At 37.5% G+C, this 72089-nt stretch overlaps 1 protein-coding gene across 2 annotated transcripts; it reads right to left on the bottom strand.

Annotated features, from left to right (window-relative positions):
* Positions 1-24189: 24189 nt before the first annotated feature.
* On the bottom strand, positions 24190-60012 carry ZNF366 (zinc finger protein 366). 2 transcript variants are annotated; one of them, XM_032206514.1, is made up of 6 exons: positions 59887-60012; positions 41910-41979; positions 38015-39332; positions 35591-35782; positions 29648-29822; positions 24190-26978 (listed from the first exon to the last, which is right to left on the bottom strand). In XM_032206514.1, the coding sequence occupies exons 3-6, from the start codon at positions 39311-39313 to the stop codon at positions 26443-26445; spliced, it is 2202 nt and encodes a 733-aa protein (XP_032062405.1). In that variant the 5' UTR covers positions 39314-39332; positions 41910-41979; positions 59887-60012; the 3' UTR covers positions 24190-26442. The 2 variants fall into 2 exon arrangements, with proteins under 2 accessions (XP_032062405.1, XP_032062404.1); XM_032206513.1 differs by lacking the exon at positions 59887-60012 and adding an exon at positions 58543-58627.
* Positions 60013-72089: the final 12077 nt, after the last annotated feature.

Below are 72089 nucleotides of genomic sequence, written 5' to 3'. Positions count from 1 at the left end.
GAAGAGTGTTTTAAGCACAGATTGAGAACCTCCCTGATTCAGGGCCTGTACCAGTAGCTAGCTTTTAGTATTTTCTTCCTAAGCAGAGGTGCATAAAAATGTCCTCTGATCTTCCAGAGACTGGAGCAAAGAAATGTTCTTCCATTGTCAGATCATTTAAAATATCTCACTGCTATACCACTGCTTTTTTTCTGCTCAGTCCATTGCTCACTCACTGGCTAAATATAATTGGTCACCTTTACTACAAGGGAATCCTTCCTGCCCATTAACATATGATTAAAAGTCCCATTTATTTCACTAACATTCTTTTTATATTTACAGTGTTCTTTTAAATACTTTTTCTTTAGGGTCAGAGTGGATGTACAACTTCCTGAAGCAAATCAGCACTTCCCATGTCAGTTGTTTAATAGACTAGCTATACAATTAGCCTATAATTCCTAGGGATGGGAGTGCTACTGAAGTTTTTCCCAAGTGTAGTTGTCTAAAGACCTCTTGCCAAATCCTGCTGACATACCTAAAAGAAGGAATGTCCATTTCCATGAAATGAAATCACGGAAATGGCTTGCATAGTGCCAAAAGAGCAGCAATAAAGCAATGTCCCAGTATGGCTGTGATTATTCCTCTGTGAGATGTATGGTGAGTATAAGGCTTATGAGTGATAGGACTTGCTGTGCTGTCTGTTCCCACTCACTCAGATTTGGACATCAAACCCAAAGAAAAAGCTCTTTTCTTCCCAAACTGACTTTCATCAGTCAGACATTTGCTGTGGTCCTGAGATTATGTAACCATATGTTTCTTTTCCTTTGTTATGTACCTATATAGAGACAGGTGTGAGGTTTTTCTTTGTTTGTTTGTTTTCCGTTGTGTTCTGCTTGCTTCTCTTCTTTACCTGTCATTTAGCAAGAGGTGTAACATCTTGTGATTGCTTTGCCAACAAGATTATCATACATGTTGTTATAACATTTTGCTTGTATAAATGCTAAGTCTTCCTGTTAGCTGCAGGGAATAATTTACACATGTGGTTTTTGTCTTATAAATATTCAAGGTCAGTCTTATAATAGTGATGCAGGCTATTAGTGTGTGCTTTGAGCAAGACTGCTCATTTAATTAGTCTGGACATTTATTCAGACAGCCTGGGAGCTGCAAATTATAGTAGTCCTGTGCTGGTGTTCTGTTTTGTTTCATGCATTTCTTTCCTTAACCTTGTACACCAGTAAGGAGACCCATGAAAATGTAGTGGCAGGGAAGAGGAAATGAGAATTGCCTCTCTCTGTGTTGGAAAAAAATTACATCAGTGGGTGTGTTCACTTCATTGGAGCTGTTTTCCTATCCTGGATGCAGCCACAATTCTTGATGTGAATTGGGGCAAATCAGAAACAAATCATCTGGTTGACAGGTATTCTGAGAATGTTACCTACTTATTTCAATACCCATGATATCCTATTAAATAACTCATTATCCTTCTGGTTAGTATATTCTTAAAGGAAAATTCATAGAAAATGAATACTGCTGAGTAATTGAATCAATTTCACTGGCAGTGTGATAGCTTAGAAAATCTGTCGTGAATGGCACAAGGTAGTGACATCTCCCTCTGATCCTTGGCATAAGTAAGGATATATCCCTTGTGTGCCACCACTATCATAAACAACAATTTATGAGAAGAGAAATCTGTTCCTTAGGAGCACACGAGGTAATTCAGGTGACCTTTTTAACGTCTTGCTAGCCAGAAAGACTGAGGGGCTAGTTAGTAACATTTATATGATGGGATTATTTCATTTACTCTGTAGACAGATAAGTACTGATAACCAAATTTGGGTATTTGCCTCAGTTTTGGAGAGACTGTGTCTCTGGAAATGTTGGGGCTAATATTTTGGATGCTGTTCCACATGGATTTTCTGTGCTGGCTGTCAGCTTGGAAGGTCAGGTGCAACGTAAGACATCCTAGAAAGGAAGCACCCCACACTGGATGTCTTTGTAAAAGTTCTCCAGAGAGTTTCTGCAGGTAGTTGCATGGAATCTGAGTGACTTTCAGCTGCCAGTAGTGTTTAATAGGGTAAGGAGGCACTGGAACAGGTTACCCAGAGAGGTTGTGGATGCCCCATCCCTGGAGGTGTTTAAAACCAGGTTAAATGAGGCCCTGAGCAACCTGATCTAGTAGGTGGCATCCCTGCCTATGGCCAGGGCTGAAACTAGATGATCTTTAAGATTTCTTCCAAACTGAACTATTCTATGATTCTAATAGCTCCATGTCCTCAGCACGTTCCCAGTCTAAATTTTTTTTAACTATGCTATTTTACTTCCAGACTATTTATCAGTGCCAGAAATAGAGATGCAGTTAGATGCTGGGCAGGTATGTGGTCATGTAGTACATGACTACATGTGGTCATGCAGTTTTCCTACACTCCTTGCAAACCTAAAGGTCCTGAAATATTGACAGTTACTAAATTCCAGCCCATTTTACCTGCAAACTTCATAAAACCCAAGATGTTTAGATGTTGATTTTCTTGAAGTATAACTACTTTTGTGTTACAACATCCCAGCTGGCTTCATTCAGATATGTGAAGCTCACAGAATTCTGTAGAAACATAAGAAAATACAGAAGCCAAACCTCTTCTGGTGTAAATTGTTGCATATCACATTGCTTCAGTTGAGCTCTGCTTATTTCTGCTACTAGAGGATTTTTCGTTAGGTTCCAGCACCAAAATCTCAGTCTGTAGATTTTGTAAATGTGGTTAAAAGGGCAGCTCAGAGAATGCTGTCGTCTAAACAATGAGCAGAAACATAATGAGAATGCTTCCTGTTTCCCTAAATGACCTTAAGTGAAAAAATGAAGGTATACATCAAAGAATATCAGACATTTTAAGAAAGCACTTTTTTTTTTGGTAATATAGTCGAACTCAGTCCAGAAGCGTAGAAAAGCTCATGGTAGATTTGCAGTTTATTACACAAAGTTAATTTTGGAATTAATTGAGCATTTTTTCTTCATTGTATAAGGGAATGAACTCCCAGATTATTGTATGATTTGTGCCTCATCATTAAAAAGGTTATTTCAGTATTCCCTAGCCTGCAAGCAAGCTATTTTCTATTATTGATCTTAATCCATGAAGGTAGTTTTCTCTTTCTCTGCTGGGGCAGTGTAACATAAACTTAATAAATAATAAATAAATATAAATGTATTTACATAATACATGAAATCCAGCTTTAACTGCATCATTCTACAGCAAAATGGTTGCAAAGATGCCTTGTCAAATCTGGACCCACCTATGTCATGTTTATGAATTGCAGTGAGACTGAATCTTTTTTACTGATGGATTCAAACATTCAACAACTATGAACTTATAAGTAAGGCCAAAGGGCTTTCTGAGGAACAAAAATGTTCTCCTCACATTCCCCATTCAAAGCCAGCTGGTGCTTTGTGCACTTCCTCTCTCTGATGATAAATGTGATACTGCGTTTCTGGCATAAAACAACTTTTTGTGTGTGTAAACTATATATTGTAGTTCTATGCTATAAATTTCAGTAGCATGGACAGAAACTGGGCAAATACACAGAACACTATTTTGCTGTTTCATGGAACCAGATAGTCACACGTGTGCTTTGAGGCACGAGAGATGAAACAATATGAAATTGGCTCACAGTATTACAAAGCATTTACTGCTGAAATCAGACCTGATATTATAGATATCATCAAGTTGAATCAGCTACAGCCAAAGGCAAAGGATGAAGGCAGGATGAAGTAAGAATTGTTAAAGCACTGAAAAAAAAAAAAAAAAAAAGTATGTAAAATTACCATATGTCAAATACAGAGCCAAAATTTCAAGCAAATTCTAGGTATACAGCAGAAATCTGCACCTGGGGATCCAGAGAGCAAGAAAGAGTTTTCCTGTCTCTTCTTAATAATAATAACAATAACAATAATATATTAAAATACTGCGAAAGAATTCAATATATTGCTAGGAGACAGTATTTCACCTAAGCAAGTTACTTAAAATTTACTGATCCCATAGTAATGGTATATGTGATGAACAAAATGAATTCCTTATGTGCTGTACATGTAAAGGAGTATACAGATAATGTTTCTGATGTATTAGGAGGGCAGCTGCAAATTTCTCATTGACTCCATAAGCACTGTTGCCTAAGTTTAACCACGTGCCATATTTTAAGTATTTTCAACATAGTTCTGTTCTGTTTTATATCTGTATAACAAAATTTCTCTTACAGATTTTTTGCAAGTGCATATGACTTTTGATTCATATTGCATACCTGCTGAATACTGTGCTGTGTTAAGTGATATTCTAATACAGAACAGGCATCTACTGGCTACGTTGACCTTGCAAATAGAAGATGCGTTGCTTTTACATCACCACCATCTTTGCAACTTCAGTTGACTATAACCCTAGTTTCAACTATCAAAAGACATAACACTGAGGGAACATCTTGTTGTGTAAAAGGTTTTGCTCACAGAATTAAAATTTGTCTTGCCATGACATTGCAACAATAAAAAATATGCCCTCTATCATTTTCAGCATGAGATACTAACTCTCAAGAGCTTCACAAACTATACTTCTATCAAAGTGATTGTATCTTTGGAACAGTTTCAAAGAGTAATAGAAATAAAAAATAATGTCATAGTTATTTATGTATGGTTTTAAGAAAGCCCCTGAGATTGTAGTGACCTTTATCCATCCACATCTACACATAAAAGTACAATTAGAAGAACTTTGTGGTCAAAGATATTTTCTGCTCTTGACTTACACATAATATATTGCTAAATCAAAACTAAATCACTAAATCTAAACCAAATATCCCATCATACTTACTGAACATGATGGATTTTTCTATTCTAAATACACATTTTGTTGCTTTATGTTGATACTCAACTCTTTTCTAACACTTTTCCAAAATTTGTATCCTTGACTCTCAGTAGCTAGAATTGTAGTAATACATAAACACTATATTTAGAAACCACTCCTGAAATGTGTGAAAAATGCCCACATTCTGCATCAAAGCATATCAGTGGAACACAATAGATATTTAGCTTAGCTAAATGCTAAACCATGAAGTCAGTTACCTATTCTTGCACCTTGTCTCTGCATCTAAAAATAGACCTTCATATGTCACTGTAGTTATGAAAGTTTAATCACTGTATGTTTAATCTCTCCTTGTCTTCTCTCTGAAATTTTACATCATGGTATGAAAAGGTTATTTCCATTATGCTGCAGATGCTCCACCATGAGGGATGGTGTTATGTGAAATGTGCAGCTTGTCCCAGACAAGTGTTGGACTTCTCATGTCACCACCTACAGCGGTGATGGCACAATAACGAGCTTAACCATTCCAGCCATTATTACCAATACTCATCTTGCGCTTTGTGAACAAGGTAAGTAAATTTTGTCTTAAGTTGTCTGTGAGCCATGAAAAACTATGAAGTTGTATCACCTTGCCAACACCAGTAGCTATTTATTCTGAATCTCATCACATATATATGCGTTCTATTTATTTCTGTTACGTAATTGTTGAGTACTAAAATGACATTAAGGTAGGATGGAATCTGGAAGACATACAGAGCTAATTATTTTTTCTTTCTTTCAAGAAAGGAAGGTTATGTACTACTGAACAATAAGTGCAGTAAAGGATATTGTTCAGGTGAGGTAAGGTGATAAGGAAAACCCTTGTTTTTGATGAAGACTGACCTTTCTTTGTGCACATGCTTGACAATCTGAAATCATATGCCAGATACATAATTTTTTTTTGCTCATTTGTCCATCTGAAATAAAAGTTTTGAAATGTGTCCTCTTAAATTTATTCCTGTGGAGCACAGGTTGGATGGAAGATGATTTCACTGAAAATAAGCAGCTATGCAAAATAGGTGTCCTTTTCAAATTGAGGCAAATAGAAACAAAGAATGAATGTTTCTGCTTGCCTCCACAACAGCAAATGATGGAATTTGTCATTATATCATAAACAACTTTAAGTAATCCTTGTTATTCTCCCAAACTTGTAATTTTCTGAGTTTTTTTCTAGCATCAAGCTTTGCTGTTGACTGCTTATCTATATTTGGTAAAGATCATTAAGAATAGTATCAGTTCCTTTGTATCTACTCAATAACATTCTTCTCTAACGTATCCTCCAGGTTTGATTTTATTGATGGGGTTAAAGTAGACAACCTTCAGATCAATTTAGCTCACAGAAGTGAAGAAATGTGGGCTGGAAGGGACTCTTGAGGTCCAGAGTTTTAATCCAGTACCATACCTGAAGTGAGACTATTTTTCTAAATCACATCACCCACATTTTTTTTCTAGCCACATCTTGAGAAACCTTAATGTAATGGACCAAGGGACCTTTATGGGCAACTTCTACTGATTTAAACCTACTCCTACTCATGTGGTACGTAATCACAGAATCATAGAATCACTCAGGTTTGAAAAGGCCTCTAAGATCATCAAGTCCAACCTTCAATTTTGCACTGCCAAGTCCATCATTAAACCATGTCACTAAGTTCTATATCTACAAGTTTTTTGAAGACCTCCAGGCATGGTGACTCAACTACTTCCTTGGACAGCTTGTTCCCATACTTCACAACACTTTCAGTGAAGAAATTTTTCCTAACATCCAATCTAAACTTCCACTGGTGCAACTTAAGACCATTTCCTAGTGTGTTATCACTTAGTGTTTGGGAGAAGAGACAGATTCTCACTTCACTATAGCTTCTTTTCAGGTAATTGTAGAGCATGAAAAGGTTTCCCCAGAGCCTCCTCTTCTCCAGACTAAAGAACCCCAATTCCCTCAGCTCCTCCTCATAAGGCTTGTTCTCCAGACCCCTCACCAGCTTCCTTGCCCTTCTCTGGACTCTCTTGAGCACCTTAATGTCCTTCTTGTAGTGAAGAACCCCAAACTGAACACAGTACTCAATGTGCAGACTCAGCAGAGCTGAGTACAAGGGGGATTATCACTTCCATGCTCCTGCTGCCTACACTATTTCTGATACAAGTCAGGAGGATGCTGTTGGCCTTCTTGGTCACCAGGACACACAGCTGATTCATAACCAGCCAGCTGTTGACCAATACCTCAAGGTCCTGGCAGCTTTCCAGCCACTTTTCCCTGCTGCATGGGGTTGTTGTGGCCCACATGCAAGACCCAGCACTTGGCCTTGTTGAACTTCATACAGTTGGCCTCAGCCCATTGGTCCAGCCTATCCAGATCCCTCTGCAGAACCTTCCTACCCTGGAGCATATCAACACTCACACCTAACTTGGCGTCATCTGCAAACTTACTGAGGGTGCACTCAGTCCCCTTGTTCGTATCACTGATGAAGATATTGAAGAGAACTGGCCCCAGTACAGAGCCCTGCAGGATACCTCTTCGGACTAGCTTCCACCTGGATTTGACTCCATTCACCACAACTCTTTGGGCCTGGCCACTCAGCCAGTTTTTAACCCATCCAAGTCATGAACAGACAGTTTCTCCAGGAGAATGCTGTGGGAAGCAATTTCAAAATACGTGGGGACATTAAAAAGCAACAACAACAAAAAAGAAGGTACAAGTCATGTGTCCTCTTGCTCTTCACAGGTTTTGTCAGTGCTAGAGAAAGAAAACAAATTACCCAATTCCTCTTAAGCTATTGAGTGAATTAGGAATTGGATGTAAACTACAGGCAAAAAAAAAAAAAAAAAAAAAAGCCTTTAATTTATGGGGAAAAAAAAAAAAGTTTTTAATACTAAGGGTTGGATTTTTTCTGTAGCAAACTCAGGCACTTGCTAGCCCATTTATTATGAATATGACTTTCCAATATATATTAATGTAATTTCCTTTACAGTTTGCACACTCTGGAACTCCTTTACTTTTCCTATATGGGAGAACAATACTAGGAAGGAGAAATATGTGTGGATTATTTAAACTGAGGAAGGGACAGGTGCAAAATTTAGTGACTTCTAGTTTAATAGCACAAAATGTTTACACAAATTCAGATGGGAACCACTACGATATCTGCTGGGAAGATATTTGCAAGAACTGATGTCATGCAAGGATAATGATACATGAGCTACTATTCTAACACTTTTACAGCAAGGTACAAGGAAGTAGTTACAATATCCTGACAAAGAATGTAACAGAGATTTGTTAAAGCACATCAGGCATTTATGAGGTCACATGGATGTCGTGTAAAAGAAAAAAAATCTCTTAGGTCTGAAGAAGCAGATATTGGCCAACTGTTTTGTTGGGTTCCCCTAACACCACACGACCATTTTAACATTTGTAAATCTGTGTTGTTATCCTTCATTATTGGAATATTGTAAGGAAAAAAATAATAGACTATCCACACTATCCTACAAATTTTGTATGAATAATAAATTGTGTCACCAAAGTTGGTGTTGTTATGTGCATAGCTTGAGTATTCAAACACACATTTGAAATGTCCATTTGAATAATTTCAACATATGTTTGAATAGAGGCTTGCAGGCAGGCATTTTATTCTTAGAGTGATTTGAGGGATTTTACAACAGGTACATAAGTGTGTCATTAATTCTGTCTTTTTTTTTAAATGACAGGGCTTAATTTCAGCTAGGTTCCAGTGACTCACCACACCTACCCTGTGCTGACAGATTGGAAGCATTTTCTAACCTGCTCTTCAGAAAAAAATAATTTTTTGATTATTTTTTTTTTCTCCACAGATTTTTAGTTTATGATGAAAAAGAACAAAATTTTTTTCCTTTTTTTTTTTCCAAATCATGGAATTATGGAATTCCTCAATTCCTCTAAATCAGTGAAGGATTTTTTTTTTTTAATTTTTTTTTAGCTGAAGTTTAACATACATGTATTTCAAGTGATAGTAAAAAATGTTTTTCTGAATGGCATCATGACAACAAAGTGTTATCTATGACTTTAGTCAGCAGTGATTAAACCACGTCTTCTATCATATATTTTGCCTATGCAAGCACAATACATAATCTTACTTTTCAGAGAAGGAGAGGATATAGTGCTTTCCAAGAGTCTTCAGCCAACTAGGGATCTTGGCCAGTAGAGAAAAAGAAAATATTCCGTCTAAAAAATCTGGGTCAAACACAACCCTGGTGTACTGCCTATCAAGAGACATAAGATTGTGCAGGTCTTCCTTCAAGGACTCCTATTCCCTGCTTCAATCATTTGACATGATCTTCAAGTTGTCATACAGTACCAGGTAAACTAACAACAGAAAGAAAAATTACTAACTGTCTATTAATAACACAACTGTCAGAATTCAGGGTCAGAATGACTGGATGAAAAGAAACAGGCAAAAATCAATGAATCTTCAGTAGCACAAAGCTGGTTACTTGTGTTCCTCACAGACAAATAATAAGACCCATATTGTTTAACATCTTTGTCAATGACCTGGATGACAGGAAGTTCACCTTCTGCAAGCCTGCAGATGATACCAAGCCAGTGGAGTGGCTGATATTCTGGAGGGTATGCTGAGAAGTGCTAGAAGTTCTCAACAGGCTGGACAATGGAATGATTGGAATCTCTTGAAGGTTAACAAGGACAAGTTCAAAGTCCTAGTATAGAATAACCTAATGCAACACTACAAAGTGACTGGAAATTAGATTTGCAGAGAGTATCTTTGTACTGTCTGTGTCTGCCTCACTTGGAAAATATAGAGAAAAAAGAGACAGACTCCTCTTGGAAGTACACAGTGACAGGACAGGAAGCAACAGCCACAAGCTGGATCATGGAAATAAGAAAAAAATTAATTGGTGATCCATCTCTGGAACAGGTTGCTCAGAGATACTGTGGAGTCTTCATCCTTGGGATATACTCAGAACTTAAGCAATCAATGTACTGAGCAATTTGAAACAGTTGGACCCATTCTGAAGTGCAGACTGGAGAAGATGACTTCCAGAAGTCCCTTCCAACTTCAGTTATTTAACCATTCTTTTGTTCCACTTTTATTGTGTTCTCTTTTGCTGCTGAAATTATTAATACAACAGATCTATTTTCCTTCGTCAGTCACCCAAGTTGCAATTTCCATAGTAACAAGGGGAATTCCTGTCAGTTTTACATACTTGTTAGAATAATTACCGTATATTAAGAAGGAAGACTTAATTGAATATAGAATATAGAGAAATTACTGATTACCATGGAGTTATCTTTTTTTTTTTTTTTTTTTTTTTTCCTACCATACCATATTATTCAGTTACTCTATTAGATGTAAAAATTGGAAAACAACATTCAGCAAGTTGTCTGCACAGTGAGGGTTTCTGCCAGTAAAATATGCGGAGAGACTTTTCATCTGCATGGTGCTTATAGCACAGAAGTAGCCAAAGAAATGCACTCTCATCTGCTTTACCAGTGTCTGATTAGCAGCCTCTCATATCAGAACAGCCTGGCTTCAAATGAGGTATTCTTGGTTTACACCATAAGAAAGCAATCAGGTTGTATTCCTGGGTTTTAAACAACTAATAACAGCTGGTAAATAGTTAAACATGTAAGACATCTTGCTGTGGAGAGCAGCAATTAGGTTTTAGACATCTACTGAAATCTCTTATGCTGTTGCTCTGACTTTGTCTGGCTTTTTATCTGACTTAAAGATACACCCAATTTCAGTAGAGTGTCTGCTATGCTATAAAATGAAGGCTTAACTAACTGTTATTTACTTTAATAGTTTTCAGATTGCATCCCACATGGCTACAAAAAGGGAACCGTCAGCTATATTTACAATGTCAAGAAAGACAACTTTTTTTTTCATTAAGCTTTCATCTTGTTTGCTCCCTTAAAAACACTAAAAATGAATAGAAAAGAATTTCCTGGGGAAAACTCTGAAACACTTAGATAAAATAGAAGGAAATGACAGTGAAAGAGAATGACAGGCCTGTGTGTCATGGATGGGGGTGGGAAACTTCAAATTATGAAGCAGAGGGTAAGAAGCAAAGTGTTTCTTAGTAGTCAGTGGCTAAAAAGTCATGACATTATTAATCATTTGTATAGGACAAGAAATGTGCATGGCTCTGTACTGTGAAAGATAAACAAATAGATGGATCTGTCATGAGTTTACATTTAAAAGGAAGGGGAAAAGTCAAAGGAACACAGTACAACACATATAACCATCTGAGCTTTCAAGTTTTAGAGAAGAGTTAAAGTTTTTATTAGGCCAGAAGTGACTACAGTTGAGAAAATTCCTGAATAACTTGTCAGAGAAATGTGTTTCAAATCAACCCATTTCTATCGCCAAAAGCTGTATTGATTTCAATTATTTTTTTTGCAGTCAGAAATGTTTTTACTTCAATAAAGATGAAAATTTGTTTTTTGTAATCTGCTCCAAAAAAAAAAAAAAAAAGTTATTATTTGATATTATTAGATGATATTACATAAGTAATGTACATATGTACACTGTTCATTTTAGTGTTTCTGGGCACCTGTTACCTTGTGCTTCTTGCCACCTCTTAGCTCTTCATTTTTTTAGACTAAAACATGATTTAAGTTTTTCTTTATTTTTAAACACTTTGGGGAGAAGAGGCTGTATTTATGCTACCTACCTTTATCCAGGTAAATTAGCTGCTTGTTGGGAAGCCAGTTTCCTTGCATAGCCAGCGAAGAGATGTATGCATATTTGTTTTCTTTGATGGCTATGGATGGTGATTCACAAGAACAGGAAGAGTAAATTTGGAGGCTGAGACAATGACTGTCCTCCACCTGCTAAAAGGGGATCCCACAAAAGTGTGAGTGCAGAAAGGGCTATTCTAACGCAATTTTCAGTGACATAAAAAGGACTTGTTACCCTGTTGTTACTGATCATATCAGTACTGAGCAGATCTCATTCATTTTTAGACTGAAGACAGGCTATTGCACTAAAAATGATGTGAAAATGAATCAACGGAATCATCCATGAAGTGAATAAGTGTAAAAAAATATAATTATGAAGTAATTTCAGAACAAAATCAGAATCTGAAAAACATGGAAATGTTTTTTGTTGGTAGTGGTGGTGGTTTTCTTTTTTTCAGTACCAAGACTCCTAGGGTTTCTAATTCCACAAATATTCATTTTCCTCCAGATTAATAATAATAAAAACTCAAATGTCATTCCCATTAAACTTGATTTCTAAGCTTCAGCCAGCTTTAGGGACAATCAAGCAGTGTGCTCATGCCACTTTCCCATTGATGAATTAAACAAACTCTTTTATTTGGTTTCTAAACTAGACTAGCTAGTGACGTGTCACCCTCCCAAGTGACAAAGCATTTACTAAATTGCAGTGCTCATGAGTTGTATCAACCACTGCTGCTAAGAGCAAATTTGGCAGAAGGATTGTATTGTTAAACCCTTCTGTTCTGTATATCACCAGCTGGAGTTATTTTTCAGAACAATGCTGAGTGCATATTGCATATTGCTTCAAGCATGTCAGCACATATTAATATTACACTGACCAGCCATATTTCATTTTTGTGGATGTAATGAAAGGAGTCAGGGGGGTAATATTTATATTTTTGACACAAAAAGTGACCCTCAAGGCTTTGAAACTAGATTAATTTTAAAGTAGATTACTTAAACTGTGTTTGGTTCCTATTTTTTACGTTGTTTTTCAGAATTAATTTTTCTGTATCTTAATTCAAATTCAAAAGGAAATTAATCAAATTCAAGGTATCTAACTACATAACAACCTAAAGCTGTAAAAGCGTTCCACTTTATATGAACAGGTTTAGTTAATCCAGATCCCTCTTCTCAATTCTGATCATTCAAGCTGTCAGTTGAGTTTCTGAGTATATTAACTTGTTTTCTTATGATAAACACAACAATGCTAGACTGGAGGATGCTGGGTGCTCCCAGAGCTCATAACTGATATGTTGATGGTCTCAGTACTCAGGATAGCTGACTAACTGGCTAGTAGTCTCACATAAAGTCACCGAGAAAATAATTAAGTACTCTTTTGTTTAGCAAAAAAGGAAACACTAGAAACTGCTACATGAATCAAAGACCGGTGAGGTAGTGAGGTTTTAAGGAAAAGTTGGACTGTACCAGTCAAAAAGCTTTCTCTGGGACATTCTGCAAAAGTAGGTGGTGTGTTCTGACTCAATTCAATTACAAAGGTGCATAAGCGTGAGTGAGAAATGAACCTAACAAAAAAGGCAGTCAAAAAAAAAAAAAGCCAGATCCAGCCAAGGAAGTACCAGTAACATGGACCTGGAAGAAATCCAAAGAGGGAGAGAAAGGACTAATTTTGGACAGAATGCTGGCATAAAACTGGTTTGATTTTCTGAACAAAGAAACTGCCTCTTGTTGTTTGTCTCTACCATATTCAAGGAGACAGAATTCTGCGTATGTTCTTTGTAAATAGAGCACAACACACCCTTAAATCCCCAGATCTCCCGTTGTAATTTGTCTTACATTAAGAGTCCTGGCTGAATGCAGAAATACATGCCCAGGGTACTTGATATTCTCATCATATCTTTTTTTTTTTTTTTTTTTTTTTTTTATAAGATCTGTTGCCTTCATTAACTCTACTCTTCAGCTTCTTTTGGACAGATCCAAGTGATTATAGATCTTTGTCAGAAAAAAATGGTCTGTTAAGAATTTGAGGGCTGCTTGCTTTTTCTCCTTGCATACCCTGCATTCATTGCTGTGAATAGCAAAATAGGTCACCATATCTCATACCTTTCACTCCCTGTACCACTCTCTGGTGACATGGACCTCCCCTACAGAATGGTGTGGTTAACACAAAGACCTCACTTCTGGGAGAAGCTCCCTGCGTGCTGGCCTCTGTGACCTGGGCTGTTTTCAGGCAGCATGAGCTAGCATACTTCCATGAACACAGCAGCTTTCAGAGCATGCTGCTTACCTGAGCTCTCCTCTCCATCTTCTGGGGAACTAAGGGAGATGATCAGCAAGAGGTGAAAGCTGCACATGGGAACCTGACTTAAAAAGACCACAGTCACAATGATGAAGAATCCTGGGAGAGAAGTTACTGTATGAAGAACAACTAAACTATTCAAACTATTCAAATTCTATGAATACTCTAAAACTATTCCTGCTGTATATTTCTTACCTAGCTGACTTAGAGAAATACTCTGTACACCATGGAGCATACAATCATATAACAACCAAGCTTCAGTGCTTTTAATTTCCTTAAGCACTTCATACTAGGTCATATCACTGACTTTGATTTCCCATTACTCAGCTTGCTTGCAGGATTGGAATATAAACCAGTCCTACAGATACATTTATGATACAATAGGGTAACAAACAGTGAGAATGATTAAAAATTATGGGAATGTGATGACATGAGCTGTCAAAGAACATTCTTCTTTCAGTTAGGAACTAAACTACAGGCTTCCCATTTCTTTCCTCCTACTCCAAGCCTTTACTTTCCCCTTCACATAAGGAGCTAATGAGAGCCTCTCCTCTCCTCTCCTCTCCTCTCCTCTCCTCTCCTCTCCTCTCCTCTCCTCTCCTCTCCTCTCCTCTCCTCTCCTCTCCTCTCCTCTCCTCTCCTCTCCTCTCCTCTCCTCTCCTCTCCTCTCCTCTCCTCTCCTCTCCTCTCCTCTCCTCTCCTCTCCTCTCCTCTCCTCTCCTCTCCTCTCCTCTCCTCTCCTCTCCTCTCCTCTCCTCTCCTCTCCTCTCCTCTCCTCTCCTCTCCTCTCCTCTCCTCTCCTCTCCTCTCCTCTCCTCTCCTCTCCTCTCCTCTCCTCCCCTCTTTTCCATGAAGAGTTTCCATGAGGAGGGAAAGGGAGAAAGTGATCTCACATTAGCAGCTTAATCCTCTGCTGGTGAAGCCTGATATAATACATTAGTATTCTTGAAGCAAGGTGAATGTAAATCAAAGCTGCAGTAGCACCTTGAATTCTGATTGAGATTGCAGTAGCCCATTCAATTTACCAGGGATTTCTAGATCACACACTTACACCTGCATGTGAAGTGAGTGCTGTTACAGGAGCTATAACAGAAATTCAAGTCCACTGCAAGGAAAACTGTTTTCTGTCTTTCCAGGATCTGCCATGAGTAATCATGGGTTTTGCTGCACAGTGAAGCTGAAGTACAGCCTTGGGTCAAGACCCATATCTTTATAGTCAAATTGCTCTTTATCTAACACAGCATCTTTGACTGCCTGCACTGCTGCTCAGACAGCAGAAGAAGGAAGTTTGCATGTCAGGAAGATTGCTTCCTATTGCAGCATGAATAACCCAACTGGTAGCAAATTGGCTGGGTGCCATTCAAAATTGAACAGCCAAGTCAAACTGGGTCAGGTTTGCACTTCACGGGGGTAGTGCTGTCTGGTCACACACTGGCGCAGGAACATTCTCAGATCAGAGCCTGTTCAGCTGCAGGAGGAGGAAGAGAGAGCAAAGGAAGTTTGGCTGTCAGAAACCTTTATCTTTTATTGTAAATAGCCAACTGGCAGCTGGTCAGCTATTCAAAGTTGAAAGGTCTAGTGACACCTGTTTTAGGTACATCCCTTCCTCAGTTAATGGGCTGAAAGAGTAAGCACTGGGCAGCAGCCTGAACTGATAGCTAAAGGCATTTTCCATTTTAGTTGTGCTGTGGACTACATAGATCCATAAGATCTGCATGTATTTCTCATCTATGGGTGCACAGCTCAGGTTAATATTGTCGTCTCCAGTGGATGAAGCAACTGCTATTCTAGCTGCCAGTCCCAATCCACTGCCCATTCATGACAGGAAACAGATCTGGGATGCTTTTCATTCATGCTGAACTGTCTCCATGAAATTCTTTTTACCCTAAAATGTGTTAAAAATTGTTTGTGGTAAAGTAAAAAATGCTCCTGTGGATCATGGTTTTAAAACATGCTTTTTTTTAAAACAACATCTCTAAGATGTCCAAAGACAAGAGAACATTTAAAGGTGGAAAGGACAATTGCATCCACCATAAATAAGAAGCAACTATTATTTTCTTGCACAATGAACCCTAACATGCTTCAGCTGCATGGTTAGGGCAGCATACAGTTTTGATCTCTATTTTCATCTGGCTTTAGAGTTTGGTTAACAAACTACCTACTTCAGGCTTCCTGCCTGAAGAGAGGATGTTGCAGTTGCCTCTGACTAGAGGAAAGACAAATAAAGAAGTAAAGAGACACCTTAGGAGGAGAGGACAGGGATGCAGGGAAAGGGCGGTGTGGTTGCTCTCCCTCCTTGTGGCTGGATCTATTCCTGCCTAGCTACTTCAGAAAGCTGTGGAAGCATTAGTATTGTGAATATGCAATATAAAAACAAGCAAACGAACAAAGCAACAACAAACAAACAAGAAGAGTAAGGCTTGAAAAGCTACATATTTAATGAAGTGCTTTTTAAGAGTCTACAGGTCTAAACAGTGTTAAGATTAACTTATTCAGCAACTAAGCCTTGTCTCCATTTTAACATCATAAAGCTCTAAAACAAAAGAGGTTTATGTTTTATAAAGAGGTTGGAAGGTGTTTAATGTTGGTAAGAAGGCCTATTTTTATCAACCTAGATCTCCAAAATGTTTATGCTGTCTTCCCACCCCCCAACATTTTTGTATGACTCATGGTTATTCAAATTGAGATTCTAAAGTCAAAAGTTGAAAACAGTCGAAAAAGTAAAATGGGGACGATTTTCTGATGTATAAGCAAATGTTTCTCTCCCTTTGACAAAACTGTTGTTGATGTGCTTGAGCTGCAGAAAAGATAAGGTGGCATATTATTTTTGGCAAAGGGGTCTTTACCTATGGAATCGTAAACCAACATGCACATTTGCACAACAGTAAGTTTAAGTTTGCTGACTGTGCTGCTTTACAAAGCCATTCTTTTGCTTTGATATGAACGGGGTGATACCACCCTTCATAAACCTCATTGACAGGATTTTATGGATGCTGTCTATTCAAAGGGATTTTTTTGCTCTGGTCACTTTGAAAAAAAAATCATATATGGAAACAACTGCATTTCAAATCTATTCTGACTAGACTGTTAATTCACAGAATATAAACATGTAAAGATGAAAAAGGTATTAACAATCTTTGTCCACTTTGTGTGTATTGATATGTTTCCCCTGCCTATTCCTCAGATATTCAGTCTGTAATCTGGAAAACAAACAAACAAACAAACAAACAAATACACTGAGATGTCTTCTCTTCTCTTCTCTTCTCTTCTCTTCTCTTCTCTTCTCTTCTCTTCTCTTCTCTTCTCTTCTCTTCTCTTCTCTTCTCTTCTCTTCTCTTCTCTTCTCTTCTCTTCTCTTCTCTTCTCTTCTCTTCTCTTCTCTTCTCTTCTCTTCTCTTCTCTTCTCTTCTAAAATATTTAAATCTGCTTAACACACCTAGAAGTTAGGACTAATGTGCAATGTCTAGCATTCGCAAATAATATTGTCACCGATTTTTGTCATTCTTTCTGCTTGCCTGCGATGCTGGGGTATTCTTTTTTTCTTTCAAGCATTTCAGAAGGATGGAAATGGCACTACAATAATGGACTTAGACTAAGTCACTCTGAACAGTTAGGGACTTTTGCAGAAAGCTGATCACTGTGTACTATGCTCCTGAAGAGTTACCCAGAGAAAATAAAACAGAAAAAGAAGGAAACATTTAAAAATACAGAAGAAAAAGGCGAAGTATAAGAAAATATAATTTGCTTGTGACACCATCTGTCAAGAATGCATGCAAGTAATCACTTATACTTGATCTCCTCAGGATACACAGTATAATACATGCAAAATTGGTTCTACATGGGAAAACAAAAGAAAACAAAACAGCAAACAAATGAAGAACAACAATGACAACAACAGCAACAACAAAACAGTATTAGAGCCTTGGAAAAATTTACCTGGAAGCACGTGATTATAAGAAAATGAGGAAACAAAACAATTTATCTGCAAGGTTATTCAATTCCCATAGTGAGACTACTGGGACAATGGAAATGCAAAAGTCTTAAGAGTATGAGTAGCTGGGTGGGTTCATGCTGCAGAGGGTTTGGATCTGTTGCTACAGTTCAGATAGAAGGACCACTGACCACACTGCCAAAATCAATGCTATGAATAGATATCCTCATCAGATGGTCATTGGTAAAGTCTTAGAATAAAACAATAACTTGGATTGGAATGGACCTTAAAGATCATCTACTTTCTACACCTCTGCCCTGGGCAGGGATGCCACACACTAGATCAGGTTGCTCAAAGCCCCATCTAGCCTGGCCTTGAACACCTCCAGGGATGGGGCATCCATGGCTTCTCTGGGCAACTTGTTCCAGTGTCTCACCACACTCTGAGTGAAGAATTTCCTCCTCACAGCTAATCTAAATCTCCCATCTTTTGGGAGCATTCTCCTTTGTTCTATCATTATCTGTCCAAGTAAAAACTTGCTCTCCATCTTTTATATAAGTCTCCTTTAAGTACTAGAAGGAGTACCAGGGATGCTGGCTGTCTTGGATCACCTCCTTGTCCTGCATGTGCCTTGACATTGCCTCCAGGAGGATCTGTTCCATGCTCTTGCCAGGCACAGAGGTGAGGCTCACTGGTCTGTAGTTCCCTGGGTCTTCCTTTCTACCCTTTTTGAAAAAGGGAGTGATGTTTCCCTTTTTCCAGTAACTGGGGACTTCACCTGACAGCCAGGACTTTTCAAATATGATGGAGAGGGGCTTTGAAATTCCATCAGCCAGCTCCCTCCTAACCCTGAGATACATGTCACTGGGTCCCATACACTTGTACCTGTTCAGTTCCATCAGGTGGTCTCAAACCTGCTCTTTGCTTAGATTGGATGCACCTATTTAAGTTGTATTTTTCCTATAGCTACTTGTTACAGAGTGAGTGCAAAGGGCTACTTGAGCACTCCTCATCCCATTCAGAGTGAAATTAGGCAGTTTTGCATAATGTTGGGATGATATAATTAAAATGGACTAATTGTACTGGAGTGGGTGACATTTGTATGATCCATTCACATGATTCATCCTGCTGGCTGGCTGTGGGGTTGTCGCCTCCCACATGGTCATGGTAGCAAGCATGTATGAGCTACTGTTATTGTAAGCAATCCCAGTCATTTCTGTAGGAAATATTTGAGAGTGGCATTACTTTTGCCAGTGCCTACTTCCAACTGTTGGCTCATGTGAAGTCTGACTCATGCAGCCCTTGTAAGAACTTGCAGTCTAGTTAATCTCAGTTTAATAAAAATTCTTATGAGGGGGTAGTTTTTAATTTTATCTTTTTTTTTTTATTTTTTTTTCTTAGTAAAATCACATCTACTTCTAAGCTACTTGGCAGTGTTTGCACGTGCATTTATCAGACCTATATTATCAAGGACTTTTCTGGTCTTAGTGCTACTCTCACAGACTTCCAGCTACTATGCACAATCCTGTTTCAATTCTTGTGTAACTTTCTATACAGCAGGACCTCACCACTGTTATCAATTTTCATTATCCTCATGTGACTGGCAGGAGAGCTGATTCTCTGTCTTTATAAATTTGTTACCTACTGGTTTAAAAAAAAATCATATTGGCCGATGAAACAAATCAAAGAGATAATGAGTTACATACTTCTAGGAAAGCCCTTTAATTTGTAGCATAATATGGCAAGGTCTGTGAGGAATTAATCATCTTGTAATCAGTTTTCCACGGCAATTTATCACTTTTTTTTTTTTTTTCTTTTAGGTTTATATCAGCCTCTTATCTTACTAAATTATTTGTAATTCTCTTAGAGTCATTTCTGTGATACCTTGTCTATCCTTTTTATGCTGTTTCCATCTTCACTATTTTATATAGTAGCTTTCCATAGGGTAGAAATACATTTCTTATTCTCATACAAATACATCATTCTCATTTAGCACAACTTTAGCACTAATGAACCAATAGGTTCATTAGCAACTCAATCTGAAGTTATTCATTAATGATTTTCCATTGAGAAAGATAAGGATACTGAATTAAGTACAGTATAAGCGGAAAATCTCATTTCCAAAAACACAGGCAAACATTCTCCACCTAAGTAAATTGGCTACACTACAAGAGACGTTTCTATGTCAGAAGTAATTCACTGAAAGGGAATGATTTCTGGTTCTATTCAAACTAAATTATTTATAAGACTGGACTGGCTATACAATTTATTATTATTTTTTTTTTGGACAGAGTAAAGAGAATGATAAGACAGCAGAAAGTATTCACAAAGTGGCTTTTCTCTGTTCAGTTGTGTTTTCTTTGTAGGCTGATCATCAGGAAAATGTATGGAATATGATCCAACACTGCATCATGTCTGGGTACAGCATTACCAGTAATCCCTCCTTGTTTCAACATTTATAATTATTGAAATGACTGACATTCTGTATATGTTTTTGTATGTTTTTGCCTTATGTACCAGTGTGCAAACACATTTAGCTGTTCTAAACTACACAAGATGCAAAGTGTATGAGTGGGACAAGCAGTTCTGAATGCTGTCATGGTACTTAAACTAAAGTTTTAATCTGTTCAAGGTCTACCACACAGCAACTTCATAGTGACTGTATTCATCACTCCTGTCAAAGATATCCTATCTTATTTTCAGCAGTGTCAGGTTGTTGTTTTTTTTTTTTTTTTTTTTTTTTTTAATTTTAATGGTTCATCAACTTTTGTCATAATATCTGTACTAATTTGCCTATCTCCATAGCAATGCTTTAGATACACTGAGCTCTTCCCTACTTTTCACTAAGGCACAGAAATGACCTTCTGGAAAAATCTGAGAGGTTCTCTTTCTCTTCTGTTTCTTCTTGTTTGTTTGAAGACCCAAGTGAACGCAGTTAAGTTTTCAACAAAAATGAAAAGTAAGACTGTAAAAAGGACCAAATATAAGTCTTTTCTAAATTATATTGTTGCAACTGAAAAAGAGGAAACTGAGAATCAGTGATACTGAGTCACATGGGAATGAAGCAGGTCATTCTCCAGATAAAGAAACGTATCTTCCTCCTCATGTAGAACTAGTTTATAATCTTCATTGTGTTTATTACTTGCAATCAAAAAGGAAAAGGGAGGAGAGAAATGGGGGGAGAGAGATAGAGAAGAAAATAAGAAAGAAAAGAAGGTTTATTTCTGTTTCATTTGGCTTCAATGTATTTCTGGTGTTTGTATGAGACTTCTGTGGTTTTTTTAAGATGTATTCCTCTCAGAATTGGAAACTGAATAACTTCTTTATTACTTGAATTATTTCATAACCAGTATTCCAGTTGCTTTCTCTCTGTGTCCAAAAACAAATTTAAATGGTCTCTGTGAAGTCTGATAATGCTAATTCCATCCATATCTCATTAAAAAAAAACATATCTAATAATTTACTCATCACTTAGTAGTGATGTTTTCCATCAACAAAAGAAACTCCTAACCTCTGATTTCTGAGTTTTCTGCTTATTCCTGAAATTTAAAGGAATTCTTAGTTCCTTAAATTCAATACTCTAACACATCTGTGTCTCGTTTTTTCTTTTTAGATGAAGACCTTTGAAACATCTTTAAGGTAAGGGTTACACCTTTCTTTTTTTTTTTTTTTTTAGCTTTTCTAATGCTAAATTAACAAATGCCATGATCATTCCAAAGCATTTTTATGTTCTCCCTGCAGTCTGTAATAATAAAATGAGTGTGCTGTCTCAAGGGACATGGCAAACCTTCTTTCCTTGTCTCCTAACTACTCTCCTGTCATTCTTTTAGGTTTTTCTTTAAAAGGACCACCCTTTAATGGTGCTGAGTGAAGTATGGCCTTGTGAGACCAACTCCATATGTTTAGTGTATAAAATATCTGGGGTGCCAAGAGCTCCAGATCAATTTCAATAGTACAGAAGCATCACTTGTATATATTTATTTGTTTAAATTAATGCAATGCATCATATATGCTTTTACTATTGAGAAGAAAAGAGAGAAAATGAATATTCACCAATAGTTGGTCCATATTTTGAGTTGGGGTTTTAAATTATAGCCCAGTGTTCTATGTGAAATAAATACACACCACATTATCTGCAAAATCTGTTAGAAGTATTAAATGTTAGCTTTGATACATGTTGTTCAGCAAAGCAGACATGGCTTATTTTCAAAACTGTTAATAATTATGAAAAACTTCTTGGTTTAATAACAATGGTACTTTTATTACTTCTTAACTGTACACTCATAACTACAGAATCCAGCAGCACAATATGAAGAGAGAAATCAAAGAATAGCCATGAGACTAAAACAGAGTTATAAAAAGGCAAGTAAAACAGAATTAATTGGTCTTTCTGGTATCTTTCCAAGAGTGTGTTTTGCAATACACAGCACAGGATAAAATTATGTTATAAAATTAAAATAGAGTGTTCTATCGTTTGCGCTGCTGAGCACATTGCAGTTCTCTTTGCCATCACAGGCTAGAGGCTGCTCAGCAGCCAGGAGAACTCCAGTTCATATGGAGATAGCTGAGTCCAGGTAGCCAAACTCAAAACATCATTTCAGAGTTACCTACAACTCACCTTTCTCACTAAATACATCATATTTCTTTATCCTCTGATTTTACTAATCCAGCTTTTGATTTTTCATCCACTTATTCTGTTCTGCACAGTGTCTTGCAGAGCTCTCCTTGCTGTTCTTAACAGCAGAAAAATCTCCAGCTTAACAATCTACATGTCTTCATTTACTCAAACTCATGGTGTTGTACATTTACTGTTACTCAGTGGGGCTTCTTGAGCATCTGGTTTGTAAAGTATGTCTGCTGTATTAGTTTGTGGTCATTCTTATTTGCTCTGAAGCTTTCTAAGAGAATGAAGTTAGGCTTTTTGTAGTAATGGAGGGAAACAGTATGAATGTGATTTAATATAGATGTTGTGGTGAAGACTTTTCAATTTCATATGGTATCACAAGTTGAAAACGCAACTCACCAAAGAGTCATATAGATGTATTTTTGCCTACCATGTTGTAAGAAGAAGGTAGTTAGACTCAGATTAGGAAGGAGTAAAGAAAAAAAAAATGCCCAAAGGTCTAGGAGCAATGGCTCTACAGGGCTTCTGGGCCTCTATTCAAAGCAAAACAAGGAAGCTAATCCCTCAGAAATTAGAAATGGGAAGTAACTTCATTATGAGAGCAAATTTCAATAAAGCATTTTCAAAGCTATTAAAAACCAAAGGCTGTTACTGTCTGTTCCCAAAATGGTGCCAATGTAAATAGTGTGAAAATAACTTATGTTTGGAAAGCAAGGTGCTTCACAATGAAGGCTGTTATTTCACTTTTAATGTGTCCCCCAGGGCCTCTTTATAACAAGTGTCATAAACTCAGCTGTATTATGTTCTGCAGTTGGGAGAACTATCATTTAATCCCTTTGCCTGGGTCACTTGACACTTGTCTCCTTATCTCAGTAACAGTTTTGTTTGCAATTCCTCTGACTGGTGACTTAGGCTTTTGGAAGAGTTCTTTGCTATTCCAATATGAATTAACCTTGGGTGATTGTGAATTAGCTTCGTGTGACTATGTGACTGGGCACAGTCTCAAAGTCTTATTGTAATATAATATTATCCTCTTTCTAGGAAAAATGTAAGAAAAGTGATACACATTACAAATTAGTCACAAATAGCACTGCTACTCTGGGTACCCTTACTCCTTTCTACCTTCCTGTATGTATATGGTTGTCAATTGCTTTTGCTCCAGTGAGATGTGGAATTGAAGTAGATAAATTGGCTGCAGAGGAAGTTAGATTGAAAATGTGTGGGTTAATCATTCAGACAACCAGATTTTTTTCCAGTGATTTACTTTCATGAGGACACCTCTGGCTCTTTTCCTTATGGGGGAAATCCCTGTACAGGTACTCTGGACTGTATACTTTTAGAATACATCGTTTTCATGGTTAGGATGTTATCTGCTACAGATAGATTTTCCATGGAATTCAAGACCAACTCCTCTCATGTACAGCACTTTCAGCTACAGGGAGAGATGACTGAACTATACTAGGCATTTCTGAAAATTCTGCTCACTAGTTCACATAAGAAAATGGGAGTTGAACTCTGCTGAAAATGTCTTCTTTGTTCTATTTTTCTGGAATGGTCTTGATATGTAACCACTTGTTTCTTTCTTGATAAGGATTGTCTGCCTGTCCTGTAACATTCTCCATTTTATAAACAACAATGTTTTGCGATGAAAGGGTTGTATTTTTGCTTTACGCCTGGCAGAACTGCAGGGCCTTGCTAAATGCAACTCATCGGCATTACAGAAATTATAGAAAATGCATTATATAATATATAAATACATACATACATACATATATATGTGTGTGTATATGTGTATATATATATATAAAACTAGGCTCCAGATTTTGTTGTATATTTATTTTATCATAGGAACTAATATGGCTGTAAAGGTGGAGAGGACTGATCTTAAAAACTGCAAAGCTGGGAACTATACCACCTTAAAGAGACATTTCTGAGAGTAAGTGGGATTTTTTTCTGGCAGAGGCAAGATAATTACAAGGAGGGTAAATGCAGGAATTCTTCCCATTTCTAAGAGACAATCTCATAGATCACACTGAATATCTACTTGGTCTTTTCCCCTGTAGTCCTAGAAAGAATGAGGCTGAACATATTACTCTAGAAAATTTTCTGATTCCTCTGCTCAACCAAGATTTCCTTGAAAGACGGCTCCTTTTTTAAGGAGTTATTATGCAGCAAAGGACAAGTTAAATGTATATAATAAAATAGCTCTTCACTGAAAACAATGGCCTCTGTACCTCTGAAATACACCTCATTTTGAAAGACATCATTCAGTTGTCCTGAATCCACTTACATTCCACATCAACTTTGTATACCCTCTTTATTTTTAAAAAAGTATGTACATCAGCTGTAGAGTTAATTACATTTAGAAGAGCAACCCGTACATTAAAGCTTCACACATCAACAGTTTTTTCTCCTTTTCATTCAGAGTCTCTATTACGCCAAGTTTGAATACTGAAAGACGGAACCATCTCCTGCAAGCTCAGACTGCACAAACACAGTTTTATATGATTGATTAACTGGTAGGTGTGAGAATTGTTACTTCTGTAAGGTGAGAAGTTTCTTATAATGGTAGAGAGCTGCAGCAACAGGCTTCTAGCCTTAGCAAGCCATAAGAATATGACTTTACATTTAATTATAACTTACTGTATGTTAAGCATTACAACAAGGTATTCTGAATCAAGGGCTTGGCAGGTAAGTGAAGAAGGTAGTAATATTTGGAAATGATGTACCATATATGGGGGATTTAAACTATTGAGATGTGTTCCCAAAATGACAAAGGAATAATTAAATGACTTAAATCTTTACTTCCTTATAAGCAATGGAATGGCTTGGGGCCATTTGTCTTACATCTTGAAAATGTGGGAATCAAGGTGCTAGTCAAACAACTCATGTAATTGATGGAGTGTACTTAATGAAAAGTACTTTCAGCATCTTTGTTATATTGTATGGGAATCAGAGGATATAAAGCTGGGAATGACTCATTAAAAACAGCATGAGTGGAATTCTTCTGTAAGGCTTGGAGCTCACTGGTCAAGCTGTGTTAATGAGGGAAAAAATCTGACTCAGATAAGAGGAAATCTAAAAACTGTTATTCTCTGTAAAGTATTGCTTGCCCTGTAAGGGCTCTTTTTTGGCATCCCTTCCAACATAAAATCTGATCAGACTTCATAATTTCAAGCTTGCTAGCCAAGATAAACTGGAAGAGATAAATGGCAAAATTACATCATTTTCTCAATGAAATGACTCTCTTTGTTTTGTGTGTAATTACAGCAAGAATTGCAAATGCTACGTGCTGCTGCTGCTCATTAAATGCATTGGTGTGAACGGACATTAGAATAAAATGTCAATATTGTCCATGCTATTTCACTTGAAGAATTGATGAATACTTCCATACTGACTGAAACATAGCAAAATACAAGCATCTCATTTGCCAGAGGAAAAGCTTCTGCGACCATAACAAAAACCAAGTCTTTTCAGAGCCTTACAAAATTGCACTTCACTATCTCATAAAAAGTTAGCATTTCTTCTTAATTTGTTCCCCATTTTTCATTGTAAGTCATTAAACTAACATACTCACTGCAGTAAATGAAAGTGTGGATGTGTTAGTTCTGAGAGGGATAGCACTTTCGTGCACACCATATTTAACAGTTCTCTTGCTTATGCTGTGAAATATTTACTATTTTCAGATTTTTTGACACCTATGGTTAGAAGTGTTCATATATATCTTAAACAGATAATAAATCAAACACTAAAGTATGTTGCTTTTGATAAGTAGAAAATCTTGTATAAGTCTCTACCACCACAGATAAAGGAAAATAAACTTCTGTACCCACCCCATTGTCTGTTTATACATCAAATGGATAAGTGTAAAAATGTTATTGTTTAAAACCTAGTGCATTTCTTTATCCCCTTTAACTGCTTTATTGTTTTCATGTACGTATTTTACCTTAATTTATTTTATTGATTTAGCCTGTTGATTTCTAAAGACTACTACAAAATTTCAGGCTTTGGTAAATTACAGTTCATGCTAAAAGCTATCTGTTTCTCATTTTACAGCTGTTTTAAAATGTCCATTTAAATGCCTATAATCATTGTTTGTTTTTCCATTTTTCTTTCCAGTAATTCTTTCAAACTCTTGTTCCTGTGCTTGAAATACAAGTAATCAGAGAGAGAATGGCCAAGTCTGGCCTTTTCGAAAGATCTAAAGCTCAGATGTTCTTTATTGTTTGTGGTGTCTCTCTCTCCTTGGCTCTCCTGGTTGTCTGAATCCCCTATTCTCTTCTCCAGTCCTCCCTCACTTAACATTTCTTCATTCTCATTGCAGTAGGACTCTCTGAAGCCCTTCATCATGCAGTCTGGTTTGCCAGACAGATCTTGAGGTGTATATAGCTTGTTGTTGTCATGATGATACATGCCAGGGCTGTACTGCTCTGCCTCATAGCAGTTGTCTTCCTCTTCTTCCTGGCATGAGCTTCCTTTGGCACTCTCACCATCTGAATGAAATGAGATTCCTTTCCCTTGGCTCTTCTGGGAAAGATCAAAGGGCTCTTCCTGTTCCAAGCTTCTCAAGACATTTGTCTGGGACAGAGCAATTCTTCCTCTTCCAAAACCTTGTAGTGTTAAGACGGGGGAGAAAAGGAATAATTTATATATAGCAAATGTTAGTAGGTGATACATGGTTAAAACAGAAAATTTGAGGTGGCCTTCTATTTGACATTTTACCTCTGTCTTCCACTCAGCTATGTCCAAACACTTTACTGTTTACATCTCATGACATCCCCTTTGAGATGCTGTTAAAAGCAGTGCTATTGGATTCACCTCACAACCAGGTCAAGACACATGAAACATTCTGCTGTTCATGCCAGACATTTAGTGAGAGAGCTAGGAATAAAAGTGAAGTGTCTGGCCTCTTGTAAACTATTTTTGCCAGTGAACCTACCCACTTCCTTCTTCCTATTTTTTTTTTAGTGAACACTTTGATCTAAACCATCACATGCCAAAATCAAAGTTCTAGTTTTTACACATTTTTTTTTCCAGAGGAGTGGAAGAGATTAAAAATGTGTTAAGATGTTTGTTCGGTGGACACTCCAGTTCAAAGTTTCTACACTAAAATGAAAAGAAAATTCTCTCTCATCAGTCCACTACCTACTCTCTCCTCAAGTTTTTTGCTCTCATCCAGTGCCACTGAAAAGCTTCATGACCTAGTTAGTGCTTCAGCTTGAGGAAATCATCAGAGCCAAATGAAAATTTTGAACTGCACTGTATAAAACTGAGTGTGGACCTGTGTCTGTTTCATCTTAGTATTTGTCAAAGCATCTCCTCTCTGTTCTTGCTAGAAACCCAGTTGTTGCTATCAGGATGCAGAGAAGATTCAGATATTACAGGTACAGTCCATCTTAATTTAAAAAATGTTGACACAACTGGGATGAGGATTTCACTCAGCAGCAAAAATCTATAGCAGAAATTATTTTACTTGCTTAGATTTTCATTTTTTTTTCCCTCTCAGTAATTTGATTCATTGTCTTCGGGATTTATACAGCCTCTCTAGATACAGCTGTTACTTTGCAACTGTGTTGTATTTGTTAAAATGGCTCGTGAGCAGGTGGCAGCCTTTACAAATTTTTTGTGTCTGATGAGCCTAAAGGACTGAAGAATTACTGTACTTAGGCTGTCTTCAATTACAAGTAATCATGTAACTAGCATGGTGTGGTAGGAGATGTAAAGGGGGGAGGGGGAAGAAAAAAAAAAAAAAAAAAAAAAAAAAAAGCTATTTACAGCATTACTTGTCAGGATCTTTGTAAACTTTGTCCCAAATGTCATTACAAGTCGTGTTTTCCATACACATTAGGATGTATTAAAGCCTAAATTTTAGGCTGCAATAATTATTACCCTCAAGAGAGTTATTTATCCAGTCTAAACACACAAAATATCTTGACTATTCAAATGCTTAAAACAATCCTCCCTAATACCTTCACTTTTCTAGATAGCATTGGCATGTGTGCACATGACTTTAGGAAGTGTATGTGTTGGGTCAGAGGGAGGAAATACTTTGCCAGATACCCTGAACTGTCAAAAGCCCATAAACTTTGAGATGAGGGAGGATTGCCTTCTTCCATTCTCATGTGTCTCTGCAAATTGGATTTGAGCTTACAGCCTTCGATTAATGCCAGATGTATCAATATGGCACAGAATAAATGTATCTTGAGCAGAAAGGCTCCTGTACATAGAGCTATTCAGGCTTCCATTCCAATGTGGAATCCAATAAGCAATGAGAAAGACAAGTGAAAACTTCCAGACTTTTTTCTTCTGTCAGCTCTGAATGGATTTATGATGTATTCTCATGTTAAAAACATGTGGATGTACCTCTAACATGAGAGAAATACTATAAATTTCTAACCAGATATGTCTGAGGAATAATGTGCTCTTTAAAATGGTTGCTAGGGTGTGGTCTGTCAGCATTCAAGAGTCAAACTGATCAAAAACTGAAAAATTTGTTCAGAAATATTGGAACGACACCTTCAGTCAGGAAAGTTGTAGAGTCACCCCAGGGAAGTGGTTAAGTCCCCATCCCTGGAAGTATTCAAAAGACATGCTGGTGTGATCTTTACGGATATGATTTAGTGGTAGACTTGGCAGTGCTAGGTTAATGTTTGGACTTGATAATCTTAGAGGGTCATTTCTAACCTAAATGATTCTAAGGCCAATACATTTTCAGCTACATCCTCCAAGCATATCCTTGGCCAGCTACATGTGCTAGTCTCACTAAGAATGAGACTCCACCAGCTCACTGTCTTTTGTGTGTCAGGAGTACCTACATGCTAGAAGAAGCTCTGCAGTACTATAGATATTGCACCATCCCCAAAGTGATGAAGACTGGGAACCATGGGCTTAAGTACAAGAACTTTTGGTGTGGCTTGATAAGTCCTGTGATTTAGCACTACTGACTGTATTCTCCCTAACACCTGAGAACAGCAATATAGCGTGCTGAAATTACTTCCTTTGTGTTCACAAGTGCTGTCTCATTTTTTCTCCAACTATTGCTCCATCTCAGCCTGTACCTCTGTCTCATCAGAAATCTGGTTTGATGGGTATCTCTGATCTGTAACACTGCAGTAAAATAGATAGTTAATAATAACCTCCCAGATATATGAGTTTCAATCTCCTCCAATAGCATTGGATCTATGATATAAAATTGTAGATCTGTGGTACAAAGCCCGTTCAAACTTACTGATGTGTGTTTTCAAACCTCTTAGAGAATAAGTTTGCTGATAAATATTACCTTGAGAATGAAATCCTCTTTCCATGACCCCATGTTTGACTTTCATGTGCCTTGTTAGGTTCCCCTTCAAGGTGAATTTGCTGGGACAGTAGAGGCACTTGAAAGGCTTACTGTCTGAGTGCAAGTGCATGTGTCCCATTAAATTGTGCATTCTGTTAAACTCCTTTCCACACAGCTGTCAAAAACAGTAAAAATAAAAATGATTAGTTTTTGTAGGGGTATTTCTGAGAAGAATATTTTTAAAGGCAAATGTAACCTATCCTTCTCAGCTTGAGCCTTAACTTCTTCCGGCTGCAGCTTTTCTTTTCAAAGATACAAGTGAAACACTAAAGACAAGAATATGTAGTTGAATTTCATCCATCTAGAGCTTCTTGCAGTGCTGCCATTTTTAAAATTTGGTGAGTAGGAGAGACACATGGTCAAAGATTCCCTAAAATCAGGGGATGTTGTTTTAAGGAAGGGGGAGACTTCAGTACATAACCTGAAAAGCTCTTCACTTGAATGAAATTCAGAGTTTAACTTTCTGTCTCAGTGAGCTATTTAGTTTGTAGTCTGTGAATCTATCCAGTAATCAAGAATAATGTCAGGCAGAGATGGAGATACAAGATAAAATGAAGGGTTTTTATGAAACAGTCAGGCAGAATATCACTTCTCCTTTAGTGCAATGGAAATGACTGCACATTTTGCTTAAAGCCAGAAAAAGCAATTCCTTTTTTTCTTTGCTTCTTGCTCCCCACATTCATCTCTGATCATCTCCTCTTCTGTTTACCAGCTTCTGTGTTTTGGTGTCTCTGGTGAGTAAGCTGGAATTTAAACAGCGGGCCCGCAAGAATGACTCAGCTTTCCCTAAAGCACATTCCTGACAGCTTGAGACATTGATCTTGCAGGATTCCCTTTGATGAAACAATAAGTATTATCTTCTTTGTTGTTATTTTTCTAGATGGGTCCTTTTGTAGTCTTGTTCCTTATAAATCAAATGTAGTCTCAAGACATGGAATTTTGACATCACTATTATAAGCTTCTAGTCTTAACTTGTCTTCTGGTCTTTCCTTATCAGGATTTATAATTTTATTCATATTCAAGTGGCTGTTTCCATCCCATGTAAACTTCTGTGTTTGCTTTCAACTTTTACCACTTTTTTGGAAAGATTTTAGACAAATAGTCATACCATCAAAGTCATCTTGTTACCATCCCTGTTACTATGTGAGCCAGAATCTCTGAGTAATTTATTTTATTTTTCAAGGAGTGTACTCTTCTGGGAGAAAATGATTAAAAAGCAGTTACTGAGGTTCCACCAAATTATGGTCTAATCTGACAAAGTTTTTACTCAATTTATTTTGGCAGTAGAGAAGGTCGGGCATAGTACTTTTTGATTCAAATTCACACAGCCATTAGCTGCAATATCTGAATGAAACCTAAGTAGTGAAATGAACCTAGGTGAAGTAGTATTGAATCATTTGCTCTTGAAACCAAAATGGAACAAATTTGCTAATAAAAAAATTTTCAATAGTATTATTTTTAAATAAAAACTAGAGCTGATTGAATACTTCAAAGAGAAAACTTCTGGAAATGCTCATTTGCTTGAATATGTATTTTCTAGAGCCGCATTATTTCTGTAATTTTCTCTCTGTGACTTTATTAAAATGAATGTTCTAGCAAAAAATAAAAATAATAATTAAAAAAAAAATTATCAGCAAAGTGCTCACAGAGAAAGTGGGGGGAAAAAAATAGCCACTGAAAATGAGTTAATAATCTATGAAAATAAGATATATTCCAAGGGTCATCCATCCACTCAGGAAAGAGAACCGTCTCTCCTTTGCATTCAAAGAGAGCTGATGACTTATATTCAGTGAAAAGAATGCACCAAAAGTCTTCTGAAAGTGCTGTGAGGAAACAAAGAGAAGAAGCACCGAGGATCACAGAAAAATCACAAGGAAGAAGAGCAGCTGATTGGATCTTTACAGCTGCTTAAACTGTATACGAAACGTCAATATTTCTCTGTCTATAAGAATGTCGATACCAATACTTCTCTACAACCTCTTAGCAGGAGGCTTATGGTTATCTGCCTGTATTGGGGCTGACCAGCATTCTCACTAGCTTTTGCTTTCTGATAGCTAGGTCTTCACTTCTTCATCTATATTGTTAAGAAAAGAAAATCCGATTGAACAGGTGAAGGGCTAGAGTACTTCATGAAAACCTATTTTGCATATAAAAATACTTTATGAAGTATTGAGTATTAAGTTTGGTCTAGTAGGAGCTTTTTTTTTCTGGCTTATCAGCATTTATTTCTCTTTCTTTATCACAACAGGAGAGGGGACCTCCTAAAGGATAGTTTCTTACAACATAATGGTTTTGTGTGTCTGAATAAAGAGGGTAGGCTTTCAATTTCCCAAAGTCATGCACTGTCTTAGAGACACATAATGTGTTACCATCCTGCAGTGTCCTCTGGGGACATGAGGAAATGGTGCCAGAGTAGAGAGGTGTGGCAGGAAAGTGAAAGAAACGCAGATATGGGAATTGTTCTCAGAATGATGGTTCTGTGTGGCATGGTATATGAGTAAGATGTCCCTTTCAAAACACACAAGATGGGTTTCAGATGAATGCCCATGATTTAGAGGGTGAAGGGAGCTGTTCTGAAGCTCACATGCTGGAAGACAGCAGCTAAGAGCTAGCTGAAATTCACAGCCAGTTCTTAAACCACTGCCTGAATCTGCACACCAAACTAGGAAGGGGAAAATGTTTTCTTCCTCTCTGACAGGACAGGGTTGGGACCACTGCTGAACGATGTGAAAGATGACCCAAAGCCATGGGAGAGGTCTCCAGAAGTCACCACAGAGCATCTTAGCACTCAGAGGGATGTAACATTCACGCAAGAGAGCTTGGAAAAACAAACAACATAGTTGCTTGCAGACCTTAGGCTCTCCAGTAAAGACAAAATAAAATTCTCATCCTGAAGAGAAAAACCTCGGCTGTAAATCTGCTGAACACACTTTGATGCACTGGCTGGTGAAAAAGACTTTAGTATATTTTGCAAGAAATGCTGAATTAGTTCAACAATAGACTTTGTCTTCTTAAACCGCTGCATGAAGTATAACCCTGCTATTTTTGTCAGTCTTGTTTTGTTTCTTCCAAAAGTACTTATAACTCATATCTTCTTTGGGTTTAATTCCTAATGTAAACCCACAATTTTATGAGCAATGGGCAAAAGTGGTATAGACTGGAACTTCTAAAAAAACATTACCAAATGGGAATGAAGACTGAGTATGTCTCATACTACCTTTCTTCAGCACCAGAGCAGAGCCCAATTCATCTGAAATATGTAAGCAACTTCCTACTTGGCAAAGAAGATATTTTGACCTGTGGCTGTAAACCAGAATTGTTTAGGCTCACCTTTAACTGCATATTTACAGTAGTAGAAAGGGAGTTCAAAAATTCTGCTGTGAAGTGCATTTGGCTGGCTGCACTGGAGAAAGCTTGATTACATTCTTTATTATGTGTCTGGAACATTACCGACTTTATCGCTTAAAGCAACTGTTAATTTCAGAGGAGCTTCCTTTACAAATCAGAATTAGCACTTCTGAACCATTTGGTACAACTCTTTCAGAAATACTCAGTGGTTTTGTTTAAAACAAAAATAAAGAAGGAAGCATAGACCCCGGCCTTTAAGAGCTACAGAGATGTTCACTCTTCAGAGAAAAATCAAACACGGATCCAGCCTGCAGCTGGATGCGGAAACAGAAGGGACAGCTCTTTGCTACTCCCTCATTTCAGATAGTCTGTGCTTAGCTGTGATTAGACACATAGGAAAGCCTCTTTTTTCTTTCTTTCTTTCTTTCATTTTTTTTTTTTCTTTCTGTGAGAAAAAGGTAAAGAAAACCATTGCATGTGGTGAAGTAGAAAGACTACTGCTGTGCTCTCTTTCCCTTGCATTCTTTTTTTTTTTTTTTTCTTTCTTCATAAGAAGGGTGTTCCTTTCCTCAAAGAGAGAGGGAGAGGGAGAAAGACTGTAAACTGTCCAAAAGGACCGTGAGAAAACAGGAAGCTTTGAAAAGTACAAGAGAAAGCAAGATGAAATCTATTTGCAGGCGGTTCCCCGGGGACATGTGAGCCATTGTTAAGCAGGCTGTTCATACAGCTATATCCTTCCTTCTGCCGAGGAGGAGCTTGGTGCCAAAAGGCTGCTATCTGGTCATTGCCTTAACCCTCTGAATACCAGCCAGAAATACTTGTGAGACTTTCAAGGGCTCTGACAGCGAGGCGAGGCGAGGGATGTTCCTAATGCCAAAGAGCAAACCCTAGTTCTCCCTTTGCTTATTAGCAAGATCTTCACTAAGTTCAGGGACACTAACGTTGATTCATAAACCAACAGCCACAGATGAAGCTGGTTCACTGTGCTTACTTGTTTCTTTGCTCCTAGGAACATTGGGTGGGGACAAAGAATTAAAAAATATATAAGAAAAACAGGTGTTCCTAAAAAGCTTTTGTTACTGGCTGGAAAACACACTGTTGGTACTCCAGTTCCTGACTCACACTGTTGACATCTCCAAGTTTTAATAGCCTGTCATCATCAAATCCTAGCATGAACACAAACTTCCAGCTAACTAACTGACACATTTCTCAGAAATAGCATGGATCCTAATGATTCTGTGAAGATACTACATCCAGAAAAGCTTATCAAACAACAGATTTTTTTCTTTTTCTGAAATGTGAGGGGTCATACATGACTGATCAAAAGGGAACAAAGCCATAGGGTTACAGGTGTATTTAAAGAATGAAAGTCTCCAGCAGACTTGGCATGGAACTACCCAAGTATTTCAGTAACAAAAATTATTTTATCAATATAGAATAAGTGTTAGTATAGAAAATAATATTTTAATAGGATATAAATAGAAATAAAACAAAATGCTAAAGTTGAAAGTCTTTGTTTTTACCTTTTTTTTCAAAGTGAAACACTTCAATGTTATCAAAACAAAATGAAGAATTCAGAAATAATAACTCTGATATTTTTCTATTAAAACTACTATAAAAGCAATATTTTCCCATGATATTTTGAAGGTCTATGGTTTTCAGGAGAGAATCATTCCATTAAAAATTCTTCATCCCACTGTGCTTCTGAATGAAAGACTCAATTTAAGAAAATATTTAATTCCATGAAGATGTTGGATGAAAAAGTTCTAGAAATCTCTTCCAGACCAAACTTCCGTTACTTAGGCATAAACAGGGTAACATTCTCTTCTCCATATCTTAGAGCAGACCAAAGAGGGAATAAAACCCAGTCTCTGGCTTCACCAGGTATGATTACAGTAACGAACCAAAAAGACAGCAAGGAGGACAGATGTAGTGTCTAATACTGAGTAAGAAAATAAACATGAATGATCCATAAGGAAAAGATTAGAGATGAGTGCAGTCAAGAAAACCAAAGCCAAAACCTTTGGCCCATTCTGCAGTTCTGTTTTGCTGTGGTTTTCTTTGAGTCTTTCCCTGAACTGTTGCATAGCATCACTGTGTGAACTGCTGGCTGCTGCTTTTCCATGGTCCTCTGTGGGGTGCAGGATCTATGTGTTTAGTCAGTGTTTCAAGCTATTAAGCACTTAAACTTCTGTTTGGGTGGCTGTACTAGGCAAATGTCAGGTATGTTTATTGTCCTCAAACCTCAGTGGCATTTCAATGCTCACTAAGCGGAAAAAAAAAATACTACAGGACGAACGTTATTGATATTGAAGGGGAAGCAAGTAAATCACAGACACTTAACTCCATTCTTTTGTGCTACCTAAGCAGAACCTGGATCAAGAAAGGAAACTGGACTATTTTATGCTAATTTAAATATAGCCATAGAATGTGTTAGCAAGTCTTGTTTTTCTAATTCTTTCATATCACAATGTGGTAATATTCCAGAAACATTCTATGAGTTTATGCCTCCGTCATCAAAGGAGATACACTTACCTTGCATTTAAAAGGCTTGACATCAGAGTGAACAATCATATGTGCCTTGAGAGTCTGCTTTTGCACAAAGCTCTTGAAGCACAAATGGCATTGGTATGCTCTGATATTGGTGTGGATCAGGACATGTCGCTTCATGTTGGCCAGCAGAGTAAATTCCCGGCCACAGATTCCACATTTGTGTTCTTTCACACCCTGTAAGAGGGAAAAAAAATAAAAATAAAAATAATAATAATAATAATAATGAATAGTTTGTAGATCATTTCACAATATATAAATTGTTCATTCTACATTAGCAAAGCAGGTAAGCAATTATTTTGCCTTTAACATTATTTGCTCTAGTAATGGACACATTTTTTTTCTTGGCAAGTTCTTACAAGAGTCTGAGAAGCAGAGAAGGAAAATAAAATCTAAGCTTGATGAAATAAGGAGTTTTGTTTCCATTGCTAAATTTACAAATCCATGAGACGTAGTCAGTTGCACAGCTTCTCTTTCCTTCTCTACAGCTTGTGTAAGGTACTGGTCAAATGTGAACACTTGTGGACCAAGATTAAAAGTTAACCAGTTAAGAGACTGAAGAAGTGCTTGACTATGGTAGTTTAACATCATTGGCTTCCAAAAAAAAAAAAAAAGATCTATCCCTGTTTTGAAGAAGCAAATGAAAATAATCAGAAATAGCTGAGAAGTAGTTAAGCAATATCACCAAATAATGATCTACATATTATATTCGCTGAAGAGAAAATACTTTTTACTCTTTGTGGGACTTACATTAACCATAGTGGAGTAACCTGTTTTATTCTGGTGGTCACAGAATGTTTCTGTCACTCTCTATACTATATAATCAATTTACCAATAAACAGATCAGTATTCTTGGTCATACATGTATGTACTAACTGCCAGCTTCTCAGAGTCATTTCCATGCTACAAAAATCAATGAATTTTCCACTAAACCCTTTAGGAGTTTGAGTATAACTTGCTGCAAGTAGTGAAGATTTACCAGTGAAGTGCCAAGAGCAATTATTTATCCTGCAAGCCCCATTTACAAATAAGACATGAAATGCCAGTCTCTTTTGTGCCACTCAGTGGTTTTTATAGAGTTAATTGCAGATCTGAAACGGTGAACACCCACAGCGATTCTCAGCATCCAGCTATCCGATTTGAGGCTGCATTTGGGCAGCTAAGTACTGTTAATTATGTTCACAGCTGAATCCACCTGCAGCTGTGGACAAAGAAGCAGAAGCTCTCTAAAGGCTCAAGGACATTGCATTTCCTATGACAAAAAAAAAAAAAACAAAAAAAAAAAAAACATGTTTTAAATTAGTAGAATTTTGTATGGTAAATCCAAAGACCAGGGAATCTCCAAAGAGAGCAGAAATGGTTATAGAATAGTGAAGAAGAAAAAGTAAATGTGGAAGTAGAGGTTGTTCAAAAGAAAATGTGCCTCTAGCTTTCTGTATTTTTACTGTTTTTCATATAAATCTAAAATTCATGTGTTAAATGAAAAACATATTCAAAACTGGAAGCAATTTTTATAAAATATGTCATTTGTATGCATTTATCATATTTTTATAATGGTGGATAACAATTTCAGACATTCTTGAATGGAGCATTTATATTTTTCACATTTTTTAAAGTGGTGTTTTCTGGATGTGTTCCAAAGCCTACTCCTAGTCAAAACTGACATAGCTGTCATTACTGACAGCCATGGTAAGACTGCCACTTGATATAAATTGGCTGGGATTATGGTCCTCTTTGTCCACTTCCATTAACTGGCATTTAGAATAATTTCTACACAAACAGGATTTTTTCTTAGGTTGTGTTTTGTTGTTGTGTTGTTTTGTGTATTTTTTTCCCTAAATGTCTCATAATGATTCTTCAAAATCTGATGAGTAATAATATGCTTTCTTCTGCCACATACATACAGCCTACTCTATACCACCTACTTCCCAATTAAGGGATGCAAAAGAATACATATATATTTCAGAAGAAAATTTCTGTTAAAACTTTTAGGTGTTAGACAGCTCTGCAAAATCAAATTATTTCACAGAAGGTCATTCTGAAAATAAAAGCCAGAAACAGAGAGATGTGAACACAATTATGGGAAGCAATACAGGTGGTTTAAATAAAGTCCTGTTTATACCAAAATATTTTTGCATTTTTACTTTTGTAAAGTAAACTTACTTTTACTTTTCTGATTTTACTTTCTTGAGATTGTCAGAGACATCTAGGTTCCATTGTTGAGAGTATTGCTGAGACTTCTGCTCTGCACAAAATCCTACTGCTGGCAAATGGCCAGCATGAGTCTTTGTAGACTGGTCACCTTCCCTCTGAGGAGGTAGGTGAATCTTTCTGTATCATTCTGTATCATTCTGTAATCTTTGTGCTACTGTCTGATACAAGGTGAGAAGACAACATGTGATGGCTTACCTTGTGAGTTAGGGAGTGCTGTTTGAGATGGTGGGGCTGCACAAACTCCATGCCACATTCAGTGCAGATATAGGGACGGATGTCTTTGTGCTTCATCATGTGGTTTTGCAGCTGACTTGGGTACTGGAAGGTCTTATCACATTCAGTGCAATTGTATTGTATTGGGCCACGGTGGGTTGTTAAGTGTCTCTTCAGCTGGGCCAGGGTGGGGAAGTCAAGACCACACTCCACACAAATGTTCTCTCGGCCACTCTCATGCTTGGACTCATGTGCTTTCAGCTCACTGGGGTAGGCAAAACCTCTGCCACAGATCCTGCAGTTGTAAGGCTTGATGTCACTGTGTTGCATCATGTGTCTCTTCAGGTGACTGGTTTGAGTGAAAGCCTTGTGGCACACCTGGCATTTGTGTGGCCTTGTGCCCTGGTGTGTAAGCATATGAGTGTGCAAGTGGCTCAGCTGCTTGAAAAGCTTGCCACATCGGGAGCAAGCATGTGGCTTAATGCCGCTGTGCCCCAAGATATGGGTGACCAAATTGTACTTGGATGTATAGGACTTCTCACACATGGGACATTGCCAGCGTTTCTGTTCACCCCCAACATCAACGTAGTAGCTGTCATCTATCTGAAGGTTGACATCTACTCTTTCCACTTTCTGTTTATTTTCACCACTTTCTCTCACTTCTGCCCTCCTGAAGGGTGGCTCTGGAGGCCTTTTCATTTGAATGGGGTTCCTGAAATGAAGGTTTGGGGGCACAATAAAAGGAAACATTAAGCCAGGATGGACTTTAGGATAATAGGGGTAAGGAGCCTGCATGAATGCTGGACTACTGGGCCATGCCATGTTAGGCTTCACTGGTTCTTGCTTAATGGTCTTGGCTCCAAAATGCTCCAGAGTTCTGTAGAACTGAAAACCAAAGTTGCAGAGGTCAATCATCTGGGAACTGTACTTGGGCTGTACTGGCTGTTGAAACACCAAGGGAAGACTGGAAGACCCTATATCATTTTGATCTTCAGGTCTGTGGGGTGGTGATGAGGAACCCTCAAGAGCAATAGAAGGAGGCATTTTTGTTGGCATGCTCTTTCGTTTCCGAGACCCTCCTTCTAAGGACCCCTGAAAACTTTCCATGTCTCCAAGAGGAGGAGGGCCATAGCGGAAATGTGAGAGGTGCTGTCTGAATTCTTCACCAAATTGTGTCGTTCTGTGTGGCTTTGTAACAGGGCTCAGTGGCTGCAGGCAGCGGGAAAAGGGAGAGGTTTGTGTATTGTCCACAGTAAAACCTGTGTCTTCGTTCTTCATCATATTTCTTTCTTTTGGTTCCCTAGGACAAACAAACAGATAGACAAACAAATATATTTATTTCTTCCTGTTCTCCTGGGGTTAACACTTTATTGTCTAGTTCATTGGTTTGGAGGTTGCTTTTTTTTTTTTTAATTAAATACACCTGAGGACGTCCTGCTTAGGCCCATAAAAGGTGAAGAGCATTTAAAGCAGAATTAAATTGTGGAGAAAAAAAGAATATTTGGTCTTCCTTTGGTGCTAATGGCAGTTTAAATTCCAGTTTGATTCATTCAATATCTTTGTAACATAAACACGTTGCACCGTGACAGTCTACTTAGCAGCTGATTCTGTGTGGCAATGTTTCTGCTTAATTTAATTTAGCCAAGCTATTTGTGGGCAAAGTCCTGTCCTTGGCTGCACATGCACAGGCCCTAGAAATTGGCGGTGCATCTAAAGGATATGGCAATACAAACAATAATGTGCACATTTATTATGGTTGTGACATGAAAAATCAAAGCCAAAGACTTTAAACTTCTTTGTATCATTAGCATGTGCTGCTGTGAGAGAAAACAATGGCCAAGTGATCTAAGGACACTGTGTACCATCAGGTTTTGTGCCGTGTTTCCTGGCTTCTCTCACTTTGTATTGTAATAAGAAGGCGGAGATTAATTTATTTTCTTTGTTTTAATCCCAGTGATATTTACCTGGCAGATTTAGGGGAGGAAAGCCTCTGACCACTGTCTGAACTGCATTATGGACATAATCTACTTTTGTTTTGTTTTGTTTTGTTTTTATTCTAAACAGGAGCACAAATTTCAACAATTACCGAAGTTTCCAGAATAACTGACACCTCAGAATGCTCAGATGCTTTCTAATGTTTCTAATGTGACACGGGAGATTAATAATTATACTCTGTCAAAATGTATTCCACTGACTGTATAGAAAACTTATTTTGAATTTTGAGTTAATCTGAAATACCTGTTTTAAATTTTGCTTCATTTTAAACAAAGCTGCTACCTTTTGCCTTGGCTCTGTAGGGATGCTCTTATCCAAATGTATATGTGTGTATGCCTGTGTCTATTTACATGCATTTGTCAAACCAAGCAGGGGTTACTTTGGAAAACTTGACATATTTTCCCTCTATCACTTGTGTCATGTTGATGCAATTTATAGCACCATTCTTGGAAATGTCAGGTGGCAAGTTTGAAGGTGTTTAGAGTAATAAAACACTCATGCTTCATTTTCGGGAAGCTCCATGCTGGATAAACGTGCTCCTAAAAAAGAACATCTCTGTGACCTAGTTAGGTTGTAGACAACAGAAGGCTTCTTAAAAACCTGCTTGCAAACAGAGTACTTCCATTTAATGGGGTAGATTCTCAAACTACCTTTGAAATAATGTGTGAAACCAAAGTTTCAGTGACAAAATTTTAAGATGGAAACTTTAGACAAAGGGATAAACTAATGCACAGAAAAGGAAAAAATGTAGGATCTCTAAATTGATTAAGACATCTGGGATAGAGGAAAGGAAAGGAAAGGAAAGGAAAGGAAAGGAAAGGAAAGGAAAGGAAAGGAAAGGAAAGGAAAGGAAAGGAAAGGAAAGGAAAGGAAAGGAAAGGAAAGGAAAGGAAAGGAAAGGAAAGGAAAGGAAAGGAAAGGAAAGGAAAGGAAAGGAAAGGAAAGGAAAGGAAAGGAAAGGAAAGGAAAGGAAAGGAAAGGAAAAGGAAAGGAAAGGAAAGGAAAGGAAAGGAAAGGAAAGGAAAGGAAAGGAAAGGAAAGGAAAGGAAAGGAAAGGAAAGGAAAGGAAAGGAAAGGAAAGGAAAGGAAAGGACCAATTCAGCCTAGGGTCAACTAAAGCTAGGGTAACTGTAATAACTATGCCAAGATGTGACTTTCTGTCCTTAGATCATTGAATTTCAACATATGTGTGTGTATAAACACTATATATATACATGTGTGTGTTTACATATGCATATTTAATATATGTAAATGTGTGTGTGCACATTTCATAACAGAGAAGACTGTTAGGGAGTATGCATTCAGATATGTTTCTTTGTCACTCTAACTCAGTAGGCAGAATAAGGAACAGATAGATATTGAAGACTCTTTCGATACAAAGGCTTGACTTACTTAAAAGGAGCAGTGGAAAGAAATCCTCTGAATACCAAAAAAAAAATTCCACTTATTTCCAAAACGGAAAAGTATTTTTTCAAATTTCATTATAATCAACATTAAACTCACACAATTTGAACATAAAATATACCTGTAGATCAAAATGTCCCCTTCAAAGTATGGGCCTGTCCCTCAAATGTCTTTCATCTTGTGTTTCTGATTCTTTAGCAGCAAAATGAGTATAAAACACTTCAGAAAGCTCATAGCAATTGAGAACCCAGCTATGTTATTTACTGGCTTTGTTAGGTTATTGAAATGCTGCCAAAAATACACAGAAGTGACAGTGAGTTCTGTCTAATTGCTCTCTTGTCTCTTGGCTGCCAGTTCCTTCTTTCTTCCACAGCCTATTTTATGCAAATTTTCAGTCTATCTGGAACACAGAGTTATGGAAAAAGCTGTAGAACTGCTAGCAGTTTCTAGAAAGCAGTAATTTCCATGCACAACTAACCTTTGGTGGCTTTCACTGAGTGTATGGTTTTATTCTGCTGTCCATTGCTACACACATCATGGGACCAAGCCTACAAAAGAAAGTTTTTAAAGTTAGTGATTAGTACAGTCAGAGTGGTTATGTATAATCAGACAAAAGAGCATCCAAGAGGGTGGGGAAACGTACCGATTTACAGTCTAAAAGCATATTATCTTGTTGCTTTTATTTTACCTCCATATTGCCAAACCCTGTATCATACAAATTCTCTGAGAAAAGATTAAATCTGGCCTGTCATTTCATCTCCTTTTCTGTTGGTAGCAAACCTTTGCTAATTTAAATTTGAGACACGATCTTCACTGTGATCAGAATTTAATTCCATAAAAATGTGAGTCCTGAGAAAATGTCAAAGAGACTGCAGATTTGACCACCAGGCGATAAATAGTTCTTTCGTACATAAGGAGTCCTAAATGACTACAGTACAGAACTTTAAGCTCTTAATAGTACTTTTACCATTATTTTTGTTTTATCTGACAATGGTTATGTCTTATGTTAGTATTTAATGATAAGTAAAGGAGTAGGAAGTGATGAATTTTTATATTAAATATCCCCTAGGGACATTTTTTTTTTTTTTTTCCTATATAAGCACTTTAAGGCTTTGAATCATTTAGGTTGGAAAAGATCTCCGACATCATGAAATCCAACCATTAATTCAAAAGTCTTTCCTTGCTCAACACCTAGTTATTTAGGATGGAATGCTATGTAGAACACTGTCATGATTCTAAACAATGAGTTCAGTTTAAATCTGAATAACATTAAACATTCTAGCTTTTATCAGCAGTATCCCAGGTTTTCAGTTTTGAAACCTTGGTGTGGAAAGTGCCCTGAGACAAAAGTTTCCATGCAATGTTGGCAGTCAAACATTTAAAAAGCCTAAACCCAACTCTCCAGAGCTTTTAAAAGGGATCATTTCTTCAGAACAGACAGGCATATTCACATGTCTTTATGTCTACATAAGTAAGTGTATTTTGAAAAAAAATATTTTGAAAAATAGAGCCACAAATAAGCTCTTTCTATGACCTTTCAGAAAAGCAAGTCTACAGAGAACGCAGATAGTTGTGGAGTTATTTCCAAATTAGACTACCTATGCAGCAGCTAATAATGTTAACTTCCCTGAAAGAGGAAGAGATTTTAGCACAGAATATGAATTACCGTTTACTTTCTCATTTCCAGACATCGTATTTCTAAAGACAAAGGATAACAAAACAAAAAACAAAGTGTGTAAACCATGCTATTCACTCTGCAAGTACACTCATTGTTATAGTCCACAGTTAATATTCCCTACTGAAGTCAACAGTAAAATTTCTTTAGACTTCAAGAGAACCAAGATTCTGCTTCCTGTATGAAAGTGCCTTCTATCTATAGAAGAATAATAATCCCAGCAATACAAATGTGAGGCTATGAAGCTGCTCCAGCTTAAATACAGACTACTACTCTTCTGATTTTTTTCTTGGGCAGTGGAACCATTAAAAAAAAAAAAAAAAAAAAAAAAAGCATGAAATGAGACCAAGATGTGTGAAAGTGATACATACCTTCTAACAATGGGAAACAGGTTAATTAGTACAAGGTTTGCATTTGTGTTTGCTATTTCAAATGACGGTGAAAGAGAACGGATTGTAGGAAGTTTAAAGGTGGCTGAACAGGCCAGTTTCTCTAAGCTGGAAGAGAAATTCTGTGTTTGATGAACATATATGACTGTAGTTTCCTCTTGGGGCCTGAAAGATTGGCATCTATAAGAAAAGAATGAAATTTAATATCTGTTCCTGTACAGTGATTTGGTGAGGATCACTGACAAATAACACTCTATTAGATTTCTTCAGCCAAAATTGATCAGTTGAAGAGCTTGAGCCTCCTTGAGCAACCATATTATTATTATTTTTCAAAAAAAAAATGTTATTACAGAGGTGGTTGTGGTTGGCTTAATAGGTTTTACAGGATCTCCTTCATTTGGTTCACCCTTCAGTACAGTTTTTGTTTTAAAATGTATTCACTCATACAGTTGTTCAATTAAACACTAAAATCTTTACTTAGTTTTCACTCCCTTGCTATTTATACAAAACTTACACCAGTCTCCATATCTGAATAATGGAGCTTTACTATGCTGAATTAATTTCATTTCAGCAGCAAAGCAGTGTCCCCTACCAAATCTATACTTCTTTGAGGTATTTGTCAGACTTCAAAAACCCCAGGAATACCTATACAAACGTGAATATATCCATTACTGGTAATCAAGTAATTTTTAGTTGGTATACATCTGATCCCTCCTTAAGATTTTCCCTGTTAGTTTTCTTCAATGGCAACATAAGCCCTTTTTTTCTTTCCCTTTTGCTTGTTCTCATATCTTCTTTCATGCTGCTTTGTGTGTATGAGTGAAGTCCCACAATAATGTTGCCGTTCCTCATTTCTTTTTCTTTTGGGAGTTTCATAATTTCAGAGTTGGAAAATAATGAAGTGGACTTTTTAACCTCTAGTTTTCAAGTGTCTCTTATCTGTTTTGCTGGTTTTATGGCCTGCGTTGAATAAGTAGTTGGATTGGATTATGATAATTTTCTGTATCTGTAAAATGCATGCATCTGCTTGCATTTGTACAGTCAGATTGTTATTTGTAGGTACTGCCTCCGTGAACAATGCAAAATCTGTAAACATGCTCAAAAGATTTAGTTATTTCAATACTAAGCTTTCTGGATATTGATTCAAACTATCACTGCTCTTTGATAACTGGTTATTTGTACAGCTTTTTTCAAATAAAGGCATTTTATTTACTCTAGGCTTTAGTGACTATACTTACTAGAGGAGGGCCAGAGGTAAAAGATCGTGCTCAAATCTAAACCAAAATTTCTCTAAAATCAGAGCCAACCTTACACTCTTAATCATTAACGAAGCCCATGGAAATTTTATTTTTCATTCATCTTTTCTGGCTTCAATATCCACGTTTTCTTGCACACAATTTTGAAAAATGTGCTCCATTAACATATACTGACTATATAGTAATATACTCAAAGTGAGTACACAAGCTGAGTATATGTTATATACAAATTGGCTATATGTTAATATACAAATCAGCCCTGAACTCTTTATGCTCTCTTATCTGAAGCTAATATAAGAGATCTATTACATTCTATAATATGAGAACATTTTTTGTGCCACAAAGTGGATCTGGGAGGAGGAAAAAATTTGGACTACCTTGCAAAAATAAACATGAATTTAGGGAAAATATCCAAAATCAATGAATGCAGATACTGATTAGGGACACACAAATATTGGGGAAGCCTTAAAATAACAGGCTTGAACTTGGAATAATAGACTTTGTGAAGTTTAGTCAACTCTTTTTCAATACCATTTCTACAAATATTTGTTTTCTCTCACATTCAAGTAGATCTTGTGTCAGATTAAGTCCATGGTCTAATCATCATCTTAATTGTCTTCTGAGATAAGGCTTCTTGTTCCACACCTTCTATGAGACAGATATGTCTGCTTAAATGGGTAACTCTGTCAAGATGAAGGTATTGCCATATATATTTCTCTTCCCCATTTGTATTGCCATCATTAATACAATTGGTATTGGGAACAAGTAAACAATTGTTCATGAAAATGGTCTGGAATAACTGAAAATGAGAAGTGGATGAGATCAGGTTTTTTCTTCCTACATTAATATGATAGTACTAAGGAGTTCAGTGTCTTTTCACTTCTCCCTGGGAAATTACCTTCATCTGCTGATATCAGGCTTCAGGATAAAACTTCTTCTTTCCAACAAAAACATATTTGTCTCAGTAAATGCTTAGAAAATTAAAACTAATAGCTTTGGTAGCTCTTAATAGGATGTAATTCAGAGCTTGGTATGGTTTATGGCAAGATTTCCAATGAACTCTGAAAATGATAGATCATGATTTTCCATGCAATTTGTTATGGGTTTTGTTGTACGATGGGATATGGAGCCATCTATGACATGACCAAAATTTGATACTTTTGGCAAATTCAGTGTTTACATATGAAAAGTCATACCTGCCTTTCCATACCTGTTAACAGACTGAAACCTTTTCAAACAAACAATGGAAATCATACAATTACACACCTAAGAAGCTTAACTGATTAAAAAATCTGACACACTTAAAGAGCTGAACATGACACAGTAAACAGCTGCAACAAAAAATGAACTTTCAAAGATATCTCATATATATTGTATAATCCTCAATTATTATTTTTTTTCCTTCAGTGACTCTGTTTTGGCATGTCTTCCTGGCTTCTTGTTTAAGGTTTGATCATTTTAAATATTCTGGCTGCTATAGGGGCTCTTACAGCCACATACCTGCATTTCTGTAGTCTGGAAGATCATATGAATGTAAAGAAATGGGTCTCTTAGCAAAGTGTGCTCCCTGCTTTGTTTGACCTTCATCTTTGTTATTCCCAAATTTTAACATTTTAACTAACATATTTTTTCTTTATTTTAGCTTAGAAATACAAATGTTTGGGAAATATCTTGTCTGCACTGCTGTTAGAGTAGCTTTTGGAACCATCTTAGGTATACGTGCAACTTATTTTTCTACTCAGTTTTCAGGGAGCAAGATGTTATAAGCAATTTTACAGGAGTATAGTTACTTTGGTATCTCATCTAGTAAATAAAATGCATGAAACAGTATAAAAATAAATACATCTTCACTTTTGTGTGCGTGTGTAACTTAAAGATCATTTTCTGTTTTGATGATAAATTGAAAATATTAAATTACATTCTGAAATTTCCTTTGCCAAAAATCTGAAACAGTCCTACCACCTATTCTGCCAAAGCCAGGGCACTACCGGTGGCATCAGATATGTTTATAGAGAGATATTATTGCACTGAGTAGTAGTATTGCATAATTTGCTTTTCAGTGGTGACATTGATTAGAATCAAAAGAAATTGCCAGGTGCAGTAGGGAGGTAGCTGTAGGTATTTTCTTCTGTCCAATATGAGTGGTCTGTTCTCAACATTCTCACAAGTCTTACGAGGAGTGGCTGAGGGAGCTGGGATTGCTCAGTCTGGAGAAGAGGAGGCTCAGGGGTGACCTTATTGCACTCTACAGATACCTTAAAGGAGGCTGTAGCGAGGCGGGGGTTGGTATATTCTCCCATGTACCTGGTGACAGGATGAAGGGGAATGGGCTAAAGTTACACCAGCAGAGGGTTATGTTGGATATTAGGAAGAATTTCTTTACCAAAAGGGTTGTTAGGCATTGGAACGGGCTGCCCAGGGAAGTGGTTGAGTCACAATCCCTCGAGGTCTTTAAAAGTCATTTAGATGTAGAGCTTAGTGATATGGTTTAGTAGAGGACTGGTTAGTGTTAGGTCAGAGGTTGGACTTGGTGATCTTAGAGTTCTCTTCCAATCTAGATGATTTTGTGATTCTGTGGTTCTGTGAATGCAAAAGTTTGGCAAAATATTTTGCTTTCACTCTCATTGCTCTTACGTATGTTTTGTCCTCAGTTTAGCCAAATTTTTGCTATCATTCTCATCTTTTTGTTGTTCTTCTCTTGCCTAATAAGACAATTGGGTGGAGGTCACACAGCAGTATGACTGGGTTAACCACTGAACATCTGCAATATGGTATTTTTGGTAATGACCCTGGCATCCTAGCAGTACTTTACTCTCATGGACCCTCTTTAGTCACTTCAGTATCCATAAGAAGTGACTTTTGAATACAGTTTAGGCTTGCTGCTCTTTTGGCTTTTATTTCTCTTTTCCTTATCCTCCTTTCTCTCTTTTTTTTTTTTCTTCCTCTTTGTGAGTTTTCTTAGTTCTTCTCTTACATTTCCTTCCCTCATCACTTCTCTGTTCCATCTGTGGTTCATACCCTCTCTGCTTCTTTATTCTATCTACTAAAATGGCCAGTAACACACAGATAACCTGGATAATAAAGTGGATGTTAAGTTACAGGCTTTGAAATGTTAGCTGGTTACTTCACCCCAAACCACAAGTACGTATGGTGTGATCCTGTAAGGTACAGAAGATTATCAGGTCTAAAAATGTCTAAAGGGACGAAGATCATATGTCCTCAGCTGAACATCTTAATCTCCCCAGTTCACTGCTACCAACAGTATTCAAGGCTATGTTGGGGAGGGATGGAACAGCCATTTGCTGGCAGATGTCCACCTCTAGGTCCACAGCACAGCCCTGCCCCACCTCTGCCTACAGCAGGGTAAATTCTGGCCCAAGTTTCTGCTTTTCTTTTTCCCTCCACAGATATCTATATCTAATATATATACATCTAAATCTAAATATATATCTAAGTATCTAATATCTTTATATTAGATGTTGTTGAGGATGTAAAAACAGCCATATCAGCTCTGGGTAGTAAAGTAGCTAAACCAAGGTCCTGTGAAGAATATAAGAAACAGGAAAAGGTACAGTGACAACTTCCCAGCATGGTCTTTGGGCCTACGGACAGCTCTCTGTGGATCAGAGATCTCTCTGTGACCTAAGGATGGTGTCTTCAGATTTTTTTTTCTTTATTTTTTTTTCTTCCATGAAGGGTGGATTTGGATTAAAGGCACTTAGTATAAAAACATAAGGCTTCTTTTTTTTTTTTTTTTCTGGTGAGATGAGGGATGTACAGAGATAAGTAGCTGTGTCCTGGGGAAGTGAGGTATCTTTGACAGCTTTGATGGAGTGTCTTGTGCCTTCAGAGATTCATGAAAGTGTCAGGACAGTGAGAGCTGTACTGTGGTACTGTGCAGGAGGTGAGGGTGGCGAGATGTCTACCTGCATTCTTCCTAATGTACATCTCTCTGAAACAGTTGTATTTCTTCTCCTCAAATACACATGAAGCCCATGGATACTGCAAGTCACTCTATTCATGCACCACTTCATCTCCCCACCATTCCTCAAACATCACACCTCTTTCAGTGTCTCCCATCTTTAGAAACTGATCTTTTCACACTGTACAGCTGGATCATTTTTGCTGATAACTTTTGAACTGCATAATCTGTATTGGTTAGCATTTTTCAATGTGCAAAGCCTGTTTTATTGTTGTTTGGTTTTTGTTTTGTTTTTTTTTTTTTTTAGAAAACTAAATATATTCATACTGTGACTGAAGGTCACAAGGTTACATAGCAGTGAACTATTGCCTCAAAAACACTAACCAGCATGTGGCACTCAGCTATTTTTGAAGGCGTGCACATGCTTAGGTCAAGAAGAATTGTCTTAGGTACCCCAGGCTAATTTTGACTATTTTAAAAAGAAAACAAAAAAAGCAAGAGCGTAAGTTCTGAGAGGGTGAGCCCAGCAAGGGTGAGTCCTGGAGATGAAGACAAGTCAGTCTTTATACTGAAAATGTTCCAGTCCAAGAAAAGTACCTTAGCAAATTGTCCTCAACCACACTGTACCCTGAGTGACTTCTGGAGGTTTAACATTGCAGAGAAAGGGCAACTAGAAAAAAAAAAAAAAAAAAAATCGGAATATGTAGCCAAGCAACAAGGGCAATCACCCAATCACCCAGTAGGGCAGTAGGGTGAAGTACCTCAAACTTCCAAGTTTTCAATAAACCTCCAGAAGAGACGCATGGAGGAAAGCCAGAGCTATCTCTAGAGAGGATGGAGTCCACAGGCCTGTAAAAACTATAGTTTTTGTTTTAAATGTCTACAGCCCATAACTACCCTTTCCAACTTCTCTCTACTCCCTGTCACTTGGCATTTGCATTTTTGGCTGTGTAATGGACAAGGGCAGTAGAGCATCTTCCTCTAAAGAGCAGAGTTAGCCTCACAGCCTTGGGCTCTAGAGTACTCCCTTAAGAGGTTAGGGATGGGAGTCCAAATCCTTCATGGGGGATGAAGAAAATGAATCAAAGTCTCTCACTTCATGGTTGTTATATTTTGCACTGTATTTGATGCCACTGTTCTATATATAGTTTCATATAAATATTTTTGAAGGACTGGGTCCCCAAAAGCTTTTGGACATAGGCATAATGAATTTCCAGACCTGTGCAAACTTAAGGGCTGATAAGAACAGATTGGGCAGGACAGTGGCATCAGGAGCACATATGCTAGAAGAGCTTCAGTTGTGCAAAGCTTAACTTGTGCCAGCAGACTGTGTGGAAATGTAACTTGATTCTACTATCACTAGTTATTAGGAAGAATGACAGGTTGGCCAGCTGGTTTAACTACTCACAGAATCACAGAATCACATAATGGCTGAGGTTGGAAGGGACCTCTGAAGATGATCTAATTCTTCCTAAGTAACTCTCCTCATTTTGTCCCTAGTCTCATTCATGTCAAACTGAAATCTTTGTGGAAAAAATAGTGAGTAGCTGAGAACAGGATCTGGGATTTGGCTATTATAAAGTGATGTCAATAAGATATATTTCTTCCTTTTCTTAACTTGATAAAGAGTTCTCATGTCAGAGGCTGGTACCATGGATCTGCCTCTGTCTTTATAAAGTATGTGAAGTCACTTTAATCATTGTTTATAGAAGTCCTATCACTTCATCCCTGTTTCCTGTCTACTTCCATATCTGCCATTGCAAATTAAAATTGTGCATTTTGGTGGATGACAGGGATCCTAAGTATTAAATAGTTTTTCCTCTGGAAAGTTATTAAATTGTACTAATGAAGTTTTAGGATTTTTTTTTTCTGAATATCAGATATTATGAGACAGGGTGAATTGAATAACAAATAAATAATATAAGCATAAGGAGAGATCTGCTGGTAAAATTGTAATACTGAACAAAGCGATGAGTCCTTGAAAGCATACTTTGGACAGAATCTTTCCACCTATAAAGCACAACCATTAAGTATGGCAGAGAGAAGCTGAGAAGAGAGAGCTTTACTGTAGGTAATACTGTAGGTAATACTGTAGTATTACCTCAAAACAAATAATGGACCTATGCAGAACACTCAAAATTAGAATGATCAAAAAAGCATGCCCTTCCATAACCCTTATGCTGTTATGCTTGGGGTGTTGTTTTGAAAATAAACCTTTCACTAGCATTTATGACCTTTAAAAAGGAAATAGATTGAGCTTTCCTTCCTACTGGAGTCCCAGTGTTGTTATCACCTCTATGGAGGCCAGAGAGATGGTCTGGTCTCCTCCCACCTCTTTGTTATCTTAAAGGGTAGCTGAGGGGCACTTTCAGTCCTGGTTCTTCAAGCCAGCCCACTGGCATGCTTCCATGTAACTAGCAGTTAATGTATGAGAAAGTTTTGGCACCTTCTGAATTCTGCATGTTGTATGTGTAAAGCAACAAGAACCTCAAAAGAAAGTAGCAGGTAAAATGTGTGCATATGCTTGAATAAAGGCAGAGGAAAAGCATATGATGTAGGAGAGTTTTTATATAAAGTTTCCAGAACAGTTTACATTTTTAATGAAACACTAGTTTTAATTAAACACAGAGAATGTTGTTAGGACCAAGATATTTTTGTAGTTGTTTTTCTTTCAATTTGTTTTACACAGATCAAAATTCATAGTGAAACTGAAGGCTGATAAAGCAGTAATTATAGTGTGTTCCAGTAAGACATGCTTTATCCTACAAGAACTGAAAGAAGAGGATTTCATCCAGAAATTGACAGATATAGGAAAAATGTATCTGCTACCAAGCACTTCCCTTGGTGTCCAGTTCCTTAAAAGTAATTTCCCAATGATGCTTTCCTAGTCATTTAGTATAAACAGATTTGGTTTCAGTTGAAGTTTGGACAGACTTCTTGCTGGAAAAGCTGCTTTGTTGAAAAAAATGATCAATCCCTATTAAACTCTGCTAGATATTTCAAGTTAAGGTGGCTCAGTAGTGACTTAGCAATTTCCAACTGAATGGAAGTTTCAAAGGAAACAGAGCAAAAGAATTAGAGATGTGAGTGTCATTCCTAGGACACGACTGCATTTATTCCATTGATACCCAAGTAATACTAGAGAACCCAAGGATCATGGACAAAGAGACAGGGTTCAAAATTATTCTTAAGGCAAATTACTGGGACACTGGGAGGAAACTACTTGTGATATGTCTCCACTGCGATTAAAGACCATTGTTTTTCAAATCTGTGTTAAAGCATTCAAACCATGAAGAACTAAAATATGTATTTATTGTTCAGAATAAGATCATCTTCATGTACATCTCACAAGTGCATTCAAATAAGGGTTCATTATTTAAAACCAATTTAGTTAAATTTGTTTAATGAGCAATGTTCTTCAGCTCCAGCACAAAATTATATTTTTGACTATCATATGCCTCCAAGGAAGTAATTTAAGGTAACATCCCCTCTGGCTTTGCCCTTCACCTGTGATGCTAAACATGAATCTTCTCATTGAAAGAAGCAAACATCAAGAAGCAAATGTTTTTTCCCTCTGATCCCCCAAAATGCATCCAGCATATAGCACTTAATTATTCTGTTAACTTTGAGAACATTTCAAAAATAAGTGCTAGTTTGTTGCCACATCTAAAGGAGAACTGAAATTCAAAACAAATTTTGTATAGCTTCTGTGATTTTGATCACTTGGAAAACAAGCCCCTGTGTAAATCAACTAAAAGGGAGAAATTCTTGAGGTTAATCATTTTAAACTAAAACAGATTTAAAATGCCAGTTTTACTGAATTCAATAAACTAGCATACGGAGTGGGAATGGCAGCTCAGACTTAGCCAAATGTCATCAACAGATATTGGAACACAGACTTGAGCTGCAAACAAATAAAAAATTACTTTTTGCCAAAAAAAAAAAAAAAAAAAAAAAAAAAAAGTCAACATTGAGATTTGAAATGAACACTGAAGTTTGAAATGTGAAATTTCCACTTTAACACTAATCCTTCACCATTAGTGATGACAAAAGTTTTTTTTGGTTACTAACTCAATTCATCACAAGAAAAAAGGAAACCAAAAATCCATGACTCCAGTATAAATCCCTCTCTCAATCCCTTCCTTGACATAAGTTTGAAACAAATCATTTTATTCAGAACTCGATTTCTTGAAAATCAAGCCAAGTGACATGTGCAAAAAGCAGAAGATTTGAGAGGAACTTTTGTTATATTTTAGTAGAAATGGCAAGTGAGTTTATTCTTACTCAATGTCAGGCAAGGGGCTGCGGGACAGTACCCAAGGGTAAATGTTTATACATATATGAACCATGTTGTGACTTGCTGGCCCAACCATGTTCAGTCCCTTCCACTGAGTGCTTGTGCATGTTTTTTTGTGTGTGTGTTTTTGTTTGTTTGTTTGTTTTCTGTGTCTGATAGCGAACAAGCTAGTGAAAATCTCCACAGTTGTTAAAGGGAATCCTGAGTCCTGATCACTTGCTTACAGAATCCAGCAGATTCTACTCAGTGACATTTCTTTATCTGTGGGTAGTGTTAGAAGGGTTTCCCTTTTTATGGGACAGGAAAAAAAGAAATTAATGTTTTTGAGATCAAAAGTCTTTGATTGCTTTTTCTTTTTTGGCACAGAGTATAGGAGATCAGGAGGAGGGGTCAGTCAGCACCAATTCTCTGATGCATGTGACTGCTTCCATAGCATCTTGACAAAGTGCTACCAAGAGACATATAACATTTCTGGGAACCTTGGTAACTTCATAAACACACATATAACACTTTTGGGAACCTTGGTGACTTCATATTGTGAATATAGCACTACACAGATGATCGGTTTTATCTAATATTCACACTGGTGCTATTCCTTGCTGTGATGTTACAGGAAAATAATATTATCCTACACATTTATAAATGGATGGTTTTAGTTACAGATAACCATAAAAGCACATTTTGGTCCACTTATTTTTCCAACAGATTCTTTGTAGCTTTCTAAAATTCCTGTTATAGAACAATAGCAAATAGTAAACTCAGCCTAAAATCAATATTGGCTCTTGAATAAAATCATATAATAATTTAATTTGAAAAGGAACCAAAAACATCTTGATTCCAACTCCTGACTCCACAAAGAACCACCCAAAAATCCAAACCATGTGTCTGAGAGCGTTGTCCAAATGCTTCTTGAACTCCGGCAGGCTCAGTACTGTGCCCACTGCCCTGGGGAGCCTGTCCCAGTGCCCGACCACCCTCTGGATGCAGAGCCTTTCCCTAACCCCCAGCCTGACCCTCCCCTGTCCCAGCTCCATGCCGTTCCCTCGGGTCCTGTCGCTTGCCCCAGAGAGCAGAGCTCAGCGCTTGCCCCTCCGCTCACCTATCAGTTTGGACTAATATAGGATGCTCTTCATGGTTTCTGAAATCTGCACCAGGGAAACAACCCAGCCTGGGCTTCAGTGTATCAGACAGTTTAAACAAGTTCTGCTGTTCTCTGGAGGCTGATGGATGCTCTAGAAATATGTCATCTCTTTTCTTTTCATTTCCTGATTATTATTTTTCATTACACTTATTTCTAAATACTTGTAAGAAAAAGTAGACAGGTAGAAAAATATTCTGCTACCTGGGACTGTTACATGAAAGACACTCCCTTTTCAAATAGCAATTTCAAACAATTTTTATCTGAAGCTGAAACAACAAGGGGATACTTGCTTTAGAAAGCACCTTAGAGAGATGACTAAACCTGAAATAGTAATTATACTCCACAATGTGTTCTTCCTGATATCATTAGAGTGGGCTTATTTAAATTTGGTTTGAATTTAGCACGTTGGATGTTACTAAGAGCACAGATTCTTTCCAGTTTCAAAGACCTTGTGAAATGTTTGTATTTCAATCATTTATTTCCAAGAGGGATAGTAGCATATTCAGCATGGAGCCCTCCACAAAGCAAAATGTTTTTCATCACTGTAAAAGGAGTCTGAGTTACACTGCAACTCTGGCCACAGAAAGCAAAAGCCTACGTGGCTTTTGCACAGCTAGGGAATAGCAAGGAACCAGTGAATGCCACTCACAGCCAACACACTTGTTGTTTCTCTGACCACCTAGTATCCGGCCCATGAAGAACAAGAATAAGAATAAGGTGTAGACACTTGATCCCATCCTAGAGACACTACACCAGTTCTCTTAGCTCCTCCACCCTGCAAACACCATCCTGTGAAGTTCTGTCTATGCAGAGAAATTAGGTGGTTGCTATTCTTCACCAGGCCTCCAAATAGAGGAGTGAATAATTAATGCCTACTTGCTGTACATTCACATTTCTCATAGTGCTACACCTAAAAATAGCAGGTGGAAATATATGACCCTGCTCATATTGCTTTTAACTTCAGTTCAGTTGTACATTTCTCTAATTCATTAGAGAAAAGTGATGTTATCAAAGTATGAGACTCAGTTTACCTTGTAGCTTTTTGTAATTAAATTAACCTTCAAATTCAACAAACATCTTGGTGTTCACTGAATTGTCATGTTTCTAAAAGGTATGAGGAGATGGAAAGTTGGATGCTTGCAGGTTTACTTTCTATGAATATTATAGGTTTTCAGGAAACACTTTTTGTCCTAAATTGTTTCTTTTAAATCAAACAAAAATTCATATGCATGATTTCATGCAAATCCACAAAGTAGAAGGAAAATGTTTCTGTGCTTTTGCTTTTATAGTAGAAAAAGGAGGGGAGAGAAAACAAAAATAATAACTTTTTCCTTCTTTGATTCAAATAATTAATAATGTCTTTCTAACACACAAAGCAAGAAACAAGGAGTGAAAGTAAAATTAAAAAAAAAAAAAAACAAACAAGTATTCATATAAGTTCTTTCCATAGCTTTCAAAGCATGAAAATATTTTCTTTTCATATCTGATTATTTAGCTTAACTGCTTCCAGTGTCATTGAAAGTCTTTACAACACATTAAGTGTTGTGAGTTCAGAAGGAAAATGTGTGCCTTATCAGGGTCAGGGTAGCAGCAGTATAAAACCATTCATTTTAGAAAAACAAGTCACAAAAATATTAAGCTTAGTAGGAACTGAAACAGAGATTAAATAATATTTCTTACTGGACCACTAACATTTTATAAGCTAGGTAACAAGATATGTCATACCTTGCCCTCACAGAAAAATAAATAAATAAATAAATAAATGAAATACTGACATCCATCATAGAATTCAATGTATCTTTTAAGTAACACATAAGTATTAACTTAGACCTCTTCTTTGGGTGGATGTCTAAAAATCACACTTAAAAATCCACTAAAACTTTTACAGTATTGGAGAACTGCAGTCTCACTTTCAGAATATCAGTTTTCCAACAAGAAAGAGGATATCCCTGAGTCACCTTTTTTTATTTTATTTTATTTTTTTTTTAAAGCTTCACATTGTCTCTATAATTCTTTCTTCCCCAAGTTCCTTTTCAGTGGTCTTTATGAATGGTAAAGTAAAATGGGGAAAAAACTGCATTTAGGAAGAAAATGTTCTTTTGCTTTAAATAACTGATATATTTGAAAACATCTATTGAGGCATAAAATCAGTCCCTCAGACTCTAGTGGTCTACACTGCAGTTGTAAGGTCTGTTTGAAAGAGTCTTATTAGATCCATTGTCTTATTAGATCCATTACCACCGAGGGATAGGCATTTGTGCTTAGAAACTATGAATCATTTCTGATCAACTAATAAGAGACATTTCCTTACAATTTGATTGACATGCATCATGTCAATCATCATCACACAGAAACCCTATTATCTTATGCAGCTTTTACTGCTTTTGTCTGTCAGGGTAATACTCTACTGACATATCTGTGTGAGTGGAGTGGTCCATTCAGATAGAGGTGCCTTTCTGCTTCATTGAGGCTTTGTAATATCAAAGATTGGAAGCAGTAAGTGCTGTCTGGGGTAATCCACACCCTTCCATCTCTGTATACAAGGCTTGTTTTGGGTTGCTACTGTGATTCATCCCTCTGTGGTTCTTTCATTCTAAATAATGCCTTAAAAGAATCACCTAAAAGACACGCCAATAAGTGCATCTGTAGGATGTACATGGTGTCTCTCAGTCCAACTGTATCTGCTCTACACCCAGGCACTTTTAAGGCTCTTACCTGTGTGTTTGTTTGAAAGAATGAGAAATCAGTAAAAACTCATTACAATTCAAATATTAAAAACCTTCTGGTCAAAAATCTATATTGGAGACTCCAAAATATTACTGTGTGAGTAATTCAATGCCAGTATTCTGCATCCAAAACCCAGATTCTCAGTGCTTTTCGCCATTAAACAATCTGTCCTAGCTATAAAAGGAAAATTGACATTTACTGAAAGGCTTTTATCAGTTTCTGTGCTTTTCAGGCCTGTTAACTTGGGATTTCCATAGGCTAATTTTTTTTTCCATATCATTGCTGCTATCATTGATATAATGATTTTTTTTTACTTATTTCTCAGAACAAACAAAAATCTGCCTATATTTCCTTATAGTTGAGAAGAAATCACCTGGAAATAATGTCTTAATATAAGTATGTGAGAAAATAATAAACAATAAGTCATGCATACACTGAGTGACTTTTTACTTTTGTGTGCTATCTATATAGATAACACACTCAGAAATAGCAGTAATAAGATTTTAAGTGAAATAAACAAGAACATCTCTATTTTTATTCTTGGTTTATTGCTTCAATTAATTTTATTCTTTTTAATAACATTGAGGTGGGTAACCAAAATTTCACAAACATTTCATTTGTACTAAACTGGCAGTGGATCGGTACTCACACTAGGCTCAGAATATACCCTTCTGTGCTTGTAAATATCTCAAACATGTGGGATAACGATAACACACCAGTCAAAAGTCTCTCTTTCTGACCCCTCCAGAAAGATAGTAGTAGTGGTACAAATTACCATTATACTAAACCACGTTACAGTTATCCTAACAATAAAATACATAAAGCAAAAGCAAATAAGCTCCAAATGACTGAAGAAAAAGTATTATTTGAAGGAAAAAGAAACCTGAAAGATGGAACCTAAGAATGAATTTTAAAGCTCAGGGTTGATCTTCATGATCAAATTATTTATCTTTCCTATTAAAATGATCCTTCTGTATATTTATTTTTAGGGAATGGGCTTAGAAATGACATTATCTGCTCTTGCCCACCTAATACGAACATGAGCACGTATATTTTATGTACTTCAGGCAATTTCCTCCTTTTACAGCCTCTCAGAGAACAAATTTATCATATGCATGGTCCTAATAAAGAATATATTAATGTTTCATACCTTCAAAAGCAACATCTGTACCTAAATGCAGCAACTGGCTCTTACGTACAACGTAAACTGAACTTCTGAACTAATCAAATCAACACATAGAGCTGATTGCAATCTAGAGTAACGCTTTGCAGTTTGAGGAAAACACAACAGAGTAATGCAGTGATTTCCAAATACAGAGCCTATGTATTTTTGAATGTTTTGGAGATTCTTCTGTTTGCCACTGGAATTAAAAAGTGGGTGTCCAGGTGTTTGACATGTAACTGTCAAAACATCTGTCAAAGCCCTCTACTTAATATATATCAATATTAGCCAGGTAAAGCTTAATCCCAGGTACGCTAAGCAGCAGATGTGGCAGGTGGTTTTCATGGCAAGATGTGGCACTTTCTTGCCATCAGCAGACATTTTCTGTGGGCTAAGTATCATCCAGTAAGCCTAACAACTGGTGCCAAAATAGTCTGAGCGAGACCAAATGTTGAGCTACCGCATTCTAGAAACAAATTATTTACACCTCCTGTGGCCAGATCCATCTACTGCTCCTAGAGTGAAGAGAATCTAAAACTTACCCAGGAATCGGGCTGAATTTGGGGTAGATCATTCCTTCCTATGGAAAAACTTGCAGAGACAGAGGGGGAAGAAAGCCTGTTCCACTCATTTGTTGAGTGAGGAGTGAGAGCGGAGGGCTGTCCCAGGATCGAAGCACATCCCAGGTACCCCACTGGGAGCAGGACCAGGTCCAGGACCAGCACCAGGAGCGGAACTGGAGCCACTCAAGATGCTTGCCAGCCCTCTGCGATGCCTGCCCACCATTTGGGGCTGCTCTGTCTGGGCTCTGGGCATTCTGTGAAGGATCCTGCACTTCAGAGAGCTTGGGTCAGAAGATGACCAAGCTCTCCCTTCTGCAGAGAAATGATTACCTGTCCCCGTTCTCTCCCTACCACTGCATTCTGCATTTATAAAAGCATGGAGAGAGGATTTTCTCGTCCAGTACTTGAAACATATCCTTGCATTCAATCACTCATTTTATGAACTGCTTCTGATAGCTCTGCTACATTTATGCCCGACAAGAAAAACAAAAACAAAAACAAAAAACACCTATTTGTATCTACAACAATACAGATGACAAATAAGCAGACAACACCCGAATCTATTCTATTACTAGATTCTATTACTAGCGATCAGCCTTGATGTTGTTACATACTGTGTAACGTGAACCTCTTTTTCTTTTTCTTTTTTTTTATTTTTTTTTCTTTTTCTTTTTTTTTCTTTTTTCTTTTTTAATGTGAGAACCTGAAACTGTCTTAGCACATCTTAAATGTCACTGTTTCTAGACTATTCATATACACAGATGAGTAGAGACAAACACTTGGAATTGTAAACACAATAACATCTGAAGGAAAAAAAAAAAAAAAAAAACTACTCTTCTCTCACTGTAGCACAGGTTGGTAGATTGGCGCAGACTTCAGGAGTGGCAGATGATATATGAAATACATCAATTTGCATGTGACACAGCTTCTCTCATTATTCTAGCAATGGCCCAGTGAAGCTTGCTGAAACAGTCAGGGTAAAGTGAGTGAAGCCTGTAACAAGATTCTCCTAGGAGAAGTCCTACATATAAAATACACAGCAGATTATGTTATGAATATTATCAGCCTCGCTGGAAAATATTTACTTGCCTGCACAGATTAAGATGCATGCTATTATGACCGATATCTAAAAAACAGACTATAGACATCTGTAGAATTAATATATTGCTTGTCGATGCATATGATTATTATCTTCTTATCAGTTAAATGTGTATATGATAAATGTCTTTTCTTAAAAAAAAAATAAAAAATTAATATATATGTATATATATATATATCACACTTCTAAAGAGTTAACCATAAAAGCATTTTTACTTAACTTACCAGTTGTTGAAGCTGGAAGGAATCTTGCCCTAAATCTAAACTCTCTACCTGCTCTCATGTTGGTAATCTCTCTCTCTCTCTCTCTCTCCCTCTCCCCCCCGTGCAGAGATTGCAGTAACTTAGAAAACTAGCAGGGACAGTGTTTCAAATGACTTAAGAAAGAGAACAGGAACAACCATTTCGTTCTCTTTTTTTCAGATGAGTACAGTACCTTCAGAAAGAAGGAAGGAAGGGAGGGGAGAGGAAGTCAACAACCCTTTGCTTTCCTGCAAAAAAAATAAGGAAACAGCAGATAGCAATCTCATTTTCTCTCAAACAAAATGTTTGGAAAAATAAATACAACCAAACCAAAAGGAATTCCTCAAGTATTATATCTGCATTATTGGCTTCATAAAACCCACTTTACAGCTTGTTATGTGCAACTGCATTAAAACAAATGAATTTCCGAAGTAGTGTCTAGGAATAAGATGCCCATATCTTATGCAGAACAATCAGTCAGAAGTCTGTATAGACAATTCAGGCTTTTGCTTTAGACAAGGAGTGATCATACATGGAGTGATCATACGTGTATACACATATCTTGTTTTCACAGCGATATAAGTACATATTTCCTAAATCCCCTCTTTACTGTGATTGTAAGAAAATAGCAGGTTGATTATTCACCAAATGCTGTCAGTTAAAATGGGAGATGAAGAGACCGTGAAAATGGTACAAATCATAGCTTGATATTGGAGTTGTAGTAACAAGTAATTTATCTCAAAGATTTGCAGTATATAGAAGGCATCCTGATTTATAAAAACAACAAAACAGTATGTGCTGTGTTCTAGAACACATTTTTACTTTGCTTTGTTTTTTTCTTACCCCATTAAACATATTTTGACAACCAGATACTGGCCAGCTGGCTGGAGTTATACTTGGGATAAGTTTAATCCATTATGTGGTTTTGTTTGCTTGTATGTTTTCCCCCAGCTTTATATATCATTTGAAATCCACTTGTAGGGAATAGATGCTCCCTTTTTTCCCCAATAATTTGTTGTCATTCTGCTGTTCTTGCCAGTAAACACCTTTACACTGTTGCCAGAACTCTGTTTTCAATTGGCATTGCAATGCAGTACCTAAGACAGTGCTGTTCATGAATGAGAAACTCAGTGTAGAGTTCTGTGAAGGACAGTAAAATAAAAGGAAGGCCATTTCAAATGGCCCTCTCTTATAAATTGTGCACCCAGACTTCACTGCGTGTTTAAAAGGAATGCTAAAATGCTTAAAAAGAATTCCTCAGCAGAGGAATTCAGAGGAATGCTATTGAAGCAGACTGAGTTACAGCTGTAAATGTATGTTAATAGAGAGATGAGTTGGTACAATATCCCATGAAGATTATAATTTCTTTTATTGTACAATTAAGAGAAGCTACAAAACCAGCATAGGAAGTAGCTCTTTGGCATCTGTGTTCCTTCATGCAGTTCTTGGTATTATTTCCAGAAGATGCCTAGCAGCAACTTGAGGAGTCTTCCATTTTAGTATTCAGCAAGCGAAAGCTTTGACTGTGAACATCAGCAGCTGACAGAGCAGTTCAGGTGCTATGGGTGATCTTTGGACTTACAGCATCACCAGTGTTTCCTGGTGTTGAGAGGTCAATAGTAAAAGCAAAATAACACAATGCACTAAAGGAATATCCTGTAAATGTACCTGATAATCCCTTAGGAAGAGAGTTCTAGTGCAAACCAAGTACAAGCAAAATAAAGGGGCACAGAAAGCCACCAAATTAAGGGATCATCCTGTGGGGTCAGTCTAATAGCTGAAAAACTTTGATTTTGTTTGAAAGTAGTTTTCCAGTGTCACCATGAATTCTTAAAGATGATAGCAGCTGCCAGCTTTTTAAAGTTTGTTTTATTTATTTGTTTGTCATGTGTTCCATGTTAATGAGACCCTGAAGACTGCCATCAGACATCTTTTTGTTGCTCTTTATTGGGAACACATTGCAGAAGTTTAGGCAAAAACCTATAATGCCCAACTTAGTATTGTTCTCATACACGTCACTGAGGGTATGTGACTTCATTGTCACAGACATCCCTTACTTTTTGAGACAGCAGATATCACCTTTTTGAGGACGGCAAGGCTAAGATGCTGGATGCAAACATCCATGTGGCAGCTTCTCCAGCTTATTAAGTGACTTTGATATCCTGATTGAAGGAGACCAAGAGCCCCATACTTCATCAAGAAAAGCAGATGTAAGGTCTTTGCTAATCTCATCATAGGTTCCCACTCTCAGCAGCCTTTCCACCACCCAAAGGTGGAGCTGCTCGTCTCCTTGGATGAGTGTTGTTGCTACTGTCTCATTTCATGCCAGGATAAAGGAGTAGGGTAAAGAAAAATTGTCTCCTGCTGGTAATCTTCCTTGAGAAATAGTCCTACAAGACATGCATAGTTGCTCCATCCAGTTCCAGGCAGACTAATCTTCTTTTCCAGAATACAGCTGTCATAGTACTTGCTCTTCTGCCCATCTCTCACCACTGCTGCCAGGAAAACACAACTCAAAGGGGGAGATAGAAACTGGCATTTTCATGCCTACATATACCTTGAAAGGTCATTCTATGCAATTCCTGACTCTGAAGAAATAAAGTACGGCTAAAATCATTGGTATCTGAAGTCCTGCAAATCAAGTCACAATGGATAACTCTGTTTATACTATTTAAACAAATTTTAAGGGACAAGTTCATCTGTTTTTCAGAAAATATTTCTGGAAGAGGTTTTATTTTATTTTTTCCACTTTTTCCCACTGTGCTCTTACCAAAATGAATCCATGGATACAAATTCAGAAAAGTACAGCTCCAGCCTCAAAGCAGACAAGTGAAAACTGTGAAGTGTAGATACTTCCTATGACCAGTAAACAGTCTTTATAAGGCAGAGGAGTGGACAAGAAAAAACATGGTCATGGTCATGGTCAGTCTGTATGATTGTATCAGATCTACAACCACACTAACCTCTGTGATGTTAAGAATTGGATTTTTTTTTATTTTTTTTTCTCCTGTAGGGAATAAATTGTACTTTACAGGCTCTTTCCAATGGTGGCAGGGAAGCTTTCCTATATGCTTAAAGTAGGAACAAAATGAAACATGTTCAGCATGCTAACAAGAATGAAGGAAGGTTTTCGAGCCTTTGCACCACCATCCAGCACAGATAGCAGAGAATGCAGAGGTAACTATAGCAGCAGTAGCATTCTGTCTTATCCTGAGAAAATGAGACCAGAGGCAAAAAACAGAGACATTTACTGGTTTGCTTAATTGTTTTAGGACAACAACCTCTTGCATCTGAATTGTCTGTGAGAAAATTGGTATCTTCCTTCTGGACTATAGTATACGTGTAGCGTTTTAACCAAGTAAAAATAATACTTAGACATTTAAAAAAAAATCAACTTAGAAATTAAAAAAAAAAAAAAATCACTTTAAAATAAAATAAAATAAAATAAAATAAAATAAAATAAAATATTAAAATAAAATAACGTAAAGACACCTTATTGTTTTCCATACGTCACTCTCTGCTTTGTCTTCCTGTCGTCTTTTCTGCAGTGAACGTTTACTGTAGACTGTTCAGGAACGAGCTGACAGAATGCTAATGAGATCAGAGATGTGCTGAGATGAATCTAAAGGACTCCCTTTCTGTGCTGCAGCACGAATAAAGTGGCTCTACTTATCAATACTCAGTATAGCTCTAGCTACCGATACTCAGTTACTGTACTGCCGTTTATTGTATTGCTTTGCATTAAGTCTGCATATGTTGTTATGGAATTATGCGTTCATTTTTTTTCCAATTGCTATATTATTGTAGTTATACTGCATTTCATCTAGTTTCTTGGATTAGCAGATATCAGAATATTAGAAAATTTTACACAACTAACTGTCTTTCATGATCATGGTATTATCAGAGTATTCTCACAACTGTGTGTACAGACAGATTTAACACTGTCATCTAAATAGTTTTGATTTTTGAATTGTAATATCTAATCAACATTTTAATGAGCATTTGCAGACTATAATTTTGGACTTACCATATTTGTCAGTTTTCTGGGAGACAGAATATGGAAATTTGTATTAAAAATGATTAAAGAGTTTCCTGGCAATAGATACTATATATATAAATACTATAATTTAAAGTGGTCTTTATAACTCATCCTAGGGCAAATTCATTTCTGGTAAATGACATTGGCTGCAGTCATTTAAAAGCAGGCCTTTCTTGTACCCTATATGCAATCATCACAAAAAACCTTTATTAAAACAATACCACCAAAAGTTATTTCAAAACAAGGTAGTATGATTGAGAGGATGTGTTTTCATCTTTTAACATAAATAAATTTATGTTTGCAGGATTGTGAGCCTTATTCAGGTCAACAGTAGACAAGAACTTGGCTTCAGTCAACAAGTTCGAATTTGGTATCATGTATAAAGATACATAACATGAAAATCTGCCAAACAGTCAGCTAAATATTTTGGTAGTTCTCAGAGCTGGCCATTTGACAACAGTAAAGGCTGCATTTTGTCTTTAGACTAGATTAATGCAGTCTTTCCTGCTGATATTATTTGTTCAAGGGTGTTCATTTACTCTAATGTCCATTAAGTGAAACCTGAAATTAGTCAACGTGTTTACAAGTTTAGACTCAGCAAGTGGTATTGTAAAATATGTTGCTCTTTGGAAACTTCAGAAAATATCAAGAAAATTTTGTTAGTATGTTTTTTCCTGTGCATTGATGTTTGTTGCCTCCTATAATATGACAGCATTTCATCTGGAAGCCTGATGGTACATTTCAAAATGAATTTGAATAAAATATGGATTTACGTAATATTTGTAATTAGTCTGCAATTGCAGCTTTTTTCATTTCAGATATTTCACTCATCATCAAACCTGTCTAATGTACTTTCTTTATCTTATATGAAATAGAATGGTAGTAATTTTTGAAAGATATATTTGTCCTTTAGTTTATAATATTTTTCCTAAGTATTCAATGGCCAGACTTTGCTATAGTTGAAGTGCTGTTAGTACTTCAGAAATGCCATTTTTGGAAGTAAAATAGAGCAGAATTCTGAAAACCCACCACTGCTTCTACCAAGCAGTGCATTTCTGATTTATAGTTGCTAGACTGTAGATACAGGAAAATTCTTGGGAAAACTGTACTGCACGCTTGAATGAATGATGATAAATTTTGTCTCTAAGTCTTTTAATATTTTCGTGCTTTAGAGTAAGAAAGATTCCTTCAATTTTGTGTTTAGGTTGAGGGCTGGAAGTATTTGGTTGGATGGTTTGGGCTTGCGTTTTCTTGCATTTTGTGTTTTTTGTTCCCTTTTGGAAATACTAGGCAGAGAAAGCACTGTTCTCCTAGAGTCCTTGTTCACTGAATGTTCCCACAGACTGCTGTAAGATTTCTTCATAGCTGAAAATAATTGTGTTAGGTCCCACATGCATTGAAGGCTATAACCAGTAGTCAGACAATGTGAACTAATTGACTGAATGTGACAGAGAATAGGGATTGACACATGAGCTCACGTGAGCTCAAAGCAATAATCAATAAATAAAAAAGCAAGTGTTAAGATATTTAGCCTAGAATAATTAGGGGAAAATAAATGCAGAGCTCTTAGGTCTGTTAGATTTCCTCTGCTCTTCAGAAGTTTAAAGGGGTTTTGGCTTTGGTCCTTGGGGTTTTGTTCTTGTTGGTTGGTTGGTTGGTTGGTTTGGGTTGGTTTGATTTGGTTTGTTTTTTAGCAAAACACTTTATCTGTGATTGTTATTGTTTTGTAGAAAAGCATTTGGTTATAACTTAAAGCACAGGAAAAACCCCTATTTACAGGAAAAACCTCAGACTACACTAGAAGTCTTGCCACTGGGATTTCTTCAGCTGTACATTTCCCTTTTGCTCATCAGGGATGTTCACTTCAGTTCACACACCGAAAGCATACCCTGATTCAACACCGTGGTGGTCATTCTATATATGCATAATGCCTGAATACCCCTTCTAAGATGTCATTTGTCAGTAAACAGTGTTGCAAGGTTCCTTAATGTTTCTGGAGAAATAGTGTTTGTACTTGTGGCTGTGTATGTTTGTAGTGACTGATATCAGGGTTATATAGTATATAGTATAAGGAGTTTTAATAATAATTTAAAGTCAGGTGAGATTTTTTGTATGGCGAAAAATGATACCCTTCATAAAAGTTGCTGTTAGGTCTGATTACTTTATGCTGTTACAAATCTGACTGACTCCTTCTTTCTCACTAATGTATAATGCAATTTTTCTCTTTTTGCAAGGATAGATTAGCCCACTAGAACATCATCAGTGTTTCTGTATGGCTTACTCATCACTGAATTGTCCCTTTGAGAGACATTCTCAATAGTGTAAACTCAGTCTAAAGCAATATTGGGCCTTGAATAAAATCATAGAATCATAAAATATCCCAAGTTGGAAAGGAACCAAAAACATCTTGATTCCAGCTCATGGCTCCACACAGGACCACCCAAAAAATCCAAACCATGTGTCTGAGAGTGTTGTCCAAATACTTCTCAAGCTCTAGCGGGCTCAGTGCCATGACCACTGCCCTGGGGAGCCTGTCCCAGTGCCCAACCACCCTCTGGGTGCAGACCCTTTCCCTAACCCCCAGCCTGACCCTCCCCTGTCCCAGCTCCATGCCGTTCCCTCGGGTCCTGTCGCTGTCCCCAGAGAGCAGAGCTCAGCGCCTGCCCCTCCGCTCCCCTCGTGAGGGAGCTGCAGGCCGCCATGAGGCCTCCCCTCAGCCTGCTCTGCTCGGGGCTGAGCAAACCAAGGGGCCTCAGCTGCTCCTCAGACATCTTGCCCTCTAGACTCTTCACCACCTTTGTTGCCCTCTCTAATAGTTTTATGTCCTTCTTATACTGTGGCACCCCAAACTGGGCACAGTGCTCGCGGTGAGGCCGCCCAGCGCAGAGCAGAGCAGGACAATCCCTTCCCCCACCAGCTGGCAGTGCTGGGCCTGGTGCACCCCAGGGTAGGGTTGCCCCTCCTGGCTGCCAGGGCACACTGCTGGCTCCTGTTTTTGGTCAATTTGCTGTTGACCAGAAACCCCAGACCCCTTTCTGTGGGGCTGAACTCCAGCCTCTCATCCCTCACCTGTACACATAGCCAGGGTGGCCCCATCCCAGGTACAGAATCTGTCACTTGTTCTTGTTGAACTTCATGCAGTTGGTGATTGCCCAACCCTCTAACTAGTCAAGATACCGATGCAAGGCCTCTGCCCTCAAGGGAGTCAGCAATGTCCTCCCAGTTCAGTGTCATTGATAAATTTACTTAGTACACCTCCAAATCCTACATCCAAGTCATTAATGAAAGTATCAAAGAGACCAGGCCCTAAAATGTAGTCCTGAGGAATACCTCCTCCCTGCACCCCGCCCCCCCCCCCCCCCCCCCCCGGATCCCCCCCTCCACAATGAATGCACACCAGATTGATGTAACCCCGTTTACTAAAACACTTCGGGCCCTACCCATCTGCCAATTGTTCATCCATCACATTATGTACTTGTCCAGCTGTATGCTGGACATTTGTTCAGAAGGATACTGTGAGAAACAGTACCAAAAATTTGGTAATCTAAAAAGATTGCATCAAGTAGCTGATCATAATTCCATTTCTTTTGCTTGGTTGTTGCTGTTTGTTTATTTAAGACTGAAGATTCAGAGAAGGAAGCAATCTAAGTCTTTGCAGAAGTCTTTTATTTTCCACCCTCAGGTGCACAAGCTGCTCCCCAGGCCCTGACATGCTCTGCCTGCATTGCTTTTCTGATTAAGAGCAAGACCCAACCACACAACAGCAAAGTGAACCCAGACATAAGCCCTGGACAGAAACTCAGAAACTGGTGAGCTCCAGTATGTGCCAGCTTGTGGAAAGTTACCTAAAGCTGAACAGTCTCTCTATATACCGCGTTGGCCTTTTCAGTTTGTCATAAGGCATCTGACAGCGTGTAGGTTAATAAGCTGGGGAAAGAGAAAAGAAACCCAAATGAGCTCCTGAATCATCCCTTAGCGTGGGGAAGCCATCAGACAAGCCTGTTGTTCGGTTCTCAGACATTCTGTTTGTCTTTCTTATATTTGTCTGAAACCACCTACATTGCAAAGATTGGTAGCTTGCATAATAAGACAACCTACATTCACCAAGCTGTGGGCATGAAAGGGGGAGAAGGAGAAATTGTGTGTTCTCTGCTTGGCAGCTGTCCCATCCACAGTGGTTATATCTGCACAGTATGTGCCCAAGTGCTTCCAAATCAGATGGTTAACAAACAGCAATAGCATAAGGAATGGTTTTCTTCTCTGTTCTTTTTCTTAATAACTATAATGCCACTGCTCAGGTTGTGGGAGTGAATCAGCACTCTCAAGACAATACTGTAAATAGCTGTCAATGGGGTGCAACTGGTAGTGAAATTATTCTTGTGCTCAACTGCAATATTGCTTTTGTTAATTTTCCACATATAAAGTTACTATGTGGATTATGGTTTTTATAATGCATGGCAAGATTGATTCCAGCCCACCCTATATAACTGTGAAGCTGATCTTAATCTCTTACATCAGCATGAGTCCTTTGAAGTCAACTGAAGTATTTTGAATTTACTGAGTGTTTTTGAATTTACTGTGCTGCTAGAGCATTGTAAAAAACATCACTGATTGTTTTTATTTCTTGTAATTGTTGTTTCTCTCCCATCTCAGGAAAATAAAACCATGGATGTTAAAAAATTAATTTATACTGCAGAAATGGCATAACAACTAATCCAGGTTTTCTTTGGCTCCTAAACTGTTTTTAACAAGAACAACAGCAAAATGAAATTTAGATCATGTAAGAAATTTTTCCTTTTTATTATTTCAGTCTTCAGTCTAAGATGAGCAAAAACTTAAGCTTAAATGCTACAACTTACAGAACAAAAATCCCTTTCAGGGATGCTATATAGACTTTGTCTCCTAACTCACGTGCATTCCCAACCAACAAGCCTGAGCTTTGGTTTTGTGTGCAAGAGGAATGTGTATTCAGGCTTATGACACATCTCTGCATGGTCAGTTTGGATGTGTATTTTTCACAGTGACTGAGCTCACTGAAAATCTCTGTGCTATTCTCAGCATCTTGCAGCTTGTGTGTATGCTAGGAACTCGGAGCAATACACCTGGCCTTTCCAACTGCTAGCCTGTACAGAGATTACTTTGAAAAAGCTAGCTGATTTACTGAAATTACTGTTTTTCATGTGAACTCTACTTTCAGGATGAAACCAAATCAGAAACCAAATGTCCGATGCTGGCCACGTCTTGATTTTCTTTACTCTGAGTAAACAGAACAATTCTGGAGTCACACTGGAAAGAAAACTAAAAAACAAACAAACAAACAAACAAAAACCTGTAGCGTTAAAATGTCCCAATTGAGGGAGAGGGAAGGTCCCAGAAGGGAGTGAGTGGTTCTTGCTAGCAACAGACATAAAAGGCAAGACTCTTCGGGGTAGATCTAGTTCTCTTTCAAAACCTAGGAAACAGATTCTCCGTCAGTGAAAACTGTCACATGCAACTTGCAACAGCAGGGCATATGCCCTAAATCTGAGTGAAGGGGAACAAGATCAAAATTCATTTTCCATAATGCTGTCCAAATGGCCAAAGGACCAATGTAGCAAAAGAAAAATATCATAATTTGTTCTTTAAAACTGATACAAATCAAATCATTCTGCAAGTACATTCAGGGAGTTAAGGTCAGGAAAGATTTTGCAGAGGAAAGAGGGATTGTCCTTGTAAGATCACATAATGTGCAACTCTTTCCACAGGATGGCATTTTCAGGAATGCACATTGAATGATTCAGCCCAGGAATAAAAATAAAAATAATAAAAATTAAAATAATAAAAATTAAAATAAAAATAAAAAAGTGACCAAACAAACAGACACTCAAAGAAGCTGACTTATTTCCAGTGTCCAGAATCACCAATGATCTTCATACCATGAGCAGGGCACATGGGGAATGGAGGGTCATAGCCTTTAGCAGACAGTTGCCCGTGAAGATTTGCTGCAACCACATGGTGCAATGGCTGAACCACACCTTTAGTGTGTGTGGTCAGGAGTGTGAATTAACACATGCTCAGACATCACAGGAATGCCACTGTGTGTCTGTGTAAACAAGGGTCGCTGCTCCCCAGCAAGGGACAGTCAGGCACTTTCAGAGCAAACCCAGCTAACAATTTTTGCACGAGCAGATCCAGAATAATTTGATTCTTGAATTTCACTAGCATTTTTTCAAGTCCATATGTTTTTGACCATTTCTCAGGTTTGCCTAGAGTTTGTCTTTATTTAGTTCAGAAATATTAGACTAATCAGATACACTGTTATTATAAAATCAGTTGTTGTATCATTAGTATCATATCTTACAAAATCCAAGGCAAATATAATCTTTCAGTGACATGTTCATCTGCAAGATATTTCAATAGTTTTTAGGTTTTGTAAACTTAAACAATTGGTTGGTTGGTTTTTTTGTTGTTGTTGTTGTTTTGTTTTGTTGTTTTTGTTTGTTGTTTTTGTTTTTTGTTTTTTGTAAAATTATACAGTTTACTTTTGTAAACAGTAAAATCTGAGTTTGAACTACCTGTCAATGACTTTCCACATTTTGGTTATGAGTAGAAATAGCACACTCTGAAAATTTCTTTACTGTACTAATAAAAATAAATAAATAAATAAATAAATACTATTAAGACATTTTTCTTTTCTATTCAATCCCTTGCCTGCAATATATATTCCCTTTCCATCTTCTTTGCCAACAGCTAACACTGAAATGAATACATGGAGAGATCAACCACACAGGGGTCTTCTGAATGTGTGAGCACTAATAATTTGATCCTGTAATCCACTAAGCAAACAGTCCTGTTAGTCTCCAGTGTGCATCATCATGTTCACAGGCTTCAGAAGATGCAGCGTCACCTAAGGATGGGATTTGCAGCACTTTGCACTTGTAAGACATATCACATCCTATTAGAGAATAAAGCAGGAGCTAAGCACTTCATAAAAATATCACCCATTGCTGGAAAAGACTAAATAAGCTGTTGTGCTTATCTTCTTATTGTTCTCTCTGGGATTTTGTTACAGCAGCCTGTGCTGTTTCCTTGCAGGATAACAGAACCTTGAGCATGTTTTTTTTGTCTTGGTGGTGGTAGTGGTGGTGGTGGGTTTTATTTTCACAGGGTAGCAATCTGTCCAGGTGAGCTCTGTGAGAGCAAACACTCAGCAGTGCCTACTGACGGGGAGAACTTTACTTGGCTCTTCTTAGCTCCATCCTGCTCATGGCAGGGGCATCAGGAAGGAGAATACCATGCACCAAGCTAGCAGCTCCAGCACTTGGGCATGATTCAGAAAAGCAGATCTGTGGGCTGTGCAGCTGTGTAGCCTCAGCCTCAGCATTTTGGGCTACTTTGGGCTTGTAAGGGAGGGAAATGACATAGAAGAGGTGAGCCTGAGCACACTACAGTGGTAATGGAGAGGGAAAAAGAGACGTTCAGAAGACTACTCAGAGCACATATATGAGATACCTAAAATTAGACGGTGAGAATACATCTCTTGTGAATTATTACTGCTTCAGATAAACACTAATTGTCTATGGAGGGGACTGATGACAGTTTGGAAGACAAACCATGAAATCAATGCGATTCTGCCAAATGACCCTTACTTTTCTCGTGGCAGAGGGTTTTTGGATCACTTTCCTCTTAACCTGGTCCTAAAATGACCCCATGCTCCATGACCTGCTGGGACATGAGAAAGTGCACTGTAGAAGCCCATGTAAGCACACACGCGAATTTACCAGCACGCTCCCCCTGCTGGCAAATGTTTTTCCAGCCAGGCTGCAGAGACGCAGGGAGGCCCTCATGCACCCCTCAGGGCAGCAAGGGTCCCACAAGAGCTGCTGAGGTGCTGGGACTGTTACACGGTCCCACCCGCTGCAGTGATTCATCCGTCCCAAAGCGAAGGAACGGTCTGTGTTTGCTGGGTCTCTTGGAAACCGCAGCATTGCTATGCAGCACTCAGTGGGAGGGAACGTGCTTGCTTTTTTTCCACCCAGGATGAAATAGCTGGCTATATTTTGACACTCTTACGAACGGGAAAGAAAAGACAAAGCAATGAAACGCAATGTCATGCCTACCTGAACAACAGCCAGAGTCTGACACAAGGGAAGTGGCAGGAACACGC

This window comes from Aythya fuligula, chromosome Z, assembly GCF_009819795.1.
Source record: "Aythya fuligula isolate bAytFul2 chromosome Z, bAytFul2.pri, whole genome shotgun sequence".
NCBI lineage: Eukaryota > Metazoa > Chordata > Aves > Anseriformes > Anatidae > Aythya > Aythya fuligula.
This window is presented reverse-complemented; position numbering and strand designations above follow the sequence as displayed.

Bases quoted from the DNA above. Each gene is read 5' to 3' on its own strand.
- ZNF366 (XM_032206514.1), bottom strand. From the start codon at position 39,313: ATGATGAAGAACGAAGACACAGGTTTTACTGTGGACAATACACAAACC. The intron at 35,783-38,014 runs GTAAGCCATCAC...TCCCTCTTACAG, and splicing joins AGCACTCCCTAACTCACAAG to GGTGTGAAAGAACACAAATG. The intron at 26,979-29,647 runs GTAATATTTATC...TAACACTACAAG, and splicing joins AAGAGGATTTCATTCTCAAG to GTTTTGGAAGAGGAAGAATT.